The sequence below is a fragment of the Canis aureus genome, chromosome 5, assembly GCF_053574225.1.
Source record: "Canis aureus isolate CA01 chromosome 5, VMU_Caureus_v.1.0, whole genome shotgun sequence".
In the NCBI taxonomy this organism is placed as follows: Eukaryota; Metazoa; Chordata; class Mammalia; order Carnivora; family Canidae; genus Canis; species Canis aureus.
Window position 1 is genome coordinate 70,984,933 of NC_135615.1, and position 69,023 is coordinate 71,053,955.

A 69,023-nucleotide genomic window follows, 5' to 3' on the forward strand; every position below is an offset into this window, starting at 1 on the left:
CTTGACTCTTGGCCTGGGTGAGTTGCAGAGGATCCCCAAGAGCCCCCTGGGGAGGAGAGCACGTGCCTCCCAAGCAGCCATCCCTAGGTAGGCCCCCGTCCTGGTTCTGTTGCTGGCCTGCTGTGTGTGCCGTGACAGGCCACTGCCCCCTTGGGCCTGCCAGGGGCCGATGGACACCTCTTTGCCACCTTCCTCTCCAGACTGGGGCTGGGGGCGGCTCAGCTGTGTTATAAGCTGAGAAGGGGCTTAGCTAATGATGGGAATAACCCTGTGCAACAATCCCATCAAAATAGTCCACTGCTGAGTCCTTAGTACAAGCCGAGCCAGCCCTCCCAAGCACTTCAAGTTAATGGAAAGGATGAGGCTCCCCTACTCCTTGTTTGAATATGAAATGGCTGGTGGAGTCGTGGTGGGTTTTATTTTTACCTCCAGGCATGTATGTGAAGAGGGAAGTCCCAGTGATGTTCTGGCTTAGCAAAGAAGCTCACCAGTAACCCTGCCTTTGAGGAAAGCGCGAAGCCCGGGAAGTCCGCTGAAACGTGAATAGGCCGTGGCAGGGGATTATGAAGCAGGACAAGAAGCTGAAAGTACAGAGGTTTTCCAGACGAAAGGTGACTTTGCAGGACATGGGAATCCTGGCAGGTCCCCTTGTCAGTCAGAGGTGACACTCAGGAGGACGGCTTCGCCAGCAGGTACGCCCCGCCGGGCCGCCACTGCAGGGATGTGGAGCGGCTCCTTCTCCTGCTCTGGACCCTGGGAGGTCTCAAGTTGGCAGGCTTTCCACCAGTTTACAAAGAGGCTTCTAGAAGGAAGTCTGGAGAAGCCCCAAACGTGTCCTTTGTCACGGAAAAGGGCAGAAGAGGAGTAAGGGATACAGGGGCTGTCACATGGCAGTTCCTTAGGTCATCCTCACAATGAGAGGGGTGTCATCACGGTCTGATACGTGGCAGGAGGGAAGCGGAGGCTGAGAAGTCCACGACTCGCCCAAGGTCTGCAGGAGGGGGCCGGAGGCTGCACGCGTGAGGATGGGGACTGTGGCTTCTGCGGGGTGTCAGGGAGAGCCAGCGTCCAGGGCGGGGCAGTATGCCTTTCCTGTCGCTGCTGTAACAAATGGCCGGAAGCTCGGTGGCCTGAACAACACAACTTGATGACCTGACTGACTGTTCCGGAGGATAGAAGTCAGAGTTGGCTCTCACTGGGCTAACACCAGTGAGAGGCAGGCATCAGGTGTCAGTGGGGTGCCTTTTGGATGGGGGGGGGGGGTTGGAAATCTGTTCCCTTTTCCACCTTCTAGAAGCTGTTCTTTGGCTGTCTCCATCTTCAGAGCCAGCAGGTTAGCATCTTCCAAGTTCTATCTGACTCTAGTATTCCTGCCTCCCTCTTTCACTTATGATTACATTTTCTGATGATTATTATGATTAGGTTTCGATGATTCCCTTTGGATTATATTCGGCCCTGGATATTCCCGCACGTTCCAAGGTAATCTTCCCGTCTCAAGAGTCTTAATCACACCTGCAAAGTCCCTTTACCACGTAAGGTAACATAGATTCGCAAGTTCCAGGAACAAGGATGTGGGTCTCTTTCTTCTGCTGACCTCTGTGACCTTGGCCAAGGGGTCTGACACTTGGGATAACAAGCATCCCTTCCTCAGGAGGCTTGGAGGGGATCCAGATAAAGAGGAATGGGCTTCCACCCCATAGGGAGTGACTGAGCTTCCCCTTCCCATCCAGGGCCCCCCTGCATGTGCTGGAGGCAGGCTACTCAGCCTGGAACTAATGATCAATTAGAATTCTGGTGCTTCTGGGAGGGAGACGGTGGTCAGGACCCAGGATCAGATAGATCAGGACTCAAGTCCAGACTGTGCCTTCTCCCAGGGGCCTGAGGGTGGGGGTGGGGGTAGGCGTGGGGAGCAGACTGGTCTGGAAAAGGAGGAAACAAACAGACCTCATTTCATCCTCACCAAGGTGGAGCTTCTGCCTTAATTTTGCAGATGTAGAGACAACAGCTCAGAGAGATCAAGCACTTTGTCTGAGACCACACAGCTCCTGGGAGCTTTCCCACGGACCAGAATTCCCAAACCAGTGACACCCACGCTGCTCCCTAGCTGTTTGCCCCATCTGCCTGCCTCCTGGCCTGCGGCCGGCTTGATATTTTTCTTTAAACCAACTTGCTGCTTTTTTATTTAAATGTATCTGTTTTAAAAAGAGGCTTTATATTACTCTCATAAATGGAAAATCACAAAATTCATGGGCTAGTTATGTGTATTTTTATAACGCACATTAAAATGAATTTATCACCATAAAAATGAAAAGTGTTCATCCATATACCATGTAAAATGGCCTCACATACCAGCAGTGGGTTCTGGCACTCTCTCTGGGAATTGGCTCTACACCTGCTCCGGTTTCACCAGATCCTAATGTTATTCATGGCTCTCATTTATTATGGTATTAAATTTTCAAGTGGTTTCCCAGCACAATTACATCCAGCCTCCCCAGCGTGGCCTCAGGGTCCTTCTGGCTCCTGCTTTCCTCATCTCCTGCCACTCTGGTCCCCCTGCTCTTGAGCAGAGTCTTGCTGTGCTGGCTACCCAGCCTGCAGGTGCCAGGATTTGAACCCAGGCAGTGGGCCTTAGAGCCCGCACGCGGAACCAGGACACTGTACCACCCTTCTGTGGTGTCTGCCCTCAGCAAGGCCTGTGATGGAAAATAAACAGGCTTGAAAGTGATGTAGGGAAGGGATCGGCGGCGGCACCACCCAGGAACCCCAAGCTTGTAGATCCTTTGGTCTCAGAGGCAACACACAGAGAAAGGTTTGATCAGGTCTACCAGCTATGCGACAGCACAATTCCTGCCCAGAGGGAGGAGCGTAGAGACCTTTTATAACCTCTCCTGGGGCAGAAATGATGAGCAGCCGTAGTGGCCAATCCCAACTCTCTGACTTGCTGCAAAGATGGGACTTCATGGCAGGTCTGCGGTGTTCTCTGGCCGAAGCTGTAGGTTGCAAGTGAACTCGCATCTGGACAGAGCAGACTTTTTGCAGGGATTTCCCAAGTGCCTCATATTCCCTCCCTTTACTGCAATATGGATGATTTATCACCTGAGAAGGGAGTAGAGATCCCAGTGCAGCTTGATAATAGTCATGCGTTATTAATTCCAACTTTTCCCAAGAGTGAGGGGGACACATCCCTGATTGCATGTGAGCCTCAGGGGGCCTGGAGGCCCACAAAAAGAGGCTTTCCCAGATTGCTGTGAGGCAGTAAGGAGCCAGCTGTGAGGAAAGCCTAGCCCAGGGCCTGACACATGACTGATGGATTTGCTCAGTAATTATTCTTCTGCCCTGCTTTGGATTTAGCTCAGGGACAGCACGCTTCTCTCTGCGGCTGGGAGTAGAGTGGAGAGGACACCAGCTCTTCGGGACCTCCTTCCGAACCAGACAGCCTCCATTCAAATCCCAGTTACTCCACACACCAGCTGTGTGACCTCGGACAAATCACTTCCCCTCTCTGGGCCCTGGCTTTTTCATCTGGAAAACAGGGCTAATGATAGGATTGAGGTGAGGATTACAATAATTTGCCCAGGATCAGGCTTAGAACATGTAGGAGATGCTACACCAGAGCTACGCGTGCAGCCAGGCGCACCTGAGTTTGCATCCTGCCGCCAGCACTAACGACTGTATGATTTGGGGCGATTGCCTTGACTTCTCTGGACCTCTATCTCTCTCTCTGGAAATGGGTTTGGTGGCGCTGCTTCCAGGAGTGATGGGAGCGTCCAGTAAGCAGGGCGTGTGAGTGTGCTCACCTACTAGACGGTAGGTCCTGAGGTGCAAGGACCTGCCTTCCCAGGACAGCCCCTCCCGGAGGGCGGTGGCAGAGGGCCAGCCGTGGGGCTCGGGCTCGAGGCAGGCTGTGGCCCTTCCCTGCTGCCCCGCCCCAGTGGTGACGACCGGGCCCCTGCCTGTCTGAGGGGCAGGAAGGAAGTGAGGAGGGCAGCCGGCAGCTTCCCCTTTTCTGCCCTGCTCCAGGCGCTGGGCTCTCCCCCTCAGTGCCTAGGAGCAGGGACGGTGGCACCATGGCCCCCCGCACAGCTGCCGTCCGCCAGACCTGCTGCTGCTTTAACGTCCGCATCGCCACCACCGCCCTGGCCATCTACCATGTGGTGAGTGTGCGGGCAGGTGCGGGAGGCTGGGTGCGTGCGTGCGTGTGTAAGAGCAGGGCCCCGATCCGCTGCCCCCGCCTCCACCCCCGCAGAGGGAGGCCCGCCACCCTCCGCCTCTCCGTGGGACCCTGGACAGGTCCCCTCCGTGCCCGGGGCCTCAGTCTCCCCCTCGGTCAGGCTGGGAAGGGGGCCCTGCGGCCGCTGCTGCAGTGGGAGCAGGGCTGGGAGAAGGGTCATCCTTTCCAGCCAACGGAACTCACCGTCTTCCCGAGGCTCAGTTTCGGCCTCTGTAAAATGGGGCAAAATGAGCAGCTACAAGGTTCGAATGGATCAGCAGCCGGGAACGTGCTGTGGAAGCCAGGAAGCTCTGGAGAGGTGTGGGCTGGGATTGTTGCCCGGGCGTGGAGTCAGGCCCTGCCCGGCGCAGGCTGCTTCTTTCCGTGGGGGGCCTGGGCCAGGAGGCAGGTGGGAATCTCTCCCTTGTGCTCCTAGCAGGGACGGACGGGCCAAATCCTCTGGGTTGACAGCTCGGCAGACCACTGCCTTCCCTCCACCAGAGAGGACTTGAGGTCCTGTGCCCAGGGGGAGGGTGGCTTGCCTGGTCCCACTCTGGGGCGCCCACCCGAGGAGAAGCGGCCTGGTGGTGGCTCCCCTTGGGAAGCTGGTGTGCACAGCCCCGGTGAGGAGCCCCTGTCTTCTTTTAGTGAACAGTGACTCTGGCTGAGCCACAGCCCCCTGGGGCCAGAGGCTCCCTGCTCTGTTTCGGTGGGTAAGAGTCAGGGTCTCTGTTCAGTCCTGCCCAGACCCTCCACCACCACCACACAACTCCCAGCCACACGGGCTGCCCTAGACCCAGACGCCTTCCTCCTACGGTGACTCAGGGCCTGTGGTTAACAGTTCTCTCATGAGCCTAGAAGGGCTTCCTCAAAATTAGCCTAAATCTGGCATTCTGTGGTGGGCTGCTGTAAACTGCTTCAGCCTGGCTGCATCTGCTTCCTGTCTCTGGGGGCCGGGCAGGCTGGGCTGAGGCCTTCAGAGGGGCGGTGCCGCTCAGTGGTCAGTGCACAGCCTTGGGATGCACTCCTGCATGCAAATCCTGGCCTCACCGCTTCCTAGCTGTGCAGCCTTGGGCCACTGACTTCACCTCTCTGAAACCCGGTTTCCTCGCGGAGCAGAAGAGTACCTCTCTGATAGGGTTGTTGAGCTCCTATCTACAAGGCACAGAGGCAGCCCCTGACGCAGAGGAAATGTTTGTCACCAGTGTGCGTCAGACCCAGCGCCGGCTGCTGTGCCCCCCACTCCCGTAGTCAAGCTGTCAGACCCCAGAGTGCCGGTTTGGGGAGTTGCTCAGAGGTTGCCTCACCTACCTCCTGCCAGCACGAGAGGGATCCTGAGAGATGTGAATGGCACCTTGGCTGTCCCCACACCGAACCCGTAGGGCCCCTTCAAGCTCTGAGATTGTAGAATAGTCTCTGAAGGACAGTGAGGTACACAGAGGGGTCCCTGTGGGAAGCGGGCCCCTGGGCCCTTACCCCAGCTCTGCCACTACCTGGCCCTGTGCCCCAGGATGACTTTCTCTTTTGGGTTTCAGTTTACCCTTTACAAAAATGACAGGTGGGGATGTGGACTGGCTCAGAGGTTTCTTTTTTCTTTTTTTTTTTTTTTTAAGATTTTATTTATTTATTCATGAGACACACACACACACACGCAGAGAGAGAGAGAGAGAGAGAGAGAGAGAGAAGCAGAGACACAGGCAGAGGTACACGCAGGCTCTTTGCAGGGAGCTCGATGTTGGACTCGATCCCAGGACCCAGGAATCATGACTTGAGCCAAAGGCAGACGTGCAACCACTGAGCCACCCAGGCGCCCTGGCTCAGAGGTTTCAAATGCCAACCTGTTTCCAGGCCAGATGGGTCACGCAAGTGAGTGGAGAGGGGCAGAGGGACCTGCGCTGACCTGGGGGGCCCTGTCCTGGCTCTGTTCTGGCAGCTGGTCTCTGCTTCCGCTGATTATTGCCACAAAGGAATGTGGGTCTGAGCTGTTCTTCTGACATTTAGAGAGGCAGGAAGCACAGGCTTTTATGTCATGTTTTCTGATGTTTCCATGTCGGTGAATGATTCAAGGTGAAAAAGAAATCCCTGTGCTGGCCAGGCCAAGTCCACAGGCAGGCTGCGGGGGCCTGGTGGCTGTCCTGCAAACCCCAAACTTTGTGACTCTTGAGGCTTCTTCTTGACCTCACTGTCTGAGGTCCTCACCTGTACATGGTAAAGCAACATCAGTGCCTGCCCACAGAGCTGGAGGAAAAGTGCGGGCAAGTGATCAGGGCAGCCTTTTGGAGTTTGTACCATTGGTGGAGGAGTAGAGTTTGGTTGTATGGATGGGGAGGAATAGGTGCACAAAGTGTAGAGGCTGAGGGACGGTGGTTTGTGTAGGGGACACTACACAGGCCAACCGGGATGCTTCAGCTTGGGATGCAGGAGGTGGAAAGAGCTCAGAGTAACAAGCTGAAGAGTCTGGACCATCACTGTAGTGCGCTCTTGATATCTGGGACTGGAAAATTCTTTGTCATGTGGACTGAACTGCACATTGTAGGATGTTTAGCAGCATCATTGGCCTCTAACAAGGTGTTCATAGCTTCCCCGGGTTGTGATAACTAAAACTACCTCCAGACGTTGCCAAGGGTCCCCTGGAGACAAAATCATTCCCGGTTGAGATCCACTGTCAGTAATGTGAACCATGGGGAGCCATGGGACGTTCTAGAGCGGAAGGCATGGGAACAGAGGAGCCTGGAAACCGTTAAGACCAGCCCAGGCAGTCTTCTCTGAGGTCCTTGGTTGGTTCCAAGGGGGAATCAGCCTCTGGAGAAGCCTTTGCTCCTTCCCAGAAAGGGCAGGTGCCAGGGGGTTTCCCACGACCCAGCAGTCAGGAGGCAGGTGTGCTGTCAGGGGCTCTAACATCTGGATGGAAAAAGAGAAGCTGTTGTCCAGATGTGTTGATGGCCAGATTGTCATCATCTGGAGCCAGCCATGGATGACAGCTGCATACTGAGAGCTATTCGTGGACTTGGTGTCTCTGGGGAGGGTTAAATTTGGACACCAAAGACAGTGCTACACTTTATTGGTCATCGGGGACATTCTTATGGGAGGACCCTCCCATGTCCAAGGGCCAGAGGGCCTTCCTCAGGGTTCTGCTGGGCTTGTGTAGAGGGTTTGCTCAGTCATGGGTGATTTCTGACTGAAACTTGCATGTGTAGGAGGGTCAAATAGCTTTCTTAATTTGGCCTCTTTGGCTCTGGCTTGTCTGGGAACCCAAAGCACGTCCTAAGTCAATGGCAGGAGGTGGGGATTTCTTTTGCCCAGAAATCTCTTTCTCTGCCATCTCCTCTCCAGGGTGCCTAGAATTGCATTAGAAATGCATCGTCCAGTGGCACCTGGGTGGCTCAGATAGTTGGGCGTCTGCCTTCAGCTCAGGTCATGATCTCAGGGTCCTGAAATGGAGCCCCACGTCCAGCTGCTCACTCAGCGGGGAGCCTGCTTCTCCCTCTGCCTCTCCCCCTGCTCATGTATCTCTCTGTCTCAATTGAATAAACAAAATCTTAAAAAAAAAAAAGAAATGCATTAATGATGAAAAGCTTATACCCACTTTAGGGCAAGGAGGGAAGGAGGCTAATGTTAGCTGTTTCTGGGTTCTAGGGTTGTGAAAGCTCTAATTTTTTTCTGCACTCCTATATTCTCTGTATTTGGTACCATGAGCATATACTACTTTTTTTAAAAGATAATTTTATTTATTTGTTTTGTTTGTTTGTTTCTTTAATTTTTTAGAGCCCCTGCAGGGGGAGGGTCAGAGGGAGAGGGAGAGAGAATCTCAAACTGACTCTGCCCTGAGATCACGACCTGAGCTGAAACCAAGAGTTGATCACTCAACCGACTGAGCCACCCAGGCGCTCCGAGCATGTACTACTTTTTAAAGTAAACTTAATTTTAGAATGGTTTTGGATTTACAGAATTATTGTGAAAACATAGTACAGAGTTCCTGTATGCTCCTCATCTGGTTTCCCCCCGGATTGGGAGTCGATGAGTCACAATCGATGAGTCCACATCAATAGCCTGACTCAAGCCCATGCTTTACTCAGACTTTCTCAGCTTTTCCCTAAACATCTTCCTTCCTCTGTCTCGAGACCCTATCCAGGATACCACGTTGCATTTAATCCTCATGCTTCCTTAGGTTCCTCTTGGCTGGGACAGTTTCTCAGATTTCCCCTGTTTGGGGTGACCTTGGCAGTTTTGAGGAGTACTGGTCATACATTTTGTCAAATATTCATCAAATGGGGCTTGTCTGGTGACTTTCTCTTGGATGGGCTTGGGTAAAGTGTTATTGGGAGGAGACTGCAGAGGTAAAGGGCCATCCTCAGCACATCATATCAAAGGTGTGGACTCCCCGACATGTCTTGTCACTGTTGATGGTAACCTTGATCACCTGGTGAAGGTCATGTTTGTCAGGTTTCTCCCCAATGCCCCCCCACCCCCATACTGTCCTTTCTGGAAGAAGGTCATTTAAGGAGTAGAGAGCTATTTCTTGAGGGCAGACAAGCTATAGCATATTTGGGATATTTGGAATTTCTCGTGGGAGATTTGTCTGTTCTCATTTGTTATAAAACTAAATGATTTATTTATACCAGTAGAAACTCATGGATATTTATTTCATACTTTGGGTTCTTTTTTTTTTTTTTTTTTTTTATTTATGATAGTCACACAGAGAGAGAGAGAGAGGCAGAGACACAGGCAGAGGGAGAAGCAGGCTCCATGCACCGGGAGCCTGACGTGGGATTCGATCCCGGGTCTCCAGGATCATGCCCTGGGCCAAAGGCAGGCGCCAAACCGCTGCGCCACCCAGGGATCCCCTATACTTTGGGTTCTAATTCAATGCTACTTTCTTTATTTGGTTGTTCTAGTATGCTACATTTTTTTTTTTTTAAGATTTTATTTATTTATTCATGAGAGACACACACACACACACACACACACACAGAGGCAGAGACACAGGCAGAGGGAGAAGCAGGCTCCATGCAGGGAGCCTGACATGGGACTCGATCCCGGGTCTCCAGGATCATGCCCTGGGCTGAAGGTAGCGCTAAACCGCTGAGCCACCCGGGCTGCCCAGTATGCTACTTTTTAAATTGGCAAAACCACAACAAAAAAGTAAAGCAACCTCCATTATTTAAAGGAGTCTGTCCTTAATGCAGATCAATTCTCCAACATACCTTCATTTTCTGTGCCAAGCCCAGGGCCAGGGTGTGGGCCTGACACGTCAGAGCCTGTGCCTTCATCGGCTCAGGCTTTGAGTGACAGTGGTTTTGGTGGATAACAGTGCTGGCTGTCACAGGGGCACAGATGAGGGGTCTCAGCCCAGTCTGGGGTGGAGGGTGGGGATGCAGAAGCAGCTCTTGGAGGTGGGCCGGTGTGCCAAGGATGAGCAGACGTGTGCCTGGGGCTGCTGGGGAGGGAGCAGCTTGAGCAAAGCCTTGGGGATGGGAGAGACCGTGTGATGTTTGGAACACTGAGAAAGTTCACGTTGCTGGGGTTTAGGGAGGGATGGCTGTGAGGTGTAGCAGAGGGAAGCTGGACCGAGGTCCTCGTTTCTTTTAGGCCTCAGAGCTGAAAGGATGGATCTCTGCTTGGTCCAGTCCTCTCATTTTATGGATGAGAAAGCAGAGGGCCAGGAATGTTCCTGCCTTGCTCCAGGTCACAGGGAGGTAGGGCAGGGGGCTCCTTCTGGGTCGTTGCTACCAGCACAGATACAGGGAATGAGCCAGTGAGTGAACAAATGAATTTCTTACCTGGCCCATGCGCTGGGGTGGTCCGTCTGTCTGGGAGGCCCTTCCCTCACCCAGTCTTCATTTCTTCTTTATGGTCCAGCTCACAGGAAGCTTTCTCTTCCAGAAAACCCTCCTGATTTGTCCTTGTCAGACTACCAGGGGTGGGGGGTTCTTCTTTCTCCTCCATTTTGGGATTGAAAGTCACAGCGCCTTCTCCATCACTGACCTATGATGTGACCTGGAGCAGGAAGGCACCTTTGCTGTCTGCACCTCAGTTTCCTTTTCTGTTAACTGAGGCTGGTAGTCTCTGCCTCAAGGGTGATTGCTTTGAGGTATTGAGCTGATATGGCCCTATCGGAGTAAGGAGCTGCAGGCTGGTGCCCAGAGAGGGCTGGGGGAGCAGAACCATACCTTTGAAAGCTCATGTGTTTGGGGCCTAAAAATAGACCCCAACTGCCAGGTGGGGAAAGTCCCGGATGAAAGTCTGTTAGAACCTCTGCCTTCACGCCTGATGCCCCCATGTGGGGCAGAAAGGCTCTGGTCTGTGCCCTTCCTGAAGGTGTGAAGAGGCTGGTGGGGGTAGGGTGGCATTGTGGCCTCACTCCAGTGCCATGGCCCCGGGGCCCTCGTTGGAACTGAGTTATGGTCTTAATCTCTGGGATGTGCATCCCATCCTCTAACTTATAAAATGGTGGAGGCCCACACAGCTCCTTGAGGAGACCATGGGTGCCACCAGACCAAGTGGGGGCTGCACACAGGGTCCTCCGGGGGCAAAGTGAAACATTCTTGTGGCACCAGGCCTGGAGGGCTGAGTGATAGAGGTCTTCACCCTGGAGTGGGCAAGGAGAGACCAGACGCCAGGCTGGGCCTTCTCTTCTCCCCACTTCCTGCTTTTCAGGCCCAAGGGAAGGGAAGGAAGGGGCTTCTGGAAATGGGATATGGGTGGTGGTCCCAGCCTTCAGGAATCATTGGGGTTGAAGGGACTCACTGAGTCAGAGGGCCATGGTGAGGGGAGGCACCAGCTGAGAAGAGGGGGTCCCCCCTAGAGCAGGGTCTGGGGGCCCCTTGAGACTGGCCCCGGGACTGGAGGGCAGAGTCTGGATGGGCTGAAGCTTCTCTGTCAGCATCCTGACCCTGAACCTCCCTGGGAAGTGGGGCTTATAATATAAGCCCAGGCCAGCAGACCCAGAGCCAGGACCGTCATGGAGAAGGGGGCCACAGAAGCCCTAACAAGGCAGGAAGCTGAGCAAGAGGCTGCACAGGGGAGCCTGCTGACTCCCTGCCCTTCCAGGCCGCAGCCCTGCTGTGAGCCCAGGGCATCCCTCCCCACCCCAGCCTCAATTTCTTCCCGTGTCAAATGGGAGCTAGTGACCCTGAAGTGCACAGTTATTCTGAGATTCACAGGAAACCAGGTGGAGACACACCCAGCACCTGATGAGCGCCCCACAAATGGCAACTAACACTGGAGCCCCCGTTCGGCAGGAGAAGAAAGGGGCTTGGGGAGGCCAGTCTGCTTTGCAGCCCGTGGTGGATAAGGAACAGGAGCCCCGGGGTTCTGCTCACGGCCCAGACCGTGGCGGGGAGGGCACGCTTCTTGGCAGTGATGGGTGAGGGATCGATGGTAAGATCCCGGGGGCCTGGCTGGTGGAAATGTGGAGCCCACAAGGAAAGACGCAGTTTCGATTTCACCCACAAAATGGGGAGAAGGTGGGAATAACAGAACTGGCCTGAGGTGAGGATGAAGGGATGTGGGCATCCCAAGGAGGCCCGGGCCTCTCCTGCGAGCCCAGTGGTTGTAGTAATAGCCATGGGGGAGGGTGGGAGGGCTTCACTCTGAAGGTAAATAGGGAACTGATGGTTTGGGGGAATAGTATGGACACAGAGTTTATCCCCAGATACTCAGGAAGTAGAGGCTGATGGGGGTTTGGGCCAAGCGTGGAGAATGACTCCGAGCCTCCCAAAAGGGGCTCCTCCTAAGGGAAAATTTGATGACCCGACCCCCTCCCCTAAACCCAACCACTGAATGGCGGAGGCCCCTGGGATTCACTGGGCCGGGGATTTCACCGAAAGGCTTGCCATGCTGTCTTCTTTCACAGGAACAGGTCTGGAAGGGCAGAGGGCACATGCGGGGGTGGGGGGCTCTGACGATGGTACCCCGGCTTGCCCAGACAGCCCAGGCCACTCCCCATGCAGTGCTACTGTCATGGCAGTTCTTACGCGACAAGGTGATAAACTGAGGCACGCACCATCTGAATCGTGTTCCCTGGAGCTCCCCACCTTTGGACAGCCGTCCTTCTGCCTGGGGTGCTCTTTCTCCTGGCCCTGCCAGTCCTGAAGCCTCCTGCTCTGTGGACCCCCTGTTCCCCCATGTCTCCTATATCCCTCCACCATTCCAGCCACACGGCAGCTGCCTTTTCCTGGGGGCCTCCTGGGTGCCCGGCACATGCATGACCCCCGGGACACAATCCCCAAGAGAAACTGCTCGCAGTTTCCTGCATGGGGCTTACCCTCACTTTTGCTTTTGCTCCTGCCTTTCCCTCTGACACACTCTCCCCACTGCCCGTAGGACAAGAACTCTAAGACTCACTGCTTCTCAGAAGCCTTCCCGGAGCCCCATGTCCTGGGCCCCTGAACTCCCCATCTTTGCCCCCGTCCCAGGGCAGCTCCCCACTCCCAAGTCCTGGGGCCCCCATGGATCCTGTCTTCTGGCCCGGAGGCCCAGAAGTCTGATTTATCTTTGTGATCTCCAGGGCCTGACGCATAGTAGGTGCCAGCTAATCTGTGTCTTATTTTACTTTTGCAAACCTTTCCTGGATGCGTAATTCACATATCACGAGTGTGCATCTTGATGAACTTTTACAAAGTGAACGCACCCGTGTAACCTCTCCCCGGCTTGAGAAATAGGACAAAACCAGACCCAGAGGCCCCTCCCTCATCGCCACTCTCACCCCACTGGCCTCCTCCAACGTATGTTCTAGAACTAGGCAGGAATGAGATTACACAGCAGGTGCTCCTCTGTGTCTGGTTTCCTTCTCTCAACACTGTGAGCTTCCTCCGTGTTGCTGTGTGCAGCCACCCCCGCCCCCCAACCCCCCATCATCCTATTTCTTTTTTTTTTAAGATTTTATTTATTTATTCATGAGAGACACACAGAGAGAGGCAGAGACACAGGCAGAGGGAGAAGCAGGCTCCATGCAGGGAGCCCGACGTGGGACTCGATCCCAGGTCTCCAGGATCATGCCCTGGGCTGAAGGTGACGCTAAACCACTGAGCCACCCGGGGTTCCCCCATCATCCTATTTCATTGCAAGAATATACCACCATGTATTTGACTGTCCCTCTGTGGGAGGGTGGCTTCTGGCTTGAGGCTGTCACAAATAGAGTGGCCAGGGCCGTGGGGGCTTGTGGTTTGGTGTCCACACACAAGCACTTCTGCTGCTCAGTGGGTCTTTCTGAGTGGGTCTGTCTTTGGTAGCAGACACATGTCACCTCATCAGCTCCTCACGGCAGCCTCGATGCTTCTCTCTGTTCTACAGATGAGGGAACTGAGGCACAGAGAGGTCAAGTGGCCAGGCAGAGGGGTCAGTGAATAGTGCAGGGGCCAGGGGTGGAGGGAAGGGCAGCAGGGCAGCAGCCTTAGCGGGGAGCTGGCGCTGGGGCCGGGCAGGGGCCGCAGCTGGGCTCGGGCTCCGGGAGGGCCTGGCAGACACTATCTGAGGCTGGTTGGGGCAGTGACTGGGGAGATAGTGCTGGGGGGGAACGGCCCCCACCCAGTTGTCTAGATAAGCCTCCACAGGAAGTATGGGGTGGCGGGGGAGAGGGTGGGGGAGGAGAGCTTCCTCTTGACGCTGATGCATCTGGTTGTCTTCTCCCACCCTCCTGCCAGACAAGCCAGGGGCCCCCAGGGAAAACAGAGTGGGCGGGTTGGGCGGGTGGGCTTCAGTGAGGCTGTGATGACACCAATGTCACTGCCTCTGGTGGTGATAATCGTTTAAGTGCACAGCAGCCCTTCCTTGGGACCCTGGGTCCCTGGAGTCGGAGGACACACGGTCAGGGTGGAGCAGTCCTGAAAAGGGAGAGGGGCAGGAAGAGGTACCCACTTCCCATTTTGCAAACTGCATGATCTGCTGAGGAAGGGTTAAGGGCATGCCTGGGCCTGGCTCCCCGTGCAACCTCGGTCAAGTCACACCCAGGCTCCCCCACAACCCCTCGCTCTCCCCTGACATAAGTGAGGCGGGGGTGGGGGGGGGCGGGCAATCTGACCTCATAGATTTGCCAGGAGCAAATAAAGTGGAAGGCTAGGAAGGTGCCCCGCACCGGCTGGCGCCTAGCAGGTGCCCACCGCGGGAGGGGGGTTCTCAGTGAATGGTGCCCCCTGGCATCTCAGAGGGTGGAGTTCCTCCTGCCTGCTTCTGGGAAGTTGCATCCTGAGCCCGGGAGATCCGAGACAGTGGGCCCACCTTCCTGGGCTGGGAAGTGGTTTTGAGCCCCAGAATTGGGGATCTCGTGTCACCAACCACCATCATCATGATCGTAGTCACCACTCTCATATCAAGAGGTCACCACCCTCATCAACATTAGCAACAATGAATGTCAAGGCCGAATTATGACTGCAGTCAATCGCCACTTCCCAGGGTGCCCACCAGGGTTCCGTCTATCACTGCCACCCCTGCCACAGCCGTGGTCACCTCTATTGACGGCTGCCCATGTCATCGTAGCAGTCACCAGCATGCCGGAACCGGCGACACGACAGCCAGTGCCCACCTTGCAGCACGGCCGTCACGGTCACTCCCACCTGACCAGCATTTTGTCCGCTACATTTGCCTGGAGGATCGCTGCCTCTACGGCCCGGGCCACATTCAGTGGCGGCCCCCTTCCTCCCACCCTCCCTGACTTTGCTACTTCTAGTTCAGCTCAAGCTGCTGGTGGCTCCTCAGAGCCACCAGGCAAATAGAAATTCTCCTGGCTTCCTGGCCACTTCCCCCCTTGCTGAGCTTAGGAAGGTTGTGTTTGTTATTGAGAAAGAAGGGAGGGGGGGATGGGAATGGGAACTGAAACCAGGAAGAAGCAGAGGGAAGAGGTGCAAAAGGGGAATGGGGAGCAGGAGTGACAGGGAGGTGGGCTGAGTATGGTCAGCACTGATGTGGTCTTGTAGCCTGAGCCCTGGCTCGCTCTCAGGACTGAGGTTAATGCAGGCTCAGCAGCAGACCTCCTGCGTGAGCTTGGGCTGGCCACTGCGTCTCCCTGGGTCTCCCTTGGGTGCTGGTGACGTCCCCCCTCTCACGGAGAGGCACTCTGGCCCATGAGTTTCCTTGGGTCTGACCTGCCAGCCTTGGGGCCTCTGCATAGAGTGTTCCTTCTTCCTGGAATGCTTTTTGCTCTTCTCTGTTGGGAAGAGCCCTTAAACCCTGCTCAACCATCTCCTTTTGTGAAACCCTCCCCGAGTCTTCCAGATAGTAGTGATCACCCCCTCATCAGGGACCTATTGTCCTCTGCATGTCCCTTGTTGTGACTCTGAACACACTGGTAACCCATGGTTTCCCCCCGGGGACCATGACACCTGCAGACCAGGCCAGGGTCAGTGGCTTGTCTGCACGGGGCCTGGAGCCAATATGTGCTCCGAGAGTATTTATTGGATGAACGAACAGAAGGAGTGAATGAATACCTACACAGATTAGTGAACCCTCCCCAACGATGTTCATCTAAGCAGCACTTGCTGTATGCCTGGCTTTGTGCTAGCGTGTCATTTGACCTGACAGTGGCCCTTTGAGGCAGGTCTGGTAATTGTCCCCATTTCCCCAATGAGGAGACAGGCTCAGAGAGCTCAGTGGCTCGCTCAGGGGCATGGAGCTTGGGTTGGGCCTGGGATCCCCCGACCCAAACACCCTAGCTCTACTCTGCCCGACCTCACTGCTGAAGAGGGAAGGCCCTGGGAGATGCTGTACTGGGGGAGAGGAGGATGAGTGGCTGCTGTCCCCCGGGCCCGTGGGAGCCCTGTCCTGTCCCAGGAGCTCGTGGGTCACGGTCCAGTCAGACCCTCAAAGCTCCAGGAGAAGTCAGCTCTCTGTCCAGGTGGGTACCGGCAGGGGTGGGGGTGGGGTGAGGGGCAGGTGAAGGCCAGGGGCCTGGGACAACTGGATGCTGGGGGGCTCCGGGCCTCCCCCAGCATACCCTATAGGTAAGCCAGGTACCTTCCGGGAACTATAAAGGCTCTTGGTTAGGGACTTGGGTGGAGCAGTGAGGGCCTTCTGATGAGCAGGGTGCAGCTCCAGGTGGGCCATCCTGGGTGACCTGGGTGTGAGATGCCATAGTTTGCAGGAGTTCAATCATCCCAGTGACCCTGGATGCAAAAGGGGTGCCTCTCCTCATTGACCAGAGAAGGTAAACCGAGGGCAGGGCAGAACCAGGAACTGGCCAGTGTTACAGCAGTGAGGCAGGTGGCAAGGAGGCCTCATGCCCCAGCTGCTGGCTCCTGAGCTGGGGGTATCCAGAGCTGCCGGGGACGGGGGGCAGATGGTTGGCAAGACCCACTCAGCCCTGGGTAGAGCCCCGGACCCTTGGGCCGAGAGCACCAGGGTTCAGATCCCTGCCGGGCCATGTGAGTTCTCCTCTCTGAGCCTCTGTTTTCTCATCTGTAAAATGGGGGAAAATGTTGCTTCTCTTGCAAGGTTTTGGGAGGCTGTGATGTAAGCTTGTGTGTGCAAGGTCTGAGCACACAGTAGGCACTCACCAAGTGTTAGTTCCTCTCCATCCCATCTCCTAGGGAGCTGAGACTCCCATCTTCCTCCTGCAGATTAGGGGCCAGCAGAGGGCTGATTCTGAGTACTTTCCGGGAGCTGAGTACTTGCCTGGCTCTGAGCCTCAGGGCTATTGCCTGCCTTCTATGGACCTGCAGGGTTCTCACCTGGCAAACGGGGAAAGAATTATCTCCCTCCCCTTACACAACTGTTGAGAAGGTAGAAATGGAGGAAACCCAGGGGGTTTTTACAAAAGGAGGACGACTTCTAGCACCTGCTGCCCTGGCACAAACTATGTGTGTGGGGGAAGGGGATGGTGCTCCTCTGACTCTGCTGGGGCGCCAGCTTGGGAGTGGGGAAAGCTTCAGGCAGAGGTAGGAGGTAGGAGGTTGGGAGGTGCTGAAAGGACTGGCTGGAATGAAATCTAGGGCCCATTGGCCTGGGCTTGAATCCTGGCCCTACACCTTACCAGCTGGAGACCAAGGACAAGTTACCGGACCTTTCTGAGTCTCACTTCACTCATCTGTGAAGTGGGGGTGGGGGTATTCAGAATAGTCCCTCTGCCAGGTTTGGGAAGATCATTGGAATGGTGTGGAGTCAGGGTGTGCAAACGTCCCTCAGCTTCCCTCCCCTTCTCGGGTCATAGGATATGGTGGGGGAGCTGGGAGGCCGTAGCTGGGATACTAATGGCACAATGGCAAAGCTGTGAGAGATGTTAGGGGCCAGAATTGAGGGATTGGAGACAGCTGTGGGTTAGCATTAGTCTGTAAAGTGGGGTGATGCCCGAGGGGACCACTGGGGCCTCGGAATGACAGTGTTAGAATTTCCAAATTCTGGGGCAGCCTGGGTGGCTCAGCGGTTTAGCGCTGCCTGCAGCCCAGGGCCTGATCCTGGAGACCCGGGATCGAGTCCCACGTCGGGCTCCCTGCATGGAGCCTGCTTCTCCCTCTGCCTGTGTCTCTGCCTTTCTCTTTCTCTGTGTGTGTGTCTCTCATGAATAAATAAATAAAATCTTAAAAAAAAAAAGAATTTCCAAATTCTTCAACTATATTTCTTATTAACTTCTGGACTTTGTGTGTATGTGTGTGTGTTTTACGATGTTCATGATAAGCTGAATGGTAGCACATGCATATAATTATGAAGTAAAGAACTGTAGAGGAGTGTGTTCGAAAGGTTTTACTGACATAGGGACATGATCAAAATACCTGCACCCTCTGGGGTGCAGGTTAGCAGGGGCTCTGAGATGTTTTGGGGGAGTGGGGTGGGTGCCAAGGTGCCAGGAGAGTGCTCTGAGGTTGGGACTCTAGTCTCCACTCTGTCCCCAACTTGCTGTATGTCTTTGGGCAAGCCACCTAACCTCTCTGAGCTTATCAACCAAGCAGAGGGCGCTTATAAAATACATGGGCAGAGGCTCTTTCAAGCAACTGGAGGTTGGAGTTGTCTGATTCTGAGCTTCGTTCCAGGTCTCAGACAACTCTGGATTCTTGGGACTTCCAGTCTTCTCTTGCCACACCTGGCCTGTCTAAGCCCACCCACCAGCACGTGTCTTACCTGTGCTCTGCTCGCACACCCCCAGGGGTGGGGAACTCACCCTCCCACAGGGTGCCCTGTCCTGTTCTGGATGCATCTGTCCTCTGCTTCCCTTTCTCCTTCCCTCATTAAAGGTGAAATTGGGAAGTGGAGGGGCTGGGGCCCCAGGCTTCAGGGGCTGAGGAAGCGGCTTTTCTCTCTTGGGTTGTTTCCTGTGGGTTCCAGCCACAGCCCCCACAGCATCAGCCTTCCGCTCTGGGCTGCTCTCAGCATTTTGGTGAAACAAAGCTGTTTTTGTTTCACCCTGCACCAGGTATAGGGGGCAGCTAGAGTGAGCTCGCTGTCCAACCCCCCACCCCACCCCCAGAGCCCTGCTCCAGTCTGGCTCTGCCACTGCATGCAAGCTCACATCAGTCAAACGCAGATTGGTTTGCTGAGCACCCCAGGCTCAGTGCTTTGCAAATATGGTGCAATTTATTCCTTACTCTATGCAGTGATTGCCAGTTTCCAGATGAGAAAACTCGGAGAGGTGAAATGAGTTGCCCAAGGTCACATACTGACTTGGATTCAAATCTATCTCTGTCTGACTCTGGAGCTCAGCTCTTTGTCACTCTTCTGTGTGGTCCCCTTCTGCCCCCCTGAACATAATGTAACATGGCAGGAGGACACATTGAGACCTACGTCTAGGAACGCCTGGGTGGCTCAGCAGTTGAGCATCTCTGCCTTCGGTTCAGGGCATGACCCTGGGATCTGGGATCGAGTCTCTCATCAGGCTCCCTGCATGGAGCCTGCTTCTCCCTCTGCCTGTGTCTCTGCCTCTCTCTCTGTGTGTCTCTCATGAATAAATAAATAAAATCTTAAAAAAAAAAAAAAAAAGAGACCTGCGTCTAAGCTGAAAAAAAACCCAATCAGCAAGCGGAAAACGGTGTTGGTGTTTGGGTGCCTGCCAGTTAAGCGTGAGTTCTAGTGCAGGGCCACCCAGGAAGCCAATGTAAACTTCGGCCTTATTAATAGAGGTAGGGCATCCACTACAAGGAAGAAAATAGTCTTGTGATTCTCAGTATAGGCAGATGGTGCCTGGAGAACTGTGTGTAGCGGTGGGGGAAGGGAAGGAGGCTTGTTGCAGGGACATGGACACACAGAAGACCGCGAGTTCCTGTGGCTGGAAGTATTTAAATAGAGGCTGCTTGGCACAAGAGTCCTGTGTTGGATGGCAGAGGGCACAGGCAAGGTGACCTCCAAGGTCCTTTTTTTTTTTTTTTAAAGATTTTATTTATTTATTTGAGAGAAAGAGAGAGAGAGAGGGAGAGAGAGAGAGACAGAGAGAGTGGGAGGGCAGAGGGAGATGGATAAGCAGACTCCTCCTTGAGCAGGGAGCCCGACATGGGCCTGAATCCCGGACCCTGGAATCATGACCTGAGCTGAAGGCAGACGCTGAACCTACTGAGCCACCGAAGCATCCCTCCAAGGGGGCTGCAGTTTTGTGGCTGGACTTCAGCCATCACCAGGGCCACAACACTCGGACCCATCAGATTTGGATGGGGCCCATTCATTTGTCCGTTCACCCCGTCCCTCCATCCTCCCATCCATCCTCTACTACAGTAGCTGGAGCGGTGAACGAGAGGCTTAAGCCTTCCCTGCCTGGAACCTACAATCCAATGGGGGTAACAGCAATCATAATAGCGAGCCTTGGTGTTTTAAGTGAGTTATTCCATCTGGCCACAGTACTGCTCTGCGAAGCAGGTATTATGATCTGCATTTTGCAGATGGAGAAATCGAGGGGCCGTGGGGGATGGGATTGACAGGGCTCCCTGGGCAGTCACGGATCAGTTGCTGCCGGGCTATGTTGATAATTCTAAGAACCTGGAGCTCTGTGATGCTCAGATGCTGTGATTAAGATCCCATGATGCCCAGAGCCTGTTGTTGTAAAAGGGGGTGCTGAAGAGGGGCCCAGTCACTGGTGGAGGAGCCCTCAGGGCCGTCCCACCCCCAACTTTGACCTTCAGTAGTCACAGTTATCGTTTTAGTGAGAATCAGGCGTGGTTCTAAGTGCTCTCCCGGGATGTTCGGGATGTTCGCACTTTCTCCTCATAATAACCCTCTTAAATAGCTCCAGGCACTATCCTCATCATACAGATGGGAAAACTGAGGCACAGAGAGGCCGAGCAACTTGCCGAAGCTCACACAGGTGGAAAAGGAAGAAGGAGCTTGAGCTTGTCTATCTGTACAGGCCATACTTTATCCCCAGGAGCCCCATGGACCCAGCCTGCGGGCCTTCCATCTCCTCCAGGAGCCTCCCCACAGGCCCCCACTCTGGACTGCCCGCCACCAGGGGTGGGAGGCGGCAGGGTGGAGCTGTGAACTGACCCACGGTCTGTCTGCCTCCAGATCATGAGTGTGTTGCTGTTCACCGAGCACTTAGTGGAGGTGGTTCATGGCAAGGCCTCCTGCAAGGTCTGGCGGACGGGTTACCTCAGGCTCGGTAGGTCCAGGGAACTCGGAGCGGGAGGGGCAGGTGCAAGGAGGGGCAGGTGCGAGGAGGGGCAGGTGTGGGGAGGGGCAGGTGCAAGGAAGGTGTGGGGAAGGGCAGGGTGGGGAGGGGCGGGTGAGAGGAGGGGCCCTGGCTGTGGGCAGACTGGCTGAGGTCTGACGCCCCACCTCTTCCTTCTGAGCCTCAGACATTTCATCTGCAAATAGAGACCTGTCCCCACCCTAGTATCTAGGTGTGAGAGCAGACAGGAAGGTGCTTTGTCAATCTGGCCGGCCAGGAAGGTGACAGCAGGACTCTCCTGCTCACATCTGTCTGTGGCTGCCCACCACCCTGGAATAAAACAGAAACTCCCACCATGGCATCCAGCCCCTGCCGACCTCTGGCTGCAGGTCCCAGCACCCCCTCGAGCTCCCTGCTCCCGATGGGCTGACCACAGCAAGCTCAGCTGCCTGGGCTCCTGGTCACTCAGCTCACAGGCTGGCCTCCCCCTGGCTAGAGCAGCCCGGGGCCACCCTCTCACCCTGCAGCCGGGTTACCGAAATGTTGTGTTTGCTGTCTCTGTGGTCCTCCAGGGCTGAGAACTGCAGGAGGGCAGGGTCTGGGCTGGCTTGCTCACTGTCACGGCCTCCACACCAGTGATTCCCAAAATGTGGTCCTTGGAACCCGCATGGGTGTCCTGGGGGCACCTCCGGGCCCCTCACTACTGTCCCTTGCCTTGCAGCCAACCTGATCTCCAGCTTCCTGCTCATCATCATGCTCTTTGTCATCAGCTTGAGCCTGCTCATCGGAGTGGTCAAGGTGAGGGCTTGGTCGGGGTCGGGGAGGTTCTGGGGGCTGGCCGGGACCCTCAGCTATCCTCCTGCCCCCTTCCTATTCACACCCACTGGGTGAACAGCACTGACAAGAGGGTGGGAGGTGGGTGCTTTGGGAGACCCCACTTGTGCCCCAGGGATCTTCATGCTTGAGGACAGTATGGGAAGCCTCGTTTCCACACCAGCCTTCTGGGGCTGGAGGCCCTGGCTCCCGCTGACACACACCCTCCAGGGTGGGGGCACGCACACAGATACTTTGGTCATACTAGCTGCTAACCTTCATGGTTGGAAGCTGCAAATGCAAGAAGCAGGGAATTTAGGTAGAGAAAAGAGGAAGGGTCATTTTGAGGTGTGGGGAGGTGAAAAAACAGTGGGTTTTGTAATCAGTGAGAGGAACCAGAGCAGAGAGAGCAGGGGGGCGGGTAGACTCTTGTGGCTCAGTTCCACCCAGCTAGCTGGGGAGGGAGGAAAGGAGGGAGGGAGGGAGAGAGAGAGAGAGAGAGAGAGAGAGAGAGAGAGAGAGAGAGAGAGAGGCTGTAGCTCAGTCTTCTGCGAAGAGGAACCGGTCTGTCCCTCATCCCCCAGGGGACAGGAAGCCAGGGCCTCACTGCACAGCCACCAAAGCAGGACCCAGCAAGAGTGGCCTCTTCCAGGGAGCCTGTGGCCTGGCAATCACTGGCCAGGAGACTGGTGCAAGGAAGGATCAGGGGCTGCTTTGGAACACCTTCACCTTGCCTGCACCCCCCTCATCACTCCCTTAGCTAACAGCACCCTTTCGAAACTCTGTACCCCAGGGAGTGACTTTACCTTGTGCCAGGTGGGTCCTGAATTATTGTGCAGAGACACACATGGTCCAGCTAGAAAAGTGGACTGGGTGGTCCAGAAGGCCCTGAGATTGAGTCTGGGCTCTTCTGGCTGCCTCCTGAGTGATTTTAGACAGCCACATGAGAAACCACAAAACCACCCCTTCTGTGATTTTGTCCCCAGTGGCGAGTTCATGTGCCCTCATATTGGTCACAGTAGTCACTTGCTTTAAGTTGAAGGAGAGGGACTTCAGCCTCAGCCACCCAGGGCCTCTGACCATGACCACACACCCCAAGAGTGGCCCCCACAGAGGAGGGTCCCACCATCGCAGCAGTGTGGGCTTCCCCTGCCACCATCGGACCTTTGCTCATGTTGGCCCTTCTGCCTCCAATGCGCTCCCCGTTTCCCCCATGGTTCTTACCAGATCTAGCCTCAGGGTCCCCACCTCTAGGAAGTCCTCTCTGATGTAAAATGGACACAAAGCCCCTCCTGGTGGGGTTCTTCAGAGCAAGCAGGGTCAGAGCCGGCTCCCGGTGGCCCTGGATCTCTGTAGATGGGGACCCTTGCTCGTGTGTCCTGGGACACCAAGACGCCTGGCCCTCAAGGCCTGGGTTTTACCTCCTCCCCATCCCAGAACCTCAGTCAGAGGAAGGTGCATGGGTCCACCTGAAGCTAAGGCAGGAGGGGGTGACGGGAGAGAGCCGTGTTACCCCGGGAGGGACAGGAGCTGCCAGTGCGGGGGGCGCACGGGGCATCAGTCTCCGGCAGACTGCTTGACAGTGCTGGGCCTGTCTTCCAGAACCGGGAGAAGTACCTGCTGCCCTTCCTGTCTCTGCAAATCATGGACTTCCTGCTGTGTCTGCTCACCCTGCTGGGCTCCTACATCGAGCTGCCCGCCTACCTCAAGTTTGCCTCCCGGAGCAGCTGGGTGGTGAGTACGCAGCCCCGTCCCACGTCCCATAGTCGGCCCAGCCTGGGCAGGGGGCAGGGGGCAGGGGCTCAGGCTAGTGCGGTGGCAGCGCCCGGGGCCCTCCTGGGCTGATGAGCCCGAGCCCATCCAATCACCTCAAGTTCCTTTGTCTGTAAGATGCACCTGCGAGGGCTGCCACCCGTGTGGGCCACGGGCATTAAGTGAGGAAAGGTTGCCCTCCGAGGGCCCAGTGATGGCCCTGTGGGTCAGGGCCTTTGGGCACTACATCGCAGGGAAGGGGACATGTGCGCCTCAGTCCCCAGCCTCTGCTTTGTCCCTGTTTTGTCACCACATTGAAGGAAGGAAGATACAGTCGGTTAAAGCCAACAATGAGCATCCACGGGGCGGATGCCAGTGACGGAGATGCCAATCCCTGACTCTCCCTAACTGTTGCCCTGGAAGTTAGGGAGTGGCTGGCCCCGGGCTGGGCATCGGGAGACCCTGGGCAGAGGCCGGGTCCTGCCAGCCAGGGCGGGAATGTCCAAGAAGCGGGCATCCGTTCCTTTCTGGGTCCTGTGGGCTGGAGAGTCCCCGGTGTCTCTGGCTGATGGCCTCTCGAACAGCACCGGGACCTCCAGCTTAGGGCTTCATTGCTGGTTTGTCTCCTTCCTCCTGCCTTTGCGCCCCAAGGGTCCCTCCAAGGTCCCACTGATGACCTTGCAGCTGCTGGATTTCTGTCTGAGCATCCTGACCCTCTGCAGCTCCTACATGGAAGTGCCCACCTATCTCAACTTCAAGGCCATGAACCACATGGTGAGTCTGGGCCAGGGGCCCGCCCCCATCACTGGCTGTGTGGCCGTGAGCGAGCTGTGTCCCTTGTCTGTGCCTCCATGCTTAGGTTCCCTAGAGATGGAGCCCGGGAGGAGGATGCTTGTGCTAATGATTGATTGCCGGAGAGCTCCTAGATAAACACTTGAGGAGGACTGGGGACAGCATGGGGCGGGACAAAGGGAAGGAGCCGGGCAGACGTGTGACCTTAGGGGTGGCCCTGCCCCATCCTACAGGGAGCCCTGCTGTGTGAATTCCATCACAGAAATAATACTTGTTTTTTATGCTTGGAGAGAGGGGCACTCAACACATCTCAGTATGGCCCCACGGCTTCTCTGCACAGTTTTAGGGCACTACTCAATATAAGTAAAGAGGACCAGACGACTTCTTCAGGTCCTCTACATCCCTTGATTGATGACAAAGCAGCCTGGTCTTTATAAAGATATGTCCTCAGATTTTTGCGGATCTCCACATTAATACCACTACAGTATGTCATTATCCCTTCCTTCCCGAATATGGCATAATTTTACCAGAGTAACCACACACACAATACATAAGAAGCTACAAAAACATTCAGAAATGACAGGCTGCGTAATTCCCAGGCTCATTTGTTGCCTACACGACTTGTTCCCACACATCAGCGTTGCAAAATAATGTAACACTTCAGATAGAGCCTTTTAAAAAATATATTTTACTTTTTAATTTAAATTCAACTAATTAACATGTAGTGTATTATTGGTTTCAGAGGTAGAAGTCCGTGATTCATCAGGCTTATATAACACCCAGTGCTCGTTCCATCACGTGCCCTCTTTAATGTCCATCACCCAGATACCCCATCCCTCCGACCCCCTCTGCTCCAGGGACCTTCAGTTTGTTTCCTATGATGAAGAGTCTCTTATGGTTTGTCTCCCTCTCTGATTTCATCTTGTTTCATTTTTCCTTTCCCTCTCCTATGATCCTCTGTTTTGCTTCTTAAATTCCACATAGGAGTGAGATTATCTGATAATTGTCTTCCTCTGATTGACTTATCTTGCCTAGCATAACACCCTTTAGTTCCATCCACGTCATTGCAAATGGCAAGGTTTCATTTTTTTTGACGGCTGAGTAGTATTCTGTTGTATGTATATACACCACGTCTTTATCCATTCATCTGTCTACGGACATCTGGGCCAGATAGAGCCTTTTGCATCGTCTTTTATATAATCCCATTTGTTTGGTTTAATGTTGCATTTAGCATGTCACTCCAAAGTGTGCATAAGCATAACAGAAACTAAACACAACCCACCATCTCATTCTCAGCATTAGAAATGATTATGGCAGGGACGCCTGGGTGGCTCAGTGGTTGAGTGTCTGCCTTCGGCCCAGGGTGTGGTCCTGGAGACCCGGGATCGAGTCCCACGTCAGGCTCCCTGCATGGAGCCTGCTTCTCCCTCTGCCTGTGTCTCTGCCTCTCTCTCTGTGTCTCCCATGAATAAATAAATAAAATCTCAAAAATGAAAAGAAAGAAATGATTGTGGCAGTATAGTCAATGATTTTGTGAAGTTCATATCTCAGTTCTATACATATTGTTAAGGCATGATGAAATTCCTGAATCAATGAAATATCAGAGTTGAAGAAATTAAGGATGTCCACGATAAACACACACACACACACACACACACACACTCAAATAAACAAACATAAATAAAGACTTTCTCTAAGGAAAAAAAAGAATAATATTCGTTTCTTACAGTCAAATGTAGTGACTTGAAATGGTAAACAGTCACTGTCTCACACTGTTTCTGAGGACCAGGGATTTAGGAGTGGCTCAGCTGGGTCATTCACACTCAGCACCTCTCATGAGGTCTCCCCAGAAATGGGGATGGGGCTGCGGATGCCCAAGGGCTTGACTAGGTCTGGAGGGTCCACTCCCACGATGGCTTGCTGGCACAGTGGGGGCGTGCATCCCAGGTATGTCAGGCCTGGGCGGTTCCTTCAATGAGCCTCGCCTCTGGAGAAGGCCCCACTACAGCTGGAGGTGGGGGCTCTAGCCAAGCAAGAGCCAGCTGGGTGGGCATCTGCTGCACCTGCTTCCCTCGGTGTGCTCGCCCGTTGCAGGTGGCCGATGGCAGGTAGCGCCTGCCTCTAGGGCGGTGGCAGGGATCAACGGGGACAGCGGTTGTGCCACACCACGTCTTCCTCCATGTGTGGATGCTGGAGGAGTTCCTTGGGAGGAGAGGCACTAACTTGGCTCCCGAATCTGTTGCAGAATTACATCCCCAGCCAGGAGGGTGTGGCTCACAGCCAGTTCATCAAGATGATGATCATCTTCTCCATCGCCTTCATCACTGTCCTCATCCTGAAGGTGAGGGCCCCCTGAACACGGCTCTGGGAAGGGTGGGGAGCCTGCGCTGCCCAGGCCCCCCTGACACCAGACTGTCAGGAGGCAGGGGTGTCACCAGCTGTCTCGAACTGATGCCCTCCCTGTCTTGACTCCTTACTCCACCGCCCCACCCCACCCCAAACCAGCTCCTTGGACCCCACTTGGGATCCTTGGGATGAAGGAGGGGATCTGTGAAGACCATCAGCATCCAGGTGTCAGGGACTTAATATATAACCCAGAGAGACCCTGATCCAGGGAAGGAGGAGAGATTCAGAGAGTTTTGGATGCGAGTCCCAGTTCTCCCCTTGCTAGCTATGAGGTTTCCTTTCAAGTCATTTCTCTCTGGGCCTTGGGTCTCATCTGTGAAAGGGACAGAATGAATATTGCTTTGCCCTTCTCACAGTTTTATATGATTCAGGCACCAACATGTAGATGGCTCCTGAGGTCATATTATTAGAGGTTTGCTCATGTGGAAGAGGGAGGGGAATGGTTTTATTCTTCTCTGAGGTGGTCAGGCCCAGAAGATAGAGTCCCACTTCAGGTCCCCATTCTAAGAGAGATATGACAGACTGGAGTGTGTTAATAGCAGCACAACCAGGAGGGTGAGAAGGTTAGAACACTCTGCCATCTGAGGGGGTCAAGGAAACAAGGGCAATTTGGCTTGGAAAGAGGAGACACGATGGCTATCTCCAAGTACTGGAAAGACCCCCATGGGGATTCTAGAGGCCAGAACTAAAGCCAGTGTCCCAAAGCCCAGGGGAGGCTGATGTCGACTCAACAGAAGGAAGGGCTTTCAAGAATGTTCTTTTCTAATTGTGAAAGTAACGTAGGGTCACCGTAGAAATTTGGAAACAACAGAAGACCAGAAAGAAGGCAATCAGCTCACCATCCACCACCACTCAGCGCCCCTGATATCTGAGCGCATTTCCTCCCAGTCTTTCTGTGTGTGTGGGTGTAACCGGCTGTCACTGCCTCCTTTTACTGGGGACCCCGAGCAGCCTCTGCCATCACCTAATGCCATCCTGGAAACGGAACTTCACTCCTCTGAGCCTTCCCTCAGAGGACGGACCTAGCACCATCCTCTTCAGCAAAGGGCAATGAGAACTTTCCTGAAGGCTTGGGGAAACCAGCGCGGGTTGGCGTCATACACGGTCCTGGACCGTGACTCCCCAAGGCCCACCACACACTCTGTCTCTCCCGCCTCCAGTTCTTTATCCCCCTTGAAGGGGACTTCTCTCTGTGTTCCTCACTCTCCTCACTGGCCACCTTTCCCACCTGCTTCCTACTTCATTCTTTTAACATTCATTTTATTTATTCCTGCCGCCTCTAAGTCCCCACCATGGGGTTCCATGAAACAAGAAGACTTCCAGAAGGCAGGACCCACCTCCTTCCTTAGGAGGCAGTTTGGGGGCAGAGAGAGACCCACTGGCTATTGTTCCTTGAACAAGTCCTGGGGGCTTCACTCCTGGCCTTGGAAGTCCCGGCAGTGCTCTTCCATCAATCACTAAGAGAAAGCAGTTGCTTTCACCACTTGCCATCTCAGGAGGTAGTGAGCTTCCAGCCTCAGGGGGCAGAGAAGAATGGTTTGCAGGGCCGTTGCCCCCAAAGCCCCCTTCTGTGCTAGGTCTGTAGGGCAGTGGAAAAAGCAATATTCAGAACACCTGGGGCTGGCAGGTGAGGTACCCCTCAACCAGGAAGTGCCCAGCATCTGTCCCAGGCATGCTGGGGCAGTGGGGATGGTCAACGAAGCATAGTCTGACCTGGGTCTTTTTGCAGGTCTACATGTTCAAGTGCGTGTGGAGATGCTACAAACTCATGAAGTACATGAACTCAGCTGAGGAGAATAGCAGCTCCAAGATGCTACCGAAGGTGAGCCTGGGGATGGGGAGGGCCAAGCCCCAGCCCTGCCACTCACCCCGTCACCTGGGGCAGGTGTCTCTCCTTCCCTGGGTTTCGGTTTCTCCACTTGTGAGATGATTAGGCCAGAAGAAATGTGAAGGTCTCTTTCAGCTCTGATAGTCTAGGCTTCTGTTCTTTCATTCATGCATTCCACATTTTTTGCCTCTTACTCTTTGTTGGCCTAGTCTCCAACCCTGGGAGCGCAGAGAAAACTGAGATGTCATCCTGTCCTAGGGGAAGGTAGAGCCCAGAGTGAATCCAGACACAGAGATTGGACTGCAATGTAGTGTGAAGCATGGGGGGAAATGGGAACACAGAGGAGGTACCTGGCCTCCTCTGGGGTATCAGGGAAGGCTTCCTGGAATGGGTGACACTTGACCAAATGTCAGCTGATGCAAGTTAGCTGGGAAAGGGGAAAGGGCCTTCTAGGCAGAGGGATGAGGTGCACTTAGAAGCAGCTCGTTGGAGACATGATGGGAAGAGTGTAGCTGGTTTACATTTCCCCTGTCACTTTCCTCATCTATAAAAGGAGATTGTATTAGTGGAGACTCTTTTGTTTGCAAGTGGCAGAAGCCCAACTCAATCTGACTTACATGGAAAAAGGAAATTTATTTGCTCCCAGAACTTCAAAGTCCAATGGAGGTCTGGCTCGTGGAGGCTGGCTGAGTTGTGACACCTGGATGTGATCTCATCCTCTCCATCTCTTGATTCTGCTTTGTTGGGTCCATTTTCAAGCAGCCTTTTCCTCATGATGGCAAAATGGCTGCCAAAACCCCCAGGTTGACATCCTACCGTCTCCACAACCCCAGGAGCATGTCTGATGGACCAGCTGGGGTCACTAACCAAATCCCAAACCAATGACGTTAGCCAGGGAGGATGAAATTCTACTTTGAATGGCCATACTCAAGTCGCCTGTCCCACCCCCGACCTGAGGGGTGAGACCAATTCTGAAAGCACGTGGACTGAGAAGGTTTTCCCAGGGAAAATGGTGCATTGTCAACACGACAAGGGGGCTTGAAGCCGGACTGGCAGATATGAGTCTGTCCCCTATAGGAATAGACACTGCCCCTGTCTCGTGCATGCCGTGTCTAGCATAGGAAGTACCCAAGGTGTGCTGGTCCTCACCATCAACCATTTTGCCGGAGGTGGGGGTTGGATGGAGCCCCTTGACTCCATGTTGGGATCCTGTTCCTTCCGGCCCGGTCCTTAGCCCCCATGTCTCTGTCACTCCTAGGTGGTCCTGCCGTCCTACGAGGAAGCCCTGTCTCTGCCATACAAGACTCCGGATGGGGGCCCAGCCCCACCCCCCTACTCAGAGGTGTGACGCCCACCAGGCCCCAGCCCTGGTGCTGGGAGGGGCGGAGCTGTCTCATCATCCGCTTCTCTGCTTTGGTGGCCGCCTCAGCTTGGGTGACCCACCCAGCTGACTTCAGGACAACCTGCTTGTGTCCCCCTCGCTGGCCTGCTTTTCCCATGGGGCCTGGGAGATGCTCACAACTGGGTCAACTTCAGTCTGAAAGACTCCTTGAATCTCTCGGAAATTTGGTCCAACAGGCCTCGGCTTATTTTTGATAGGCCCCAACACTTGTTCAAACCATTCATCGTCCTGAATTCAGTGAGTTTGCTGAAACCACTTCAACGTGACCAGTTTAACTGCGTGGCTGACAAATGAAAAGCACCCTTCTCGGTGCAGGGAAACTAGCTCGGTCAGACAGCCACGGTCCGTCGCATTGGGTTTTAGACCGTTGTCTGTTCACACGGCAACGCAGCCAAGTCATCATGCCTTGGTCCTCCCCGCCAGACACATCTGTGCGATTTCTTTAAGATTGCTTGTTTCAACAATTATGGGGAGCCAACCACCAGTCGATTCAAACCAGGGATAAAATTCAATAACAACAATAAAAATCAAATTAGTCCCAAACCGTTCCCTTCAATCTAATCCAATAACTGGCTGCCCACTAAGGTCAATTCAGTACTTCTGAGGGGCTGAGTAATTGTTAGTTCGAACGAAAATTCAGGCAGTTGCCAAACGCCATCCAATTGCTACTTCCAGGAAATGCCAGTTGTTACAATTACCGAACTGTCCTGACCAACACACAATTGTTTTGCTGAAGACAGACGATCGTCACCAACAACCAGCCGCATGTAATCAGTGTAGTGGTGCAGCAGTGGGATCCGTGACGAGGGTGGCATCAGGCGAGGCTGTCTCTGGCAGGAAGCTGGCGGGCCATTCCGCAGGGTGGCCCATCTGTTGCCAATTCAGGCAGGGGCACCTCTGATCTGCCCAATGCTTGTGCTTATGCAGAAATTTAGCCCTGACATCGGGCAGGTCCGATTGCTGGACTAAATCCACATGTCAGTTCAGTCAAAGCAGGCAAACTCTTTGTGGGCGCAGACCCTGCCAGGGGGGCTTGTTTCGGTGGTGGCAGAAGGGAAGATAGGTCCTCTGGGATCTGGGAGTGGGGGTTCAGAAGGAGAGGGCTGTGTAAGAGGCTCCCCACTGGCACCCCTTTGTTTAATTGCTTTGTGTGTGTTGGGGAAGAAGGTTCAATAAAGCAGCGCCACGCTTCTCTTTGGCTACTGTGGTTCTTTTTTTTTCTTTTTTAAAAAAATTTATTTATTTACTCATGAGAGACACACAGAGAGAGGCAGAGACACAGGCAGAGGGAGAAGCAGGCTCCATGCAGGGAGCCCGACGTGGGACTTGATCCCAGGACCCCAGGATCATGACCTGAGCTGAAGGCAGAAGCTCAACCACTGAGCCACCCAGGCGCCCTGTTGCTGTGGTTCTTAAATTGTGGTGTAGGCAGGGCTGGGAGCTCGGCCTCCTTTTCCCCCCAACACATACATACACACATATACCGCCCCCCCCTCGCCCCCGCCCCAGAATTCATTCCATCCAGAAACAGGGACCACGTCCAGTAGCAGAGTGTCATGACCCGGCTCTGTTTCTAATCACAAGTCATGGGCCACGTAACTACCCTGATGTCCCCCCAGATAAGGTGTGAAGTCTAATCACCTGGAGAGTGCCTACCTGGAGCCAGATCCCGTGCTGGGTGCTGGGGGTGACTGTTAGGGGTCAGACTTGCCTCCAGTTACCCACAGTCTGAGGTGAGAGGAAGACAGATTCATGAGTGATTTTAATAGGCCGTGGCCAACGCCACATAAGGGAAGTCCCAGAGACCCCTAGAGTCAGCGAAGGCTTCTTGGAGGATCTTTCGCCAAGCTGAGTTTGGAAGGATGAGCGGGCAGCAGTAAGCAAAGGGAGGAAGGATGCAGAGGGCCCCCCGTGGAGGCGGGCAGAGGAGCCGGGGTATGTGGGCCAGTGTGGCTGCAGGTGAGGATGGGGAGCCTGGGGGAGTCATGGTGCTTGGATCGTGGAGAGCCTTTGCATTCATTAGGGTCCTTTGGCCGCAAGCCCACTCTGGCTCACTTCAGCCAAGAAGGGCATTTGCAGGAAGGAGGTGGTTGCAAGTAACAGAAACTTAACGAGCCAACTTAATTAGAAAAAAATAAAAAGGTGGTTGTGATGTTTCTTGGCTCACATAAATGAAAAGTCCGGAGAGTTTTGGCTTCAGGCATGGTTGGACCTGGGAATTGAATTCTTCAGTAATCTCTCTCTCCCTCTCTCTCCCTCTGGACTTCGTCCTCCAAGGCTGAGCTGCAGAGCCGCCTGCCTGGGAGTGAAGTCAGCAGAGAGCCCAGGGCAGCATGAGTTGGGCTTGGTCACCAGCACTAATGGAGCCTTGAATGTTGTACCCAGGAGCAGGGACTTACCCCGGGACTGGGGGAGCTCCTGAAGGGTTTGGGCAGGGGAGTCACGGGGCCAGGCTCTTGAAAGGAGAGCAGATGCAGGAGGTCACAAGAAGGCGGAGGAAGAAGTTGCCAACCTTCTCGGGTTGTCAGCTTTTCTTGGGAGAGCAGATTTCTTTATTGTTTTTATGGCTCTTTGTCAGCTCCCCAAGGAACTGATGAAGGGAGGCTCTAATAGAACTGGACGGCAAGCTCCCATTCACACCTGAGGGAATTGAGGCCCAGAGACCTCAAGTGACTTTGCTGAGGCCACAAAGCATTCAAAGATTAGACCAAGTGCCTTTCTTTCTTTCTTTCTTCTTTCTTTCTTTCTTTCTTTCTTTCTTTCTTTCTTTCTTTCTTTCTTTTTTTTTTTTTAAGATTTTATTTATTTATTCATGAGAGACACACAGAGAGAGGTAGGGCTGTGGGATCACACCCCAAGCCAAAGGCAGATGCTCAACCGCTGAGCCACCCAGGCATCCCCCAAGTGCCTTTCTTACCTATTTCAGCGGCGTCTGTTAGGAAGGTCTGAGGCCCCAGCCTGTGTGAACTCTGGCTTCTTGGGGTGATCCATGTAAAGAAGCTCCCCAGAAGCCCCCATCAAATGGGCACTGGGGGCAGAGGTGGGGGGCGGGGGAGTTGGTCTTGTCTCCAGCATTGAATCTTCTATAAGGGGACGCCAGGGGCATTGGCTGTGTGTCCTGGGGACCCAGTGCAGTGACACCCTCCCCCCACCCCAGCCCTCCTGGCCGCAAGCCAAGGAACAGGCCGAGATGTATAGGGGGATTGTGCCCTGTGGCCAGGCGGCCCGGGGCGCGCTGGCCCGAGAAACAGGAAATAGCTGGGTTTGGGGAAGTTGCGTGGCCTGGCCAAGCCAAGCCAGCCCGCCATCGGCTGGGCAGCCCTCACTATGTCCCTATCAATGCCTCGTTTGAGGCTCACACAGGGGTCCTTTGACAGGGCTGAGTTGGGACCCACTGAGAGGGCCTGTTTGAGCTGGATGCCCGGAAAGGAGCTGGCCCCAGGAAAGCGTGGGCTGCGCGCAGGCTGGGCAGGTGAGGGCGGCCCGTGCAAGCGCTGTCTGTCCGAGGGAAGGAGAGTCTGAAAGATTAAATCTGGGTCCCTGAGTGTCAGTTTCTCAGGACTGTCATGGTAGCAGGAATGTTCCCCCAGTATTGAGTAGACTTCAGTGTCATCTCTGTGACTCTCCCACCTGCCCCGTGTGGCCGGCGCTGGGTGATGATTAATCCAGAGGCTCAGAGCCAGCAAACCACTTGCCCAAAGTCATGATCAGTTGGAGGGCAGAGCTGGGGTTTGACTCCGACAGGCCTGACCGGAATCTGGGCTTGTCCCTCTGGTCCTTTCTGGCCTACCTCAGCCATCCCACAAGCTGAGCAGATCAAGGGCATGATTTTAGAAGCTCAGGAAGCCCCTGGAAGCTAGACTGATGTATGACCATCGTTGTGCACCTGGCACTGAGGACAGGCCTACTCAAGAGCCCCGGTGCCACCTGTGGTGGAAGACAGGGGTCCATTATGGGTGCAGGGCCCAGACAGAAAGAAGGCTGATGGGGGAAGTGGCCCAGGGGAGGTAGGGGGTGTGAACTCAGGCAGTGGCCACGGGGCTGGGTAGATTCAAGAGGCATTTGGGAAGCAGGACCCTTCAAGGCCCGGATGTAGAAGTGAGGAAGAGAGAGCATCAAGGCTGGTGCCCATATCTGGAGAGCATTTGAGATGGTGGCGCCCAGCTTTGAGCTGAGGACGGGGAGCAAAAGAGGATGTGCTGAGTTTTGCTTGCATTTGTGCTACCTTGCAGCACACACGATGGGAATGCTCAGGAGGCAGCTATGGCTATAGGTCTGGAGGTCAGGAGAGTGAAGAAGGAGGCAAGTTGGGATGTGAGTGTCATCTGTGGACATGTGGCTGGGATGTCATTTGGGTGGGGTGTCATCGAGGTCCATGGAGGTGTTAACCCATCGTGGGACATAATGCTGACCTGTGGCCACCCTGTGCCCTTAGATGAAAGCCCATGCCTCCTTGTCCCATCCAGCCTCTGGCTTCCCACCCTGTCTGACTGCTTGTAGAGCCCATGAGCAAGCAGCATGTGTGAGGCCTGATGGACACATGAGAGGGCTCATCTGCAGTGGAGTGGCCCCGAGGGGCCGTGGACAAGATGGGCACCCATTACGCCTCAGCAGCCAGGGGCGTGGGGATGAGTATCCCTACTCTGCAGATGAAGAACCCTTGCCCTGTGCTTATAGGCAAGTTCTCCACTTTGTGGGGGCCCTTCAGACTTCTGGAGAAACCAGATTCATGTTCCCTTAGGCACCCTGGGGATGTCCCCAGTTTGCAATGAAAAGTATCGAGAAAAGTACTCCCCAGGTTAAAGGAAGGGGATGAGCCACCCTTGGGCTCACCTTGGGTTTTTCTGGGTGATGCTGGAGCCTCTGCTGTGGGTGTAAGGAGCCGCTACTGTGTGTCTCTGTGCCCTACCTGCCTGGATGGGCTCTCTGGGAGCTGCTCTCACATTCCAGTTTCGTGGCACTCCAGGAGGAAGCTTGCCTAATTAGCCACCAAGAGTATTCTGATAGGGGGTGGGCTTGGCATCCAGCAGCCATGGCCCTAAATAAACAGAGTCCATCTGGTCAACCTGAGTGGCCGAGCTGGTCAGACGGGACACTGGCCTTGCAGCTTCCTCTGCTCCACATGCTGGGAGGACAACCCAGGTAGAGGGACAGCCCGGGCAAAGACCTAGAGATGGGGCCACGTGTCAGGGGGGTGACTGCAGCCTGGGAGTCTCACCTCTGATGACTCACCGCTTACAATAGGAGGAATACAGTGAGCTCACCACTGTTCGCACATCTGCATGTGCTCTTCTGAGGTCTCCAGAGGCTCTGTTCTGAAGTTGAGGGGAAAATAACAGGGACTTCCTGCAGGCAGCACGAAGAGAGGTGAGGTATTCTGGAAAATGGAGGAGAAATACATTGTATTCTGTGAGCTGGAGGATTATATTAAACTCTGAGCTGAAATCTTTAGGAGGAGAGAGACAAATCGAAATGCCCTGGGAGAGGGCACCAGGCTGGTAAGGAACCCAAATCCACGTGCTGTGGAAGATGGGGGAGGAAATGAGGCTGTTTCCACCAGGGAAGATTCCACTCAGTGGGGCCCTGACCATGATCTTTCCGGTCACTGAATTTGGTAAACAGGAGACCTGCTTGTCCTCTGAGCTGGATGGATCGTGCTGGAGAACAGCAAACTCTCTAACCAACAGGTGTCCTACCATAGGCTGGACAACAGCTTTCCGAGACAGTGAGAGTTTCTGTTTCATACCAGAGGGCGGATGAGATTGTGGACTACCTGAAGAACTCAGAAATTCAGATTCACTGAGTCTGAAATGGACTCTGGGAATCTATTTTTCTTTTGAGAAATTCTTTTTTTTTTTTTAAGGATCTTATTTATTCATTTGATAGAGCAGATAGAGAGAGAGAAAGAGAGAGCACACACAAGTAGGCAGAGTGACAGGCAGAGGGAGAGGGAAGGGCAGGCTCCCCGCTGAGCAAAGAGCCCCTGATGCGGGGCTCGATGTGGGGCTCGATCCCAGAACCCTGGGACCACGACCTGAGCTACTCAGGTCCCCATCTTTTGGAAAATCTTAACCAATCTCTAGATATTGATAGTTGTGGTTTACTAAAGGAAGTATAAAACAGAGAAAAACTCATAAATGCAGGTAGGTGAGGATTCTGCAGGTCCCGGCTGTCCGGCTGGCCGCAGGGTGTGGAATAGGCATGTCCCCCCTCCCCTTGCCTGCCCCATCTGTCAGAGGCCTGTTCTCCTCCACCCCCACGAGGGCCCCACATGCATCCTCATCTTCCTCTCCCACACCTGGGAAAGCTTTGCCTTAGCTTTGTTTAAAGCCCTCCCCAAAGCAGCTCCTGAGACACGGACTTGGGTGCAGGTGGCTTATTAGGGCGGTGGCCCCAGGAAATACAATGAGAGGGGAAGCGAGGCGAGGAGGGCATATAAGCGAGAAGGGCACTGAGATACGGGGTCGCTTCTGCAGGCAGTTGGGGTTCCCTCCTGCTGGGGACCTTCTGAGGAACCCTGAGGAGCCTGTGCCAGAACTGTCCAGGAGAGAATGGGGAGCTATGTGTCCCTGGCCCCTCTCCCCCACTGGCTGAGGGCTGCCCCAGGGATGTGCATCCCCTAGGCTGTCCTCTCACTGTCCTTGTGCGTGGGAAGTGCCCACACATGGTGGGCTGAAGGTCCCTGGGAGGGGGACCAACCGGCTGTGCCATGGTTCCCAGCGCTAAGCCTAAGCCTCCCCTCCAAATGCTCTTTCCTCCTCGCAGCGTGCTTGACTGTGGGAGCCAACCCCCACGGAGGCTCCACACCTGCCCCTCGAGTGGGGGCTGACCCTCTGGCCCCAAGAAGGCAGCCAGCATGGATGGACTCTATTTTTGACAGCTTCTCCAGGTGAGTCTGAAGTTGGCTAGGCTGGACATACTGCTCTACATGAACTTTGAGTTTCCTTCAGAGCTCCAGAGTCAAGATTTTATGTTTTCCCCCAAAGCAAAACAAGTCACCATTTATTGAGCACAGCTTGGGATCATGTGCTGGTGCAAAAGGCAGAGCCTCTATCTTGGAGGCCCCCATGGGCTCACAGGGCAAGAGCCACTAAAACCAGTCAGTAAAACCTGAAGTCGAGTCTGCTTTGGGGAAGGAAAAAATTATGCTTTGAGAGCACGGAGGCGGGAGTGGTGACTCACTCAGTGACAGAGAAGGGAGGGGACAGGAGGGAGACTGGGACCTGGAAAAGGTGACAAGAAAGACTGTGAAAAGGCTTGAGTGCCCGGTTGTCTGAATTTTCTTTTTCTTTTTCCTTTCCTTTCCTTTCCTTTTTTTTTTTTTTTTTTTAATTAAATTTATTTATTGGAGAGACAGCACCAGTAAGTGAGCACAAGCAGGGGAGCAGCAGGGGGAGAGGGAGAAGCAGACTCTCCACTAAGCAGAGAACCTGATGTGTGGCTCAGTTCCATCCCAGGACCCCGAGATCATGACTTGAGCTGAAGGCAGCCTCTTAACCAATGGAGCCACCTAAGTGACCCTGAATTTTCACCTAGAAGTGGTATAGGGCCAAAAAAAGCTTTTTTTTTTTTTTTTTTTTTTCCACTTGGGAAGGTGACAGAGTGTCACTGGCTCACTAAATACCCCCTTGCTACCCCTGGGCTTCTAGGCAGAATCAGGCGACGTGCACTCCTTATCAGAGGGCGTTAAGAGAGACACTTGCTGTCTCTGTCTCGTTCACGTGGCCGGAAACAGAAGACGCAGAAATTCTGGGATAGTCAGGTGGAGGTGGCTTTGGGAAAGAGCCTGTGCAGGGGAGCCACGTGTTCAGCACCAGACTGTGTCATGAGAGAGAACCGCACGCTTGTGTTAAGCCACGGCCATCTGAGGGCCTAGTTGTTACGGCAGCTCAGCCGGTCCTATTCTAACTAATACAAGAAGGCGAGGCGGAAACAACAGATTTGGATGTGACCTTAATCCGTGTCGTTCTCAACCATCCTGTGACAGGGGCGCTGAGGTCCCCACTTTACAGACGTGAAGCAGAAGAGCAGAACAGTGAAGGGCTTCGCCTGAAGCCAGCGCAGGGAGTCACGCCCGGCTGTGTCTGGTTCCGAAGCTCTGCGCTCCATGGGATTCCTCAAAGTCGGGCACGCGTGCCACTGGGAGAACGCAAGGTAATTTTTTGGTGATGTGCGGATGCAGAAGTTAAATTTAATTAGTTTCGGATTTATCTGAAGGCCTACTGGAATACGTTTATAAGGTGTTCATCAACCCAGAGATTTCACGGCTGTTATTTCTTAGGAGGAGGAGGAGAATGTTTCTTGCCAAGTGAGTTGGTTGGTTTGGAGTTAATTAAAGAAGCAGAGTAAATAAATAAGAGTAAAGGTATGTGTGGATCCAGCCAAACTGCGAGGCTGGGGGATCAGGGAGGAGGTGGCATGCTGCCCTGGACCACGTCGCCTCTCTGGTCAGGGGCGCGCGACATAACCAGGTTTGCTCTTCAGGAAAAGAGCGGAGCCTTGGGGTCCGCTGGGGGGAGTCCTGCGCCCCGGCCCCCCGACCGCGCCTGCCCCGGGCCCCTCGCTTTAGCGCCGAGCCTCTCTCGGATAAAACACTAAAGGCTTTAAGTTTCTGGAAACCCGAGGTGTGTGAAAACAAGGAGAGGGAACAGCGGGAGCCCTTCACGGCTGCCCGTCTGACTCGGGAGCATTTTTTTCCTCTGGTTCATACCGGACACACTGTTCCTGATTTTCATTCCTGGGGGGGGGGGGGGGGGATGCTTCACATTTTGAAAACACAAATATTTATTTTCTTTTCTCAATGTATAGGCTGAACTTCCTCCCTCTCAGCCCTGTGGGGAATGTGAAAGCTGCCCCTTTCTCGGGGGGGAGCCTAGCTCTGGTCCTGAAAACGTACCTGTGGCACATTTCTGTGGCCCTGCTAATGAGCGGACGGTGACACAGAGAAGGCGCCTGTGTTCCTCCGGGGAGCCCATAGAACTGCCATTCAGAGGCGGAGCTGAAAGAGCTGTTTCATGGGCCCAGCTGCTGGCCCGGCCAGGACAGCCGCGTACCCCGAGCTCGGCCGCGGCCCCCGAGCATCCTCGGGGAGGGGACGTGGCCAGGAGGCTGCGGCTCACGTTCTCCCCGTGCAGCTCCAGCAGGGCCACGGCCGCTGCAGACCCCGGCCTGACCCTGGGCGGTTCGCAAGGAAATGGAGCCCGTGTGTCACCTGCTTCTTCTTTTAAGTCATCTCTTCATTTGCTTGCCAGATATACCCTGTTCCAGCGTCGTGCCCGATACCCTGTTCCAGCATCGCGCCGGGTCCCGAGGGTCAGTGGTGGCTGAGTCAGGCCAGACCCCCACTTGGAAGGAGCTGACACCTGGGGGAGGCGGTTAACACGTTTATGACCCAGTTTTGGGAAGCGAGAGGCACCCCCGTCCTTTTGCCCTGCAGTGTCTTTGGAGAAAAGAGTGACACTTCAAAGTCGTCAAGGGAAAAGAGACTGGCAGCCTCGACTAGTGTTTGGAGCTGGGGACAGCTATGAATGATACGAATAAATGAAATATAAATGGGAGACGTCAGAGGGAAATGCTATTTGCTTCCTCCTTCTCTAAATCTGGGGCGAAGAGGGATGAGGCCTGGGTTCCAGGCTGGGCTCTGCCCCTATACTGGCTGGGTGGCTTCAGGCAAGTCATGAACTTCTCTGGGCCTCGGTTATCTCATCTGCCAAATGGGCTGATGCCCTTGGAGCTGCTGACCTCACAGGTTGGTTTGGAGAACGAGGAGACACAGTAATAGAGCGTGGCTGCCATTATTGCTACAGATTGTGAGACTATTGATTGGGTCACTTAAAAAAAAAGTCTGTGCATTTCTTTTAGAGGCATAGCTTACACGGAGTGAGGCACACAGGTCTTAGATGTCAACGATTCTGTCCCCTGGAAAGATAATCCTTTGACCCTCATCTCCCTCCTTCTGTCTTCTCATTGCCTCCCCATGTGGTTCCAGTGAGGCAGGGGAGGCAAGAACTACCATTCCCACTACATGATAATAAGCTGAGGCCCAGAGAGGTTAAGTTACCAGCTCTGGGTCACACAGCTTTTCAGCAACAGGTGGGGATCTGAACCTGGGTCTCTCAGTTAGCCAAGCCTGTGCTCTTTCCATGTTATGCCATCAATTACTGGACCCACAGGTAGCAGCAGGGGCCATCCCTGGTGACGTTCCTTTATTTACAATCCTTTGTTTTTGCCTTTCAATGCAGACCCTGGGCTGGGCTCAGATGCAGGGATGAATCAATCAGACTCTTGCCAGTTCACGGGTGAGACACATAGCAGGTGTCTTTGGAGAAGAGGGTCCTAATCCAGGAGGAGCAGGGGAGAGGTGGGCACGGAGAAGGCACCTCCACCGAGCTACACCTATGCAAGTGGGGTGGCTGAGAGCACTGGCCTGGGGCCTTATTCCGGCCAGTGATACAATTTCTTCTTTTTAAAAAAGATTTATTTGTTTATTTGAGAGAGAGATTGCACACACGTGCATGTGTGCAGGGGCATGGCAGGGGTAGGGGGTAGCGGGGAGGGGCAGAAGGAAAGGGAGAGAAAATCTCAAGCAGACTCCCCTCTGAGCACAGAGCCCATCTCGGGGCTTGATCCCATGACCCTGAGATCATGACCTGAGCCGAAACTGAGTATTGGACATTTAACTGACTGAGCCACCCAGGCGCTCCTGGCAGTGATACTTCCTAGCAGTGTGACTTCAGACAAGTTACTCTATGTTTTTCAGTTCTTCTGGAAAAAGGGGGTAATAATAGTAGCTGTGTCAGGGTTGTCAAGGGAATTAAATGAGACAGTTCATAGAACCCTGCTCCTCTAATCCCCCCCAGGAGGTAGGCTCAGAGAGGTGAAGCAACTGGCCCACGGTCACACAGGTAGCACATAGCAAACCCAGGTAACATGGCTTCAAGTCTGTGCTCCCCACCGTCCTCTCTGCTGCCTTGTGCATACATGTTCGTTCCAACGATGATCTGGAAAGATTGTGTTAGGCAGAGAGTGAAGAGAAGGAAGGGCATTCGGGGTGGGTGACCCTGCATGTGCAAAGGCCTGCAGGGCAGCTCTGAGACCCCAGGTATAGTTGCCCAGCAGGGAGAAGGTGTGGAGAGGAAGGGGACAGCTGAGCTGGAGCAGGGGAAGCACCCTGGATGAGGAAACGGATGCAGGTGAGAGAAGCAGGGGTGTGGGGGTGAGGGTGTGGGCCAGGGCTTGAGGCCATGGGCTAGGCTTTCCCTGGGCTTGGAGTGGCAGCTTTGGGCCGGGGCAGGCTCCAACCCCTGGAGGAGCCACCCTCCACCCACCTGAGATTTCCTGAGTTTCAGCTGCAGCTCTGGTTGCTTCTGCAGGCAAAGGAGCCCTTGTGGTCCGAGGGGCCTCTTGAGCCCCGGCCAGGTGGCTCCCTCCCATTCTGGGCACACACACACCTCCATTCAGCCTGGGCCACGCCCCCCCAAGGGGGCTATGGCCCGGGCAGCCGCCCCCGCGTCAGTGGGGGCCGCCCGGCTGGGAGGCTGGGCAGCAAGGTTGATAAGACCGGGCCCCCACCGGCCCCCACCACTGTGCCGGCCGCTGCCCACGCTGCCAGAACCATGAGGCTCATCTCTGGCACCAGCCTCGTGCTGTGTGGCCTGCTCCTGCTGCTCCAGGTCCCGTGCACACTGGGCCTCGCCCCCCAGTCCAGAGGTGAGGGGGTCCATGTGAGGTGGGGGACACTGGGTGAGTGGCCTCTGACCAAAAGACTGGGGGTGCTGGGTTCTGAGATGAGCAGAGGTTAAATGGGGTCCACCAGGGGCTGGGGCAGAAGACAGGGAGGCAGGGGTGGCAGTGGGCTGACGCAGGAGCAGATAGCAACGGTGACATTCATAAGGGCCAGGGGAGGGGTGACCCTCAGCCTGTTCTATTGGGCCTCTCACTGCAGCTTTGGAGCCTTCCCTGGGGCTCCTCAGCTCCCAGGCCACCCTCAGGGACCATGCATCCTGCAAGGGCCGCAGTCTTGTGGGTGGCTGAAGGCAGAAGCTGGAGCTGCAGCAGGCCCAGGGCCAAGCCCAAGCCCCGTTGAGTGCAGCTCTGGGGTGGCCAGGACCCCATCTGCCTGTCACCAGCCCATCAGGCATATCTGGGTGTGGGCTCCTACCTGCTGAACTGCTCCCAGAGCTTCAGCCTTGGGCACTGAATCCCGGCTCATCCTGTACAGAGAGGTAAACTGAGGCCAAAGAAGGGACACCCTGCCTAAGACTACTTAGTGGCTCCTGATCCACTGCTCCTTGGTGTGACTAATTCCCTCACCCTCTCTGTGTCTCAGTTTACCCATTGGGAGCTTAAACTAGTAGGGACCAGGGTGTGGTTGCACCTAAGGTCCCTTGGGGAACTCTGATACTGGGGTGCTGGGGCTGGGGGCCTGGGACAGGCCAGCACCCCTTCCCTCTCCTGAGCCTTCCTGCATCCTCACTTGGGAGTGGCTCTGCTCTGTTCTGAGGCCAGGCCAGTGACAGTACCAAGCAGTGACCCTTTTTTTCCCCACTGGACGGGAGAAAAGCCGAGGCTCCTAAAAGGTGCCGTGAGCTGCCCAGGGCCACAGGGTGGCTGGGCCGGGATTCGAACCCCGCTCTGCTTCATTCCAGCTCCGTGCACTTCCCAGCACATGGTGCTGCCTCCCGGGGTGTCCGGAAAGACATGCCTCCGCCTCCGTGGGGATGCGTCTTAGGAGCCCCCGCCCCTGGGGCCAGGCTGCCATGGCGGCCACGAGGAATCCCAGCCCCTGCCCCCTGCCCACGGACACCAGCCAGCGGGCTCCTTGGGGCTGAGGGAAACTGGGCTCACTTTGGTGACTGGTTCTGATGCTGAGAGGAAAGAGGCCAAGCCGATGGGCTCTGCACTGGTCCCTGGGCTTGTGCCCCCCACCCCCCCACCCTCTCCAGGAGAAATGCTGCTCTTGCTGGGGCAGCCACTCTGGGCCAAAGTCCGAGAAGTGTGTCTTAAAGCCTGTCATCTCCTTTGTTGCCTCTGGGGCACCAGCTGCGTGGTGGCACCTTACACCTGCTCCTGCTCGGGCCCCAAGGGATCCTATAAAGAGGAGGTTGTCAGGTCACTGTACCGACGAGGAAACCCAGCTCAGAGAGGTGCAGGGAGTTGCCTGAGGCTGACAGCTGAGCCTCAGTGTTTCCCACGGGGCTGAGTTTGGGGGGGCTTTGGCAAGTAGTTTGTCCTGGGGTCTACATGCTGACAGAAGGACCCCACCGGCCTGGCTCAGGTTTAGTCCACACTGCCAGGGGCCTCAAGTCTAGATCTAAGTAGCCCCTGACCTTTGCCTCCTGCTCTCGCCCCTCCCCTCCTCCCCCGTCCCCTCGCAGGGCACCTCTGTCGGACCCGGCCCACGGACCTGGTGTTTGTTGTGGACAGCTCGCGCAGCGTGCGGCCTGTGGAGTTCGAGAAGGTGAAGGTGTTCCTGTCGCAGGTCATCGAGTCGCTGGATGTGGGGCCCAATGCCACCCGGGTGGGCGTGGTCAACTATGCCAGCGCCGTGAAGCAGGAGTTCCCGCTGCGGGCCCACGGCTCCAAGGCCGCGCTGCTCCAGGCCGTGCGCCGCATCCAGCCGCTGTCCACGGGGACCATGACTGGCCTGGCCATCCAGTTCGCCATCACCAAAGCCTTCGGCGACGCCGAGGGTGGTCGTGCCAGGTCCCCCGACATCAGCAAGGTACAGGTCCCAGCCCTCCCCGCCTGCATCCTGCTGTGTACCGCCTGCGTGATTCTTGAACCTGGCTTACCGTTGTGTATTAGACCCCGCTAAGCCAAGTGGCAGACCTGGGGTGTGAGCCCATCTTTCCCCACCCTCTGACCACAGGACCTCAACCTGGCGAGCGCTTGATTATTTCGATTTAGTTAACCTTGGCTCCCGGAGGCCGACTGAGGCGGTCCAGATGCTTGGAAGTTGGCGCCTGTCTGGATCGGGGCCCCCACTCCCTGGACTAGCTGTGCCACCCCGAGCCATGCGTGTGGCTCCTTGGCTCAGTCCCTTCACTCATCAGATGACAGTAATGCAGCTCCTTCTCCAGGGGCTGTCGGGAGGACTCTCGACAGCTTGGAGTGCTCAGAACAACGCCTGGCCCCACCAGGCCCCACCTAAGGGTTAGCTCATTTTTTATTTAATAAGCCTCTGAGCACGGGGGTTCAGAAAATTGAGGTGATGCACCGTAAGCAGACGTCAGTATGGGGACTTCACAGACCTGGTGCCCACAGTGTGACTTCCGGGACTCAGCCCAGGGCCTGCGGGGCCAGTCAGGTGTTCTCTCCCATGGTGGTCGCATCTCCCCTTCATAACCCTCAATGGCCTTTTACCTGCCCAGGCCCTCAGCCTCAGGGACGTACTTTCTTACCACTGTGCAGGACACGCCTGATGCACGAGTGCCAAATGCACACAATCGTGCTCCGAGGTGGTGTCCCCATTTCACAGATGAGGAAACTGAGGCACAGGGGATCTCAGTGTCTTGTCCAGTTAATTAGTGGTAGGAATGTCTACATACAATAGCACATAATCCTGGCATTACAGCCCTTAGAGAAATGGCCTGTTAGGCAGGTCATCCGTTGTGGGGGCTGTTTACAAGCGCTGAGGTGAGGTTGATGCCATTGCCATTGAGAGGCTATGGTGACCTGGATGGTGGTGATGTCTGTCACCAGTTAATTATGTCAGCTCAGATCGGAGTAGTGGCCTTGGGTGGTCATATGAGGACGGAGAGAACCAACTCCCCCAGACCTGGGGCATCCAGCCTAGAATTCACCTGCGGGAAGCCCCTTCCAGGTGGGCTCAGAGTACCGAGGCTGGATTGAAGGTGAGCGGTCGGGGTTCCAGGAGACAGTGCGTCTCGGGGGAGTGCGGCAGCCTGCGGCAGTGGACAGTCACAGAGAGGCGACCTTGGGCCTCTGGTAGGGAAGGGATGGTGCAAGATCCCTCCCCGGGGGGCCAGGGCGGCCACAGGGAAAGCAGTCCTTCGCCTTCTTGGCACCGTACCAGGAATGGTCTCCTAGAGGACTCAGGCAGGTGAGCCGCATTTCCAGCGCAAGCCTGTCTCAACCACTATCCTACGGGTCAGGGTGGGGACCCAGGTCATGGCAGAGAAGCAGCCAGCGGGGCGGGAGGCTGAGTCTCCCCAGATGAGAGGTCCCTGGCTTCAGGGCAGGCCCAGGTGCGGGTGGTGAGGGCCCGGCCCAGCCCCAGGGTCCCTGCTGTCTCCCTCCCCAGGGCACAAGCGGGGGAGCCCTGGGGGAGGGGCGCGGACAGTGCTCTCCCCTACGGAAAGGGCAAGTAGCGTCCTGGGGGATGGAGGGAGACGAGCCCCCCCTGCAGGTGCGGCCCCCCTCCGGGGCCTGGGGGTGGCGGGCCTGGAGGCAGAGCCGCCGTTCATGGGCCTCGCCCGCCCTCTGGCGGCCACGGCGCGGAGCTGCATGGCGTCCCGCACGGGTGTCAGGCGGGCTCTGTCCGCAGAGACGCCAGTCTGAGGGCGGAGGCGGGGTCCTGCGCCCGCCTCATCACAGAGCCGCCTGCCCGATGGCGGAGACGCCCCCAGGCCCTGGTCGGACGGCACAGCGCCTCAGCCGTCTTTCGGTTCGAGGAAACCTGTTTCCTCTTCTGCTAGCCGGGTTCTCCCCCGCGGGGGGCAAAGCCCTGGCCGGGAATCGCATCCACCTGCCGCGGACTAGCTGTGTGACCGGGAAGCCACGTCGCCTCTCGGGCCGCAGTGTCGTCTTCTGCCAGCGGCCGGGGGGGGGGGGGGGTCCTGGAGGGCTGAGCGGTCCAGCCCCGCGCTGGGGGGCGGGGCGGGGGGGGCGGCCTGGTCCTCACGCGCCCCGCGTGGCGCAGGTGGCCGTCGTGGTGACGGACGGGAGGCCCCAGGACAGCGTGCGGGACGTGTCTGCACGGGCCCGGGCCAGCGGCATCGAGCTGTTCGCCATCGGCGTGGGCCGCGTGGACAAGGCCACGCTGCGGCAGATCGCCAGCGAGCCGCAGGAGGAGCACGTGGACTACGTGGAGAGCTACGGCGTCATCCAGAAGCTGTCCAAGAAGTTCCAGGAGGCCCTCTGCGGTGCGCCGGGGGGCGGGGCCGGCGGGGCGGGGGCGGGGCCTCGGGCCTCGGGGCGGGGCCGGCGGGGCGGGGGCGGGGCCTCGGGCCTCGGGGCGGGGAGGGGGCGGGGCCTCGGGCCTCGGGGCGGGGCGGGGGCGGGGCCGGCGGGGCAGGGGACGGGGAGGGGGCGGGGCCTCGGGCCTCGGGGCGGGGCGGGGGCGGGGCCGGCGGGGCAGGGGACGGGGAGGGGGCGGGGCCTCGGGCCTCGGGGCGGGGCGGGGGCGGGGCCGGCGGGGCAGGGGACGGGGAGGGGGCGGGGCCTCGGGCCTCGGGGCGGGGCGGGGGCGGGGCCTCGGGCCTCCGGGCGGGGTAGGGGCCGGGGAGGGGGCGGGGCCTCGGGCCTCGGGGCGGGGCGGGGGCGGGGCCTCGGGCCTCTGGGCGGGGCAGGGGCCGGGGAGGGGGCGGGGCCTCGGGCCTCGGGGCGGGGCCGGGGAGGGGGCGGGGCCTCGGGCCTCGGGGCGGGGCGGGGGCGGGGCCTCGGGCATCTGGGCGGGGCAGGGGACGGGGAGGGGGCGGGGCCTCGGGGCGGGGCGGGGAGGGGCCTCGGGCCTCGGGGCGGGGCAGGGGACCGGGAGGGCCCGGCGGAGTCAGATACCGGGCGAGCGGGTCCGCGCGGGGCTGGCCGGTGGTCCCGGCCCTGGGCTGGGGGCCTGGGGCTCGGACCTCATCCGGTTGGGGGCCTCGGTTTCCCAGAGTGTGTGAAGGTCCACCCTGGCTGGGATGTCCAAGGCCGTGTGGCCGTGAGATTCTGAGCCTCCTCTTGCGCCTGCAGTGGTGTCCGACCTGTGTGCCACGGGAGACCACGACTGTGAGCAGGTGTGCCTCAGCTCCCCCGGCTCCTACACCTGCGCCTGTCGGGAGGGCTTCACCTTGAACAGTGACGGCAAGACGTGCAACGGTCAGTGGCCTGGACGCAGCCCAGCCGGGGGAAGGCGGGGAGGGGAGAGAATGGGGCTTGGCCACTCTCCAGGAAGCCCATTCGAGCCTCTCTGTACTTTGCTTCTGGACTAGTCTGCAGAAATGATAGATGCTTTCTAGAACTTGGTGTCTGCAGGAAATTATCTTCTGACTTCTGTCCCTCTTTTTGTCACGGTGGGTGGAGGGTTTAATATGGCAGAAGGAGTTTTATAGCTTGAGTTCAAATCTTGGCCCCACTCCTGAGCTGTTCAATTTGATGGCTTCGGGAGCTTCTGTTTCCAACACCACAACCTTGGCTTTGTAGAGGGAGTTTTGAGGATAAAAATGGGATGGGATAATCCTCCCTATTGAGCTTGGTGTGTGATGGGTTCCTGACTATGAGTGGCCCCTATGCTTCATCTCCTCGCCTTCCTACCCTTCCCAGTCTGCAGTGGCGGTGGTGGCAGCTCGGCCACTGACTTGGTCTTCCTCATTGATGGATCCAAAAGTGTGCGGCCAGAGAACTTTGAGCTGGTGAAGAAGTTCATTAACCAGATCGTGGACACGCTGGACGTGTCAGACAAATTGGCACAAGTGGGGCTGGTGCAGTACTCAAGCTCCGTCCGCCAGGAGTTCCCGCTGGGCCGCTTCCACACGAAGAAGGACATTAAGGCGGCTGTGCGGAACATGTCGTACATGGAGAAGGGCACCATGACCGGGGCTGCCCTCAAGTACCTCATCGACAATTCCTTCACTGTGTCCAGCGGGGCTAGGCCTGGGGCCCAGAAGGTGGGCATCGTCTTCACGGATGGCCGGAGCCAGGACTACATTAATGATGCTGCCAAGAAAGCCAAGGACCTTGGTAGGTGATGCCTGGACCCTGAACACCACTGATGGCCGGGAGCACGTATGGAACAGCTCAACTGGAGTTTATTCTGTTAGTAGTGCCCTAAACCTCACTTCAGTATGAATGAGGAGGGATGGGTTTGTCCAACTCCTTTTTTTTTTTTTTTAAATTTTTTTTTTTTTTTTATTTATGATAGTCACAGAGAGAGAGAGAGAGAGAGAGAGAGGGGCAGAGGGAGAAGCAGGCTCCATGCACCAGGAGCCTGACGTGGGATTCGATCCTGGGTGTCCAGGATCGCGCCCTGGGCCAAAGGCAGACACTAAACCGCCGCACCACCCAGGGATCCCTGTCCAACTCTTTTTTATCAGTGATGAGAAAATGAAGGCCCCAGAAAAGTAAGAAGCTGGTTTCAATGGCCCTTTTGTAGGTGGGGCTTAGAAATTTTCCAGTTGATTGTTCCCAACAGCGCACCAACTGTTGGAAGGCAGCCCCACTTTGGGACAAGCTGGAGTCTCCATTTTATCACCTATTTAATGAGGATAATAATAGTCGGCAGATGGCTGGTTATGGGGCTATATGGGATCACAAAGCTCCTGGGCCAGGGAATCAGTACAGGTCCTCAGTATCTTTGTCCTAGGCACTGTGCCTGTAATTCCAGAAGCTGCCACCAGAAGGCATCTGGTGTTGACTGCCTGGGCATTCCCCAGGAGGCTCAGCCACAGCTGCCTGGCCCCAGGGTCACTGTCACTCATCGTGTTCCTCCTGGCAGGCTTTAAGATGTTTGCTGTGGGTGTGGGCAACGCTGTGGAGGACGAGCTGAGGGAAATCGCCTCAGAGCCGGTGGCAGAGCACTACTTCTACACCGCTGACTTCAAGACCATCAACCAGATCGGCAAGAGACTGCAGAAGAAGATCTGCGTGGGTCAGTGAGGCCAGAGATGGCATTGATGGGAGGGGCAGGCGGGGCCCTGGGGTGGGGACCAGTGTGGAGCCATGCTGACACTGGATGTGGGTGGGGAGAAGCAGGAGCTGGGTTGGCACCTGGGTTAGAACCTGGAGGAGGGCTGGCCAGTCTCACGTTTACAACCAGCAAACATATGTGGAATATATTGAATGCTTGTCACATGCATGGCACTGGTGTTAGTGCTCTCCAAATATTTTTATTTTATTTTATTTTATTTTATTTTATTTTATTTTATTTTATTTTATTTTATTTTATTTTATTTTATTTATTTATTTTTTTAGTGCTCTCCAAATATTAATCATCCGATCCTAATTGGTAGAAATATTATTACTCCCATTTTGCAGACAGGAAACCCAGCCTGGAGGGGTGGAACAATCGTTAATAACCAGAGGAGCCAGGATTTGAGCCCTGCTACCTCCCCGGGTCCTCCCAGCGGTAGAGAGTACGGATTGCAGAGCCAGGCATGCCTGGGTTTGCATGTTTGCTCTGACACTAACTAGCTGTTGGCCACGATCACGTCTGTCTCACTTCTCTGGTTCTTTGCTTGTAAAATGACATTAATTGACTTCAAACCCGAAGTGTTGGATGAAGTCGCTGAGCTGACATAGACGGCCCTAGCAGCCGTGCCCTGCGTGCAGTAGGTGACCAGCACGGAGAGGCTATTATTGGAGGTTTTATCAGGGCTCTGAGGGGGTGGGAAGACATTCGGGGTTCTACCTCAGAACCCTACGTGTGTCTCCATCTTCTCAGATCTCCCAGGTCCCCCCCACCCACCCCCAAGACTCCCTAGTCCTGGCCCTGGGCTGTGATGGCTCCTCGCCCTCCTGCCAGGCCACCACTCACCTTCCCCTTTCTCTTTCCTACTTCCTGTCCACTCCAGAGGAAGACCTGTGTGCCTGCGAGTCCATTGTGAAATTCCAGACCAAAGTGGAGGGGCTGCTGCAGGCCCTGACCAGGAAACATATCTTTTCCCAGAGGCCACTGTGGGGCGGAGGGACGGGGAGAGGGAGCCACGCCCCTTGTGTGGGGGGTCCCAGGTAGGGCCTCTGCCTCCTGTTGGAGACAGGCTGGACTCCGGCCAGGTGGGCTGGCGTCAGCTTTGATGCTGATCCTGTCAAAAGCAGAGGCTCCAAGAGGGTAAACAGAGAAACTGAGGCAGAGGCCAAGATCTAGAGACTGGACACACATGCAGAGTCCTAGCTGTGCTCAGGAAAACATGGTGCCTGTGGACTCCCCATTTCTCAGGCTCTTGGCAGCACAACTAATAACAGTCTCCACTCAGATGAGGCTGGGCCGGGAACAGCTCCCCTGGCTCAGGACGAGGTGGGGGCCCAGGTGGGGGACCCAGCAGGCTGAAGCTGCCCCTGGGCAGGACTAGGCAGCTTGTAACTAGCTGGTTCTGAGGGCCATGAATGGGTAAGTTTTGACACTGGGGAGAACACATGCTGTAGATGGAGTGAGAGAACTCTCTGGAAGAGGGACTTTGCGGGAGGTGGTGGGGGGACACAGGAAGTGGGATCCCGGGTCTAGGCGCCACAGCCATCAGTGCCCTGCTCTGGTCAGCCTGCGCCTCTCCTTAACCCTGAGTCCACTGGAAGCTGTGAGTAAGCGGCTGGCCGTCCTGGAGAACAGGGTCGTCTGAGGCTGCCTGTCCCCGCCGCGGCCTCTCCGTCTCCCCACCCCAAATGCAGCCCACGGAGTCCTGCGCGTGTCCCCTAGAGCCCTGAGTTTAGTCTAGTTTTGCCATTTCGGTGACGGGAGTTGGGGAGAGGCAGGCCCCAGGCCTCCCCCTCTTCCACATCCTGCCAGCCCTGCTGGGTGCATGGGTGAGTGTGCTAGGAGCCTGGCAGCCTTTGGGAGCATGTATGTGTGAGGTAGCGTGCACATGTATGCGTGTATGAGGAGTGGCAGCCTTGGGAGCGTGTGTGTGTGTGTGTGTGTGTGTGTGTATGTGCAGGTGCCTGCCTGAGGGCGGGCGTGTATCTGGAGCAGGGATGTGTGTGTGTGAGAACACAGGGGTGAGCGTGAGAGGGACTGTGTTTGCATTTTTTTTTCAATTGAAAGCTTAATATATTCCTATTTTTTTAGTTAACCCTTTCCTGACTGCGAGTGCTGTGAATCTCTTTCCTGATTTTTCTATTCCCTTTTGAAAAACAATTAAAGATGATTTAATTTAAGCCCTGAATGGGGCTAGAGGCAGAGTGGTCATTTGAGGAGCGGGACGAAGGATGGTGAGGGCAGCGGGTACAGGGGGGGCCCCTGCAGGGGGGAGCAGTGGTGGGAATCGAGGTGAAGGCAGCTACTCCAGAGCCAGCGTGGGATCGTCCTGCCTTTACAGGCTCTCACTTCCTCTTCTAGCAACCCAGCCCCGGCAGACTTGATTCCCCCCCCCCATTATACACACGGGATGCTGTGTCTGGGTGTTCGGATGATTTGCTCAGAGAGCGTCAATTGGAGAGATGGGACTTGAATCTACAACTGCAAGACATTGAAGAAAAAGAAGAGCCATGGCACCAGATAGGCCGATTCATTCATGCAGGCATGCAGACGACAAACAGAGCACAGGCCCATGTCAGGCAGTGCCGAGATGGTGGCCTACGAGACAGACACAGTCCCTGCCCTTAAGGAACTTAGAGTTGAATAGAGTGCCCTGTCACCCTCACCCCAGCTGGGAAACAGAGGGTGGGTTTAGGTTATAGCAGCAGCCTGTGGCCTGAGTGTGTGTGTGTTAGAGATGCTGGGAGGGTCCCAGCTGCGCCTGGGCTGGCCCCAGGTTCCTCCCCACCCCAAACCCATGTTGGAGTACTCTTTTTTCCCCCTCCAACCCCAGCACAGAAGTTGGCAGTCCCCACCCCAGGGATGGCACATGAGAAAGACCCTCGACCTTCATGTCCCTCCCCAGCCCTCCCTGGGGTCTGCTGGCCTCGCCCAGTCCCCTCTGGATCCGTGCCCCCTGCCATCTCAGTCCCTTGTCTCCTAGAGTGGAGCCTGGGTGATTTTCTGAAGCCAGTCCTGTGTAATGGAGCATTTTTAGTGTTACTACTAGATTCACACTTGAGAGCCTGTAAAAGGCTTTTACGAGAGACTCACCATGCTGAAAGGCCTTCCATAGAGGCCGTGCAAACAGGTGGAATTACACCCCCGTGCCCCCCAGAACTTAGTGGCTCAAAATGGCCATCTGTGATTGACATGACTCTGTATGTTGGCTGGGCTCTGCTGGTGGTTCTTCTGCTCCTTGTGGGGTCGGCTGGGGTCACACTCGTTTGGGTCTCAACAAGCCTGGAGCCTCCAGCACAGCCTGCTCGCCTATGCCAGGCCCACTCCTGCGACCACCGCCTGGGGAGACGGGGCGGGAAGGCTGGGCCTCTTTCTAGTTCTCTCTCCACGGATGTCCCCATGGGCTCTCCAGCGGGGGAGCTGGACTTCTTACAGGGCAGCTCAGGGCTTCTGAAGGCCTTTTAGGTCTGGCGCCCCACATTCGCACCGTGTGACTTTGGCTGCATTTTCTTTTCTTTCTTTCTTTTTTAAAGATTTTATTTATTTATTTGAGAGAGAAAGACTGAGCACAAAAGGGGAGGGTGAGAGGGAGACAGAGAGGGAGAAACAGACTCCCCGCTGAGCTGAGAATCCAACCTGGTACTCAATCCCAGGACCCTGAGATCAGGACCTGAGCCGAAGGCAGATGCTTAACCCACTGAGCCACCCAGATGTCCTTGTATTTTCTTGGTCAAAGTAATTTTAGGCCAGCCCAGATGCAAGGGGTGGGGAGTTACACTCGGCTTCTTCCATGGGGAAAGAGCAAGAGGAATTTGTGGCTACTTTTAATCCACTGCAGGAGGTCATCCTCTGGTGTCCCTCTCTGGCTATACTCCCTGCCTTGGCAGCTCATGGCACCCAGGAAACCCTCGCATCAAAGTGAGATGTGCCTGAGCCTGTTTCTGTTCCCTGCAGTGGGAGAGCCCTGACTCAGCTGGTCTTTCACCTCCGTCTCCTACCCACGTGGTGGCCTTGGTGTCCTTGTTCTTGCTCTTCAGCTCTGGACCATCCTAGGTTCCAGCACCATAACTCAGCTGCTAGGGAACTTGGTGGGGGCCCTTCCCCCATCTACATGCAGGGCAGAGGATACTGGCACCGCCTTGCAGGCACTGGAGGATGTAAATGAGGGGATGCGTGGGGAGCACCCAGCACAGGGCCCACCCACACTTTGCACCCAGAGAGGAGTTGGCATCATTGCCACCATCTAGAGGATGGTTTCCTGGGCCTCAGGGACACATCCAAACCTGTGAGTCCCTGAGCACCTCCCTTGTTCCCATCTGGCGTCCGTGTCCCTTGAGACACTGTGGCCACCTGGTCTCCAGTGGCTGTGCCACCTGGGGCACCTGTTACCTGCTGGGAGACCAGTGTGTGCACCACGGCTCTAGCCCCTGCATCACGTGAACGAGTACTGCTCCCCCAGCCCCACCAGGAGGCAAAGACAAGGACAGCCTTACCTCTGCTTTGAGCAGCAACAACACGAATGTGCCAGGGCTCAGAGAGGCGAGGCATGGAGGGTGGCATGAGCCTGCCAGCTCCCGGGGACAGCCAGCCGGCTCCATCTCGTGGTACTGCAGCAAATGACCATCCGGCACTCAGGCCAAGCCCTCCTCCAGGTACTAGGAGTAGAAGGAGCCCAGAGTCCGACACAAGCCTGTGCTCCTGGGCTGACATTCCAGCCTCACTGTATTTCTTGCTGTGTGAGCCCGGACCAGGCAGCCCATCTCCCTGTGGGCCTTAGTTCCTCGTCTGTTAGAAGGAGAGAGAGATGATCTAGAAACAAGCAGGAAACAGGGAGGATCTCCAAAGGGGCAAATGGAGTCACTCAGAGCCCGGGAGCTGTCAGTGCTTCCTTGATGAAGTCAGACAAGGTAGAGGAGTGCACAGGGCACCTGTCTGGCCTGGCAGAGACCAAGCCTCAGGCTCTGAGCTCCCAGGGACTATCCCATGGGGGAGGTGACAGTGGAGGGGTTAGCTGCCCTGTTTGGGGGCCAACAGTCCTGGTGTGAGACCCCCTGACCCCCAGACAGAGGGCCCCCTGGAGGGGCAGGTGGGTTGGCAGGGAGCCCGAGAGCTGCACACCTGCAAGAAAGTCTGGATGGTGAAGGCTGTGTGGAGGGAGGGGGCGCTGGCAAGGGGCATATGGCTGGGGAGGAGGGCAGGGGACAGTGAAGTCAGGCTGTGGGGCTCTAGGGACAGTCCCAGTCTCAACCCACCCTCCCCCATTCTTTCTTTCCTTCCCCATTCACTGAGCGTTGCCAAAGGCCAAAGCATGCACGAGGCATTCGGGATAAAATAGAAAATACTTGATGGTCTCTGGCCTCGTGGTGCTCCCAGGTTAAAGAGGCAGACAGACATCGGATGGAAAGCCACACAGAGAGTCCCGCTGTGGTAGCAGGCTGGGGACTTAGGGTGTGCCACAGGGCCATATAACAGAAGGTCTTACCAAGCCATGGGGAGGTGGAGGAGGCTTCCCAGAAGAGATGGACCTAAGCCGGAATCTGAAGGCAGTGAGGAAGGTGAGTTAGGAAGGTGAAGGGGGAGGTGGCGGACAGCATGTCAAGTAGGGGGAAGCAGGGTGTGCGAGTGCCCTGAGGAGGAAGGTGTGAGGCCCTCCAGGAGCCTGGATGCGGCTGCATGTGGCGGGGACCAGTCTGCAGCCCCAGGACCAGATGAGGAGGGGATTCCACCTGCAGGGCGGTGTGAAGCCATGGAAGCGCTTCACGTAAGGGGGTGATGTGATTAGAAATTAGAATGGAACTCCCACTAGAGATGGGACTCACGTATTTTCCCTATAAACACTGGATGAGGGGATGAGAGGGGGACTGTGGAGATCTCAGCTGGGATGGGCAGGAATGTCCCTATCACACATCCAGGGAGGTGAGGTGACCTGGAGGATGGTCCTGCTAGTGAGGCAGCGACATCCTTCCTTGGAGAGAAAGCAGAGAAACTGCTCAGGACAGAGGCACATGGGGCCCTGGCAAATCCTTCGGGTAACTGGTGTGGCTGCATTAGTGTGACCCGTTTTACAGGTGATGGGATTGTCTGAGTCAGGGCAGTTGACCCAGCACTTAGGCCTTTCTTTTCTTTTCTTTCTATCTTTTTTTAAGATTTTATTTATTTTTTCATGAGAGACACAGAGAGAGAGAGGCAGAGAGAAGCAGGCTCCCTGTAGGGAGCCCGATGTGGGACTCGATCCCAGGACCCCGGGATCACACCCTGAGCCAAAGGCAGGCGCTCAACCGCTGAGCCACCCAGGTGTCCTAACTCAGGCCTTTCTTAAGAGCAACACAAACATAGCTTGGCCGCCTGGGACAGCGGATGTTAAGCACAGTACGTGCTCAGCTGATCTCAGTGGTCAGTCCCTTTCCCCGTCATCCTCCTAGGCGGGCAGCAGGCTCACAGTTTGGCAGAGGGTGGACCTGGTCCTAGAGGAGCCTGGAGCTGGACCCAGGCACCCAAGGCAGAGGGGGAAGGGTTGGTCCCTCGCAGAGGGCCTGGTGGGAGCCAGGCAGGGAGTGAGCGCCTTGCCAAGCAGGCTAGAGGTTAGAGAAGGTGCTGGATGGGGAGGTGGATCTGCACCCAGAGGCTCTGAACAGGCGGGCCTGTGGCTGTGGTTGGCCTCCTGCCACGTCAGGCCTGGCTCAGGCCCCAGTCCAGGCTGAGCTGAGGTGGGCTGGGGATCTGGGGCCTCTGGAGCTGAGCCTCAGGATTTTCCAGGAAAGGAACGAATGGAGGGGGGCATGTGCCCAGAACTGCCCCATTTTGGAGGGGGAAAGTTTTGCTTCCTGTTTGCAACAGTCCTGCCTGGGGCAGGAGTGGGGGTACCAGGGCGCTGGCAGGAGAAGCCCGTCAGGTCAACCACTCAGAGACTGGGCCGCGGGCACCGTGGCTCAGAACGGGCTGAGCTGGGGCTCTGGGTCACGAGGGACAGACACGTCACACCAACCCACTTCAGCACAAGAAGGGAGGTGAGGGACCCCGTGGTGGAGGGTGCTGGCGGAGGAGCTGGGCTCGGTGACGTCTTCAGGCCTCTGGCTCTCTGCGCTCTTGCCTCTGGCCTCCACCCTGGTGGCTTCACGCCCAGGCAGGCCCTCGTCTCAAGACAGCCGTCGCCCTGCCGCTCTGAGTTCACAGCCTTCAGACTCCTTGGCTCAGGCTGGGTCCTGTGCCCACCCTTGAACAACCGCCGTGGCCAGGGTGATGCAAGGCTCCGCCCGTTCCTGGATGAGGAGCGGATCAGCCCCACAGGAGCCTCCAGGACTGAGAAGATGGAGTGGCTCCTCCAGGAGAAGGAGGGGTGTGTGATCGGAGCCAGGGTCGGGGTGCTGGCTGAGCAGAACCACCCCATATCCCCAACACGCAGGGTCAGAGCCCGGGTGGAAGCCCTCCGGCTGCAGTACATCCTGTGGTTCCCATTCTTGCCTGCATGGGCACGGGGGAGCTAGCTCCTACAGGACCACGTCTCGGGGCTCAGAGGAAGGCAGGGGCCGGCATCTCGGGGTCTTCCAAACCCCAGCTCCTGCCAAACGCATCTCGATTCTCCCCACGTCGGTTGCAGGTCCCATGCAGCCCACACTCCCCATGTAATTCCTGTATCTTTCCCTGTTCTCCGTTTGATTAACAGAAGGTTAGAAACAAGTCCCACAAAGAAGGAAAACCGGCATCTCCCCAGGGCACCCACAGTCTATTGGCAGATGGCAAGTTACTTTGTACCCGATATTTTTTTGTTGTGTTGATTTGTGTATAGATAAACAGGACTAAACTAATTAGGATCTTTTCCCCCCTGTCTTTCCCCAGGTCTTGGATTACAATGGGAGTCCCTCGGCCCCATGGTGAATTGGTTACCAGGTTTCAATAAGGGGTTTGTCTTTGCAATTACAGTTCATTAATGAATTTACAAGGGAGGGAAGACAGCATGGTCCGCTAAGGGGATTGTTTTGCATTTCTCCTCTTTTAATTACATGATTTTCTCCTGGATCAATGCTCTGTGAAAAATGGTGATGGTGGAGGGGGGGGGGAGTCCCAACACCCCATCTGTTCCAGATGCAAATGCAATTAATATGAGAGGAGATAGGAGCTGCTCAGAGGCTTCCCGCTGCCTGGGTGTGGGCCTGCCTCCCCTGGAGCCGCTGCGTGACTCGGAGGTTTGGGGACAGTCATAGGAGCTCGGGGCACATGAGGCTTTGTTGATGTGGGGAGGGACCGTGTCTCTCCTGGGGTCAGAATCAGATTTAGGTCCCCCCACTGAGTCACCTTTTATTGATCATCCACTAGGTACGAGCTGTTAGACACACAATTTTGAATTCAAACTTCCCAGTGATTTTGTGAATACGTTTGTCTTGCAAGCGGAAACAGCAAGGCTGCCAGGTGTAAAGTGCCACACTTGGCCTTGCCACAGTGGCAGGGCTGGGGTCTGAACCCTGGGGTCTCTGGCTCCAAAGTCAGAAGGCTTACTAGAACATTGCGTTTCTGAGGTTCAGACGCACTGTTATGAAAGGGGGAGTCTAGTCCTTTCTGCAGATGGGGACCATCACAGGCTAACTGGCCTTCCTGCCTTGTTCTTAAGTCCTCTCTGTGTACTGATATCAGAGCGATGGCCCTACAGTGCACATCTGCTCAGGTCACATCCCTGCTCTAGAACCTTCTCCCGCTCCCTATTGTCTCCAAGATAAAATTCAAACTTAGTTGGACACCCTAGGACCTATGTGGTCTGGCTGTTGCCCAGTCCTGTTGAACTCTAAATTCCCTATTTCACTCACCCTTTGCTGCTACTTGTGACCCAATTTCCCCATCTGTGGAACGGAGCCCTGACACTGCTGCCTAAGATGATCTGAGCGCTGCGCTGGATCCTGGAGTTAAGGATCTTGGGGGCCAGGCCTGCCATGGAGGAATGTGGCCACACGATGGCAGCGTCGGCCCAGGAATGAGGTGGCCAGCCCGGCTGGGGGATGGGGTTCCGCAACAGTCACCTCGAGCTGGGCTAGTTCCTGTCACTTGTGGCACTCGTGGCCCATGGTCTAATCCCAGGGCTCCCAGGGAGGCAGCAACCTGTCTCCAGGGGAAGAGCATGGGTGGGGGGCTCCCCCGAGGTGGCTGTGCTCTCCTGTGGCGGTGACATGCCCCATGAGGGGCCTGGGCTGGATGTGTCTCTGGCCTCCCAGGGCCTGTCCAGGGCTCTGCTGGGCTAGGGGTGGCAGCTCGGACCTGAGGGTTGTGGATGGGGCAGGGGGCTAGGTGGGAGCCCCGTGAGGGGCATTTTCCTGCTCCCCTGCCCTCTCGTTCCAACGGGCAATGGCCAAGTCTTGTGTCCCTACGTCAGGATAGGAGAGTCTTCAAGCCTGAGTGGGGATGGGAATATTAGAGGCCCTGAAAGGGACATGACGGAGAGGCCCCCAAAAGTCAGCCTCACCAGCCCCCAAAAGGCTCCGTGGACAGAACACGGAGTCCACCATCCAAAGAGCTGGGGGTGAGCCCCGGGCAGTCCCTGCCGTGCTGTGTGACTTGGGCCACCTGACTGCCCCTCTGGTCTCCGTTTGTTCACCGAGGACACCGAGAACACTTCCCACCCCGGGCGTGCAGACCGAAATGAAGCACCAAGCACGGGGGTGGGGTGTTGTCAGGCCAGGACGGGATCCCCATCTGTGCCTGGGTTTGGGTCCAGGTGTCCCCTTGGCCACAGGTCTCCCACCAGAGCTTCAAGGGGGAGACAGCACCTCCTCCCTCGTGGGAAACCTCCCAACAGGTCAGAATCTGTCCCCTCCCATTGTCCCCTCAGGTTTGCAGGGCCCCAAGGGGCTCCTTCCTGTCTGTCTCCCCCTGTAAAGTGCGAGCTGCTGTCCTACTCAGTGGTGGTGCCAGGCAGCGCGGCATCTGCAGGGGGACCGTCTGTGGCCAGACCTGGGTGGGAGGTGTGGCTCCAGCTCAGGCCCGTGTGACCTTGGCGCGTCCTTCACTCCCTGAGCCTCTGCGCCGCTGGCTGCTCAGCTGGGAGCCGCGTGCAGTAGGCACTTGGTCCATGTGCATGAACTTGCAACTCAGCAGCTACCTGCTAGGCCAGCCCGGCCCTTCAAGGCACCCGCCTGACAAGGTGGGGGTGCGCAAGGAAGCCCCGGAAGGAGCTCACCTGTGCTCCCCACGGTCTTGGTAGGTAGATACGGTGAATGAATGTGTGATGTCCGGGCCACCCAGAATGTGTCTGCTCCCTCTGTGGCCCATAGCCTCTCGGAGGTGATAATAATAAGTAATCTATAAATAGTGATTTATAGTGTATTATGGTATAGATAGTTTATTGTATATACTTGCAGGTAACACATTGTGATATGTAAATAAAATATGTAAATAATATAACCATGTAAATAACAAATATAAATATGTAGTATATAAATTATTATATAATAATATAGTGTATTATAAAAGTGTAAGTAGTAACTTAGAAATATAAATCCACAGATAGCTAACATCTCTTGGTGCTTACCATGAGCTAAGCATTGTCCTATTAGCACTAGCTCATGGATTCCTTGTAGCTACTTAGGTGGCAGGACTATCCCCATTTTACAGGTTGAGTAAAGTGAGGCTCAGAGAGCAGAAGGGACTTGCAGAGGCACGTAGAGGCTCCGGGTCTTGAACCCAGGCCTGTCTGTGCCACACGGTCCCTGAGTCTTCCTTCTTCCAGTGGGGACATCCCTTTGTTGTCCCAAGTGCTCTCTGAGGGTCATAGGTTGGGGTCTGGCCCTGCTGGTTCCACCTCTGGACCCCCTCCAGCTTGGCCACAGTCCCCTATAGTGAGGGCCCGAACAGACTCCTTCCTGGACCTTGCAGCCTCCACTCCACCCTGGAGGCCTCTCTGCCTGGGGTCTCCCTCCCGCCATGGCTGGCCCACATTGCTGTTCGGCGTGTGGCCACAACTTGGGAAAAAACTGCTCCTCTTCTTGGTATCAGATTTTCCCTTGCAGTTTCCTGCCTTCATTCCTGGCAGGAGCCCTTGGCCCATGGACAGCAAGGACCTCCCAGCCCCTCTCTGGTGGGGGATACAGAGCCAGGAATTCTGTCCTGAGCCTGGGGCTCCCTTTGGAAGAGAGGAGGGGCAAGTGGTGAGCACCCCTAGGTGCATCCCATTCTCAGGGGGCCATTGGGGCCACAGCAGCCTTCCCCACGGGGCCTTCCCTTCCAGCTGCCGTGGTGTTTCCTCTGCCAAGGCCCAGGCTGGGGCGGCAGGCCGGGGTGGGGCCTCCCTTGGAGAAAGAGAAGCTGCCTCTGTCCTGGGCTGGGCTGAGCTGGGAGAGGCCACGCCAGGTCCTTCTGCCCAGATGCCACCTCCTCCCCGCTCCTCTTGGCCTCTCCAGCCGCAGGCCCGGCGCCTCCCAGGGAGTGGGACCTGCTCCTGTGAGTCAGAGAGGTGACTATGGGGGTGCACAGATAAACTATATTTTGTATTCCACTGGTCATGTGTTTATTTTAATGAGTATCAGAAAAAAACCCACAAGCAATTAATGCGCGAAACCCTTGATTTCATGGATTTTATTGCTCAAGGCGAGGCAAATTGAAAAGGGAGCCTATTTCGAGTTGATTTGAAGGGAACGTTGTGTCCACACGGTGCAGGTGGAGGGCGGTGATGGCAAAAACAGGGAAGACCCAGAGAAGCCACTGGAGTTGGGAGATGCTGAAAAGGCCCATGACCCTGGTGTGAGATCCCTGGGGGTCCGGCCTGGCTCTGCCCGTGGCTATGGGACCCTGGGCAGGCCACTGCTCCTCCGTGAGCCTCTCTCGCCTCCTCTATAATATGGGCCCAGCAGCAGCAGCTTGTGGGGCTAGGGAGAGGGTTAAATGGGGTGAGAAAGGAGTGCCGGCCCCAGCCTGGCATGGGGTCAGTGCCCTGCTATGGCAGCGGGTGCTTTTATTATTGTTAGCATTCGTGTTTATTCACCAGGAGCTCATTCTGGGTATGGGGACCTTTGGCTTTTATGGGGTAATAGAGCTTGTCAGCCAATCCTCAGCCCAGCCCCACATTGGCAGCCCCACCAGGGGCATCCTCCTCATGCTTTGCAGCTCCCGGCCGGGACACAGACCTCGGTGTGTGTCCAGCTGGGCCACTCACTAGGGGTGACACAGCTTCCTGGAGTTGCCATATGCTTGGCTGTAGCCTGAGACCAAGAGACCTACCTCACAGAGGTGTGGCTGTGAGAAGCAACAAGAAAAGGCAGGTGAAGTCCCCAGAACAGTTGGGCATCATCCTATGTGTTTGTCCTCTAGTTTTTCCTCCAGTGGGGCCAAGATCTGCTGGTTGGGCAGGGACAGTTGGGTGAAATCTGGGATTGGGGGTGGTCTGAACCAGTTCTGAGTGCTAGATGTGTTATCTTGGATTTGCTTATCTGTCCACCCATCCAATATCCATCAATCTGTCCATTCATCATCCATCCATCATCTCTCCATCCACCCATCCATACATCCATCCATTCGCCCATTGTCTATCCATCCCTACCCATTATCTATCCATTCATCCATCTACCCATTGTCTATCCATCCCTCCTTCCACCCACCCATTATCCATCCATCCATCCATCCATCCATCCACCCATCGTCTATCCATCCATGCATCATCCATCCATTATCCATCCATTCATCCATTGTCACCTATCCATCCATCCCCCCATCCATCCATCCATCCATCCATCCATCCGCCCATTGTCTATCCATCCATCCACCAATTGTCCATGCATCCATCTGTCTGTCCATATATCCATCTATCCATCCATCCATCCATCCATCCATCCATCCATCCATCCATCCAGTAAATGGTTGCAGGGGCAGCAGAGCCATGATGGGGAGTTGGGATGCTCTCTTGATTGTGACAGTTGCTGTGCAGGGTGTGGACAGGGGAGGGACATGAGCAAATTTGGGTTTGAAGGTCCCTCTGGTCCCTGCATGGGTGTGGACAGGGCCAAAGTGGGGAAGAGGCCAGTCAGGAGGTAGTAGCTGCAATGCAGGCTTGAGATGTGAAGGTCAGAGTGGCCTTGACAAGGGCAGTGCCTTGGGGGAAGGCACGAGGACTGTGGCAGGCACCAGAGTGTGTCAGGGGAGGCAACCAGCGTCCACAGCTAATTTAGGAAGTTCCCACGACTGTGAGGCAAAAAAGAGGGTGTTACTAGGGGGAACATCACGTTCAGGTTTGCATGTTTGTTGTAATGTGAGAAAGACTTGAATAGATAAATGGATAAAGAGATTAAAACTGTTCCCCCCTCTCCCCTTGCACAGATTGGGGGTGGGAGGGGCTGGCCCGAACAAGTCTGGGCCCCAGACAGCAGGGATGCCGTCTCCATTTTCAGGAGGAAGAGGAAGGAGGGCCTTGTGAGTGTGGGAAGGTTTCAGTATTTGGTGTCAGGGCTTCTGGGGAGTTCCTGTTTGAGACTTGGATTTCCTCTGGATAGAGGAAGTGAAGCCACCTGCTGAGAGGACAGGGGAGTGGGAGGAGAGCATGGCTGGAGGCTGAGTTTAGGATCCCTTTGGGCTTTGTGGGGGTGAGTAAGGTGTGCATTAGTCTGCTGGCTCATGGGCCGGGCTTTAGGCTGGACTGACCATGGGCCATTGTCCAGGCTGTCCCCCACCTGACATTTGAGCTGTCCAACCTGTCGTGTCCCTGTGAGCCAGGAAACCTGCTGTGAGGAGGGCTTTCAAGCACTGGGCTCAGGACATGCACCCATCTCCCAGCTGGTCCCCTGACTCCTGTCCGCTCGATGCTATTGGAGGGTGCTTTTCTAGCGTGAGAACTTTATCCTGCCGTGCTCTAGCTCAAGAACCTTCAGTGGCTCCTAACTGCTTATGGGATCAAGTTCAGCTCTCTTAGCTGGAATTTAAGGCTTCCTTGCCTTCTTTCAGGCTCTGTCTTCTCTCTGCTTCTTCCTAACATACCTCCTACATTCTGTACTTGAGGTCAGCCATGCTGAGCTCTTTGTCAAACCAGTCAGGCTCTTTTGTCCCTCCTTTCTTTGGCATATGCTGTGCCCCTGCCCAGAATGCCCTTTCTGCTCTGCTGAGGCTGGTGATCACTTAGGCTCTCTCTCCTGCCTCCTGCCGTCCTCCCTGACTCCCCCAGGGAAAGTCCTTGCTGCTTCTTGGGGCTCCACCAGGCCTCTGTTCTGGCCCCAGCCGACAGTCATCCTTCTGCTTGTGGCCACTCTCACTGGGTTAGAAGGTCTGTCAGACATCAGTGACAGGGTTTCCCTCTAATCTCTGTCCAAAGCAGTTCTAGGTTCCTGCTATGAATCAGTAAGAGGATGACTGGATGGATGGATGGATGGGTGGGTGGATGGATGGAGGTGTGGGTGGGTGAGTGGATGGGTGGGTGGATGGATGGAGGTGTGGGTGGGTGAGTGGATGGGTGGATGGATAGATGAGGTGTGTGGGTGAATGGGTGGGTGGGTGGAGGGATGGAGGGATGGATGAGGTGGGTGGAGGGATGGGTGGATGAGGTGGGGGGTGGGTGGGTGGATGATGGATGGATGGGTGGATGTAATGGGTGGGGGAATGGGTGGATAAATGGATGGATGAGGTGGGTGGAGGGATGGGTGATTGAGGTGGGTGGATGGATGGGTAGATGGATGGATGCAGAGTCAAACCAGATCTTCAGAGAAGGAAGGAGCTTACAGAGAGCTCACGTCCTGCCTCACCTCACACTTATTGACAGCCCACTGTGTGCCAGGCACATAGGCTTCACTCTAATCCTCACACGTTCTAACTCCCCACAGGGAGGGTCATCGCTCCCTTTTTACAGATAAGGACACTGAGGCTGAGAGATGCCCACGGCATGCATCTAGGAGGTGAGAGGGCCATGGTTTGAGCATCAGTTTCTCCACTATCAGTGCGAGACCCTTCCTCAAGCTCAGACCTATTGCCCTGAGCGCTGTGCTCTGTGCCTGACGGATCCTGTGGCAACTGTTGGCTGTTCCGTTTGTATGTTGCTGAGGCACAAAGAAAATTGTGTGCGCTGGAGCCAGGCAGCCCTGAGTGGGGATCCTGGCCCTGTCACTGAAAAGCTGATGACTTGGGTGTGCTGGATCACCTTGGACATTAGTTTTCTCATGTGAAGAATGGGACATGAACAGAGGTTTCCAGGGCTGTTGTGAGGGTTACATAAGGTAAAGTATGTGACGTGCGCAGCTGGGGTCTGGTGAGGAGCAGGGTGGGGGGCTCTGAACACAACCTGCCGTCCCCACCCCCACCCCCGCTTTCCCAGGCCAGCCCCTCCCCTAGGTCCTGGGCCCTGTCTCTCCCCTCAGGCCCACCTGGAGCCACCTGTGCCCCCCCCCCCCCCCCCCCCCCGTGTGTGCGGTTACCATAGCAGCCGCCCGAGCTCCTGGGCACAGAGTGGCAAGCAGGCCGGAGCTCTAACCCAGCTGCGTGGTTCCAGGCCGGCCCCCGACGGCTCTGGCTTCACAAGCATCTTCCCATGTCCTGGGGGCCCGGTGTCTGGGCCCTGAGCCGAAGACTGGTCCTGCCTTAGCCTGGGTGGGTGCAGGTGTCGCCTCATCCACATCTGGCCAGAGGAGGCCAGGCAGCGGCGGCCAGAGACGCTCCCCGGACCCCGGGTCGCAGGAAGCAGGTTGGGGGTGCCCTGGCTGCCTGGCTGCCAGCGAACGGCCCTCCTCCCGTGTGTGGGACTCTGTCCCCCGGGCTGAGGGAGGCTTAGCCCCCAGCACCCCGTTCCTCTCCTCCCCTGCCGAGTCTGCCGGGCTCTGGGTTCCCTGTGCCGCAGGTGCGCGGGGACCCCAGCCTTACTGCTGAGGTCTGGTGGGTGGGGGGCATGGCCCCTGGGTGGTCCTGGAGGACCGAGTGCGAATCCAGCTCCCTCCAGAATCCCAGCCCCACCGGCCTGGTCTCTACTTCTCCCCTCGTGGGATCCCGTTTCTTTCCAGAGAAACCCAGCCGAACCCGCAGGACAGCCGTGGCTCAGAGCCCCACCCCTGAGAGCGCCCCAGATCAGCCGGGAACGTGGGGAGACCTCCGTGGTGGAGCAGGGCAGTGCGGCAGGGACCACGGACAGGACTGAAATGCAACTGGGCTTCTACCTTCTTGCTTCCTAAGCTGCTTGTTTTGAGTGAGCCCCACCAGAAAAATTCTACTTGGCCTCCAAAGGCTCTGTCCCTACAATTGTCATAATTCATTCTTTTTTTTTTTTTAAAGATTTTATTTATTTACTCACGAGAGACACAGAGAGAGAGGCAGAGACATGGGCAGAGGGAGAAGCAGGCTCCCCACTGAGCAGGGAGCCCGATGCAGGACTTGATCTTGGGACCCCTGGATCACGCCCTGCTCTGAAGGCAGATGCTCAACCACTGAGCCACCCAGGTGTCCTTGTCATAATTAATTCTAAAAGAAAAAATCCCTGGTGTTTAGCTGGACCACATCCATCTACCCAGGTGGGAAAAACCCACCCAAAGGTTTTCTAATGGTTTTTGTGACGTGGGGCTTCAAGACCTAGGTAGGGGTGAGTGCAGGCCTCCCTGTGATGACCTTATCTGGATTATGACAGGTGACAACCCTCACCAAGAAGGTTCCCATAGCAGGGCAGCATGGGTTGCAACCCACACCTGCCTCCCTGGGTCAGGTGGTGGGGGCTGGGGAGGGACAGGGGGAGAGAAGCAGGCAGGGGGCAACCCAACTTTCTTCTCCAAGCTGGGGGGCAGCCCCCAGGGGAAGTGTCCATGGGATAATCCAAATAAGCCGTTTCAGACTAGTGTCAGGGACCAGGGGAGAGGTCCCTCTCTGCTGGCAGGTTAACCAGGCTGCAGTGGGGCGGGGAGGGGGGGACGTAGGGATGGAGACTTCTGGATGTGTTGTTCAACAGTGGGGGCTCTGGGGGCTTGAAGGGAGGGAGAGGCTGGGGTGAGCCAGGGGAGGCTGGGAGAGGGGAAGAATGGAATTCAAACTCCCAGGGACCCCGTTTCTTAGTGCCGAGAGGTCCCTGGAGATAAACCACTGAATGGCCTCCTACAGATACTGAAATGTGAGCGGCCCATCCCTTTCCTCGTACAGCCGGAGCATTCGTGGATGTCTCTACCATTCATAGCATCTGGGATGCACAGAATCTTGGCATTAGGACATCTTTCACAGATTCAAAGATACGTTTTAGAGAATCTTTGAATTGCAGGATCTGAGCATCTTGTCGTTACACTGAATCCTAGAATTATAGGATCACAGATGCATTCACGGTCTCACAGGCCCGCAGAATCTCAGGATTTAGGAATCTCTACAAAAGACTTGGAACAACATAGAAGCAGTCAGAGAGGCTGGGAATTGGAATAGAAATTTTGGAATCAGGATATTAGCACAAGGAATGACCTTAGTCTGACAGCCTCCTGTATCATAGGAAGCCCTCTCTGCGGTCCTCTCACAACTTGAACACTTCCAGGGACGGGGAGCTCATCATCTGCCAGGGAAACTTGTCTCAGTGTTGAGCAGATTTGGCTGCTGAGGCTGAGCCTAAATGTGTCCTCGTGCGACCCACCCGCCCCTCTCTCCCTGGCCCCGCTCCCTGCCCTCCCACATCCATCTCAAAATGCTGAATGGGGAGAACAAGTAACACAGACACCGAGACAGAAACTAAACCATCTCCCGGCTAAAAATGATGACTTTTGACGGCAGTGGGGCTGCAGGAGGCCTAGGCCAGGACACCTCTTGGCGATGACGCCCGCCCCTTCCTTTGGTGCCCTGCCCAGGTGAAGGCAGGCCATCTGCAGCCTGCTAGGCGTCTGTCTCCAGCGCTGCAGAGGCAGAAAGTCGAGCATGCTGAAAACCACTGGAAATAATCACGGAAAAGGCAAGATCCGCTTCCAGCCCAATCCCAGCCAACAACAACAAGAACGATTTGATGGTGAAACCAAGTGCCATTTTGCCTGGGAGCTGGGTTTCATTAGGCTGTTTTGAATGTTGGCTGGGGGTGGGGTGCGATGGGGAGGCTGTCCTGACGAACCTCGGCCACAACGCTAGCCCGAGCAGAGCTGGAAGTGCAGGCCCTACGGCCCCGACTACCAAGTGGGAGTCTCAGGACGGCCTCATTCTAGCTGTGTGACCTCAGGCAGGTTGCTAACCTCTCTGTGCCTCGGTTGTCTCTCTTCTGAGGAAAGGAGAGTGAGGTCTAGCTTTGTTCACTCAGGTAGGCTCGCCTCCTTGCTTGAGTAGTCCACACGGCCATTTGCCCAGCGCGTTCATTTATTCTTGCTCCCACCCAATCTCCTTATCGATTCATTCATTCACATCAGTTCATGTGTGTCTGCACTCCTCTGTGCATTAATTCATTCGTGCATTCCGGCATGCTCAGCCCTGCCCTCCAGCCTTTCACCAGCTTACGGGCAGACGGTTGGGGTCCTGGATGTGACTCCAGCCTTGGGGCTGGCCGAAAACCGGGTATCAATTCCCGGTCACTTAACAGTACTGGGGATTGTAAGGACCTAGGACATGACTTTATTTGGGTAACGGAGCACCAGATCCCCACCCTGTCTCCTCCTCCAACCTAGTCACTGGGGAACAGAGTAACCCATTACTGGGTGGGTCCTGGAGGGTTGGTCAGGCCGCCCCTCCCCCCCATCAGGAAGGGAGCCTATTGCACTCAGTGGTCATTGTGTGACCTGCGCCAGACCAGTGGCCCTCGCTCTGCTGGGGCAAGTCCTGTCACCAGTGGTGAGTGGTGTCTGAGCACCAGTGAGCTCTGATGGGAGAAAGCTGTACCTGCAGTGAGTCTGCAGAGAACAGAGGCCTGCCATCTGTCCTGTTACTCACGGCCCCCTTTTTCGTGAGGTGAATTATGGCATAAGAACCCAAAATAGCAGACTCTTTATTCCAGAAAATGAAAGAGTCCTTTTCCCTTGAGTGTCTCTCTTCTGGACCACTGGGGCTGATGGTGGGGACTGGGCCCAATTCAGGGACAGCTCTGCTGACCCAGGAGGTGATGGGATGGATCATGTCCAAAATCCATTCTGTGTGTCAGAGCGGTTTGAGAGCATTCAGCAGCTAAATGCCCACTGGCTGGTTGCACTAATTAATTAATTGATTATTGTCTATACTAGAGGCCTCTGGAGCCATGGCATGAATATATATGCAAATGACCAGAGGAGTGGGTGGAACCAAAGCCGAGTGGGTGTGTGCCTGGATTGGGCTGATTTCTCCGAGCTCACCTTTGCCATGACATCCGCCTCCCCCTCCGCATTCCCAGGGAGCAGGAGAGTGGGGGCAGGAGCAGGGCCTTGGAGACAGCAGGCTGGGCTCAGGTCCCCGCCCCGCCTCTTACTGCTGAGTGCCATCTTGGGCAGGTGTCCTCACTCTCAGGAGTGGCTAAATGACACATTTCGGAGGCAGTGGGGAGAAACGTGCTGCTACTGGGCTTCCCAGCCCCGGAAGGGCAGGTGCTCCTGGAGAGGAGAGCCCCGCGCTTTCCCCTAAGGAACATACCTCTGTTATGGGGGCCTCGCCTCCTCCTCCTGTCCCATAGTGTGTGTTTAATGTGTGACCTTTGCCAAAAGCAGCCATTTCTCTTTGGTGTAGGTGAATTAGGAAAAAAGATTGGAATTTAAACCTCCTGAAAGATTTATTCCGTGTAATAATGAAACAACCCTCATAGAAACCACACAAATTACACTGGGAGCAGGAGGGCAGGGGTGGGGTGGAGGCTGGGCTGGGCCTGGGAGGGAGGGAGGCGGCAGGGGGTGGGGGTGGGAGAGGGAGGCATGGGGGGAGGCTGCAGGATAAAGGACTCACTCAGCAGCTCTGAGCTGGATGCAGCTCACAGTTTGCCCACCCGTGCAGGGGAGGCGGGCTCACATGTACTGAGCGCCTACTGTGTGCACGGCTGCACCCATGCTGGACCCATCAGCCCTCACTCTGCTCCCAGGTGGGCACTGCTGCTCCCACTTTTCTGGAGGGGAGTTTGGGGCCCTGAGGGTGGAACTGACCTGTCCCAGGTCACTCAGCTTGTTGGTGGCAGGAGGGGATGTGAGCCCAGGCCTGGCTGACCCAAGTCCCTGCTCTTTCCCTGGCCCCATGCAGGAGGGACACGGGGATCTGAGCATCAGAGGAGCTGGGGCTCCAGACGTCAGTGGTGGATTTGGTCAGGGATCCAGATGGGGCTGAGAGAGGAGAGTCAGATTTCAATTTGGCTGGAGCAAAGCCCTGGCAGGATGGGGGTGGGTGAGGGCGTTGGAAACCCAGTGAAAACCCTCTTTGTCTGAACTTCCTTGAGGGCAGGGATGGGAGAGGTAAAACTGCAGGGAGTCATGATGGCTTGAGGCAGCTGTCAGCAGGAGCCACAGTGGGTCCTAGAGCAGTGACACCTGTGATATGGAGGACAGCTGTCCTGCCTGGTGATCCCTACCCCCCACTCCCAGGGGAGGGGAAGGAGCAGGGGTGGGAATCTGTGCTTCAGGACTC

The 69,023-nt window shown here is 55.9% G+C and overlaps 2 protein-coding genes across 3 annotated transcripts; both read left to right on the forward strand.

The window, feature by feature from the left end:
• Window positions 1-3,964: 3,964 nt before the first annotated feature.
• LAPTM5 (lysosomal protein transmembrane 5) lies at window positions 3,965-30,911 on the forward strand. Its single transcript, XM_077898804.1, has 8 exons — window positions 3,965-4,154; window positions 20,624-20,717; window positions 21,448-21,524; window positions 23,142-23,273; window positions 23,943-24,065; window positions 26,329-26,424; window positions 28,219-28,311; window positions 29,576-30,911. Exons 1-8 carry the CDS (start codon window positions 4,068-4,070, stop codon window positions 29,663-29,665), a joined length of 792 nt encoding a protein of 263 aa, XP_077754930.1. The 5' UTR covers window positions 3,965-4,067; the 3' UTR covers window positions 29,666-30,911.
• Window positions 30,912-41,276: 10,365 nt separating this feature from the next.
• On the forward strand, window positions 41,277-50,767 carry MATN1 (matrilin 1). 2 transcript variants are annotated; one of them, XM_077898805.1, is made up of 8 exons: window positions 41,277-41,461; window positions 43,096-43,442; window positions 45,603-45,825; window positions 46,637-46,762; window positions 47,207-47,623; window positions 48,378-48,530; window positions 49,453-49,531; window positions 50,163-50,767. In XM_077898805.1, exons 1-8 carry the CDS (start codon window positions 41,335-41,337, stop codon window positions 50,212-50,214), a joined length of 1,524 nt encoding a protein of 507 aa, XP_077754931.1. In that variant the 5' UTR covers window positions 41,277-41,334; the 3' UTR covers window positions 50,215-50,767. The 2 variants fall into 2 exon arrangements, with proteins under 2 accessions (XP_077754931.1, XP_077754932.1); XM_077898806.1 differs by having other exon boundaries at window positions 41,279-41,428.
• Window positions 50,768-69,023: the final 18,256 nt, after the last annotated feature.

Bases quoted from the DNA above. Each gene is read 5' to 3' on its own strand.
- LAPTM5 (XM_077898804.1), top strand. From the start codon at position 4,068: ATGGCCCCCCGCACAGCTGCCGTCCGCCAGACCTGCTGCTGCTTTAAC. The intron at 4,155-20,623 runs GTGAGTGTGCGG...GTCTGCCTCCAG, and splicing joins CCCTGGCCATCTACCATGTG to ATCATGAGTGTGTTGCTGTT. The intron at 24,066-26,328 runs GTGAGTCTGGGC...AATCTGTTGCAG, and splicing joins TCAAGGCCATGAACCACATG to AATTACATCCCCAGCCAGGA.
- MATN1 (XM_077898805.1), top strand. From the start codon at position 41,335: ATGAGGCTCATCTCTGGCACCAGCCTCGTGCTGTGTGGCCTGCTCCTG. The intron at 45,826-46,636 runs GTGCGCCGGGGG...TTGCGCCTGCAG, and splicing joins GTTCCAGGAGGCCCTCTGCG to TGGTGTCCGACCTGTGTGCC. The intron at 49,532-50,162 runs ACATATCTTTTC...AACCCTGAGTCC, and splicing joins CTGCAGGCCCTGACCAGGAA to ACTGGAAGCTGTGAGTAAGC.